Below are 72089 nucleotides of genomic sequence, written 5' to 3' on the forward strand. Positions count from 1 at the left end.
TGGGGTTTTTCAATACTGCTATAAATGTTTGTATTCACTGAAAAACTGGCAAGATATGTTAAATGACTTATTTTGATACCTTTATGACCTAAAGTTGGTCAGAGATTAGAAGCTGACATTTGGAGCCTATAAGAATTTTTGTAATCTTCCTCCCTTAAGCAAACTGAAGATAATAACCTGTGAAGTCGTTTAAGCTGCAACCCAATTTCTTGAGGAATTAAAAGTAACTGTTCTTACCTAGACCAACAGAAATCTCTGACTGAAAAAAACAACAAAAAAAGGAAGATAGAAGCTTTTCAAAAAACACAAACAGCTCCAGTCTCATAAGATTACTCATCAAGGACAAAAACAAAATTTAAGTGTCTTCTCCACAAACAATAAGAGAAAAAACTTTAGCCATCTGAGCAGGTGAGTTGTTTGTTTGTTTGTTTGTTTGTTACTACAACTCTTCTTACATAGCTAGTGAGTTTTACATAATCATACTTACTTCATGGCTAAAATTTAGAAAGGAAACTACAGTGTCTCTGTTTGCATTTATCTATACATTCACGTTGGAGATGTCAATGGCACCCCACTCCAGTACTCTTGCCTGGAAAATCCCATGGATGGAGGAGCCTGGTGGGCTGCAGTCCATGGGTTTGCTGAGACTCGGACATGACTGAGCAACTTCATTTTCACTTTTCACTTTCATGCATTGGAGAAGGAAATGGCAACCCACTCGTGTTCTTGCCTGGAGAATCCCAGGGATGGGGAGCCTGGTGGGCTGACGTCTATGGGGTCACACAGAGTCAGACGCGACTGAAGTGACTTAGCAGTAGCAGCAGCATACGTTCATGTATACATATATATTTTTCCTTTTCTCCTTTGCTTTTTGCTTCTCTTCTTTTCACAGCTATTTGCAAGGCTTCTGCAGACAACCATTTTGTTTTTTTGCATTTCTTTTCCATGGGGATGGTCTTGATCCCTGTCTCCTATACAATGTCATGAACTTCTGTCCATAGTTCATCAAACACTCTGTCTTTCAGATCTATTTCCTTAAATGTATTTTCACTTCCACTGTATAATCATAAGGGATTTGATTTAGGTCATACCTGAATAGTCTAGTGGTTTTCCCCACTTTCTTCAATTTAAGTCTGAATTTGGCAATAAGGAGTTCATGATCTGAGCCACAGTCAGCTCCCGGTCTTGTTTTTGCTGACTGTACACTGACTGTATAGAGCTTCTCCATCTTTGGCTGCAAAGAATATAATCAATCTGATTTTGGTGTTGACCATCTGGTGATGTCCACGTGTAGAGTCTTCTCTTGTGTTGTTGAAAGAGGGTGTTTACGATGACCAGTGCGATCTGTTTGGAGAACTCTATTAGCCTTTGCCCTGCTTCATTCTGTACTCCAAAGCAAAATTTGCCTGTTACACCAAGTATTTCTTGACATCCTACTTTTGTATTCCAGTCCCCTATAATGAAAAGGAGATCTTTTTTTAGTGTTAGTTGTAAAAGGTCTTCTGGTCTTCATAGAACCGTTCAACTTCAGCTTCTTCAGCATTACTGGTCAGGGCATAAACTTGGATTACTGTGATATTGAAGGAGAGATAAGAAAGCCTTCCTCTGTGATCAGTGCAAAGATATAGAGGAAAACAATAGAATAGGAAAATCTAGAGATCTCTTCAAGAAAATTAGAGATACCAAGGGAACATTTCAGGCAAAGATGGGCTCAATAAAGGACAGAAATGGTCTGGACCTAACAGAAGCAGAAGATATTAAGAAGAGGTGGCAAGAATACACAGAACTGTACAAAAAGATCTTCACGACCCAGATAATCATGATGGTGTGACCACAGACCTAGAGCCAAACATCTTGGAACGTGAAGTCAAGTGGGCCTTAGGAAGCACCACTACAAACAAAGCTAGTGGAGGTGATGGAATTCTAGTTGAGCTATTTCAAATCCTGAAAGGCGATGCTGTGAAAGTGTTGCACTCAATATGCCAGCAAATTAGTAACTTTAAAACAGCATGCTTCTGGAGTGGCCATGAAGAGATACCCCACGTCCAAGGTCAGAGAAACTCCAGTAATACAGTAGGCACTGGAGCAGCTGTGAGGGTATTCCCCACAACCAAGGGCAAAGTAGAATCCCCAGCAAAACAATAGGAGGGGCGAATTTGCATTTAGAATCAAACCCCATTCCTGCCAGTGATGCTCAAAGGGCTCAAACGAACCTAGTGCACACCACAACCCAGAAACCCCACAAAGACTGAGACAGAACTGTGTTTGACCATCTCCTGTGGAGGTATGGGTCAGCCGTGGACTGCTCTACACCACAGGGACAAGGGTTCTGGGTGCAGCAGACTTGGGTATGGCATAAGCCCTCTTGGAGGAGGTCACCACTAACCCCATCATAGAGCTGCCAGAACTCACACAGGACTGGGAAATAGATTCTTGGAGGGCACAAACAGAACCTTGTGCACCGGGACACAGGAGAAAGGAGCAGAGACCCCACAGACTGACCCAGACTTGCCTGTGAGTGTCCAGGAGTCTCCAGCAGAGGCGTGGGTCGGTGGTGGCCTGCTGCAGGGTTGGGGGCACTGAGTGTACCAGTGCATGCATGGGATGTTTTGAAGGAGGTCGCCATTATCTTCATTACTCATAACAGAAAATTGGATTCAAGATTTACTGAGCTTGGCACCACACATCAGAACAAGACCCAGACCCAGTATCCCCCTCAGTCAGTCTCTCCCATCAGGAAGCTTCCATAAGCCTCTTATCCTTCTCCATCAGAGGGCAGACAGACTGAAAACTACAATCACAGAAAACTAACCAATCTGATCACATGGACCACAGCCTTGTCTAACTCATTGAAACTATGAGCCATGCTGTGTAGGGCCACCCAAGATGGACAGGTCACAGTGGAGAGTTCTGACAGAATGTGGTCCACTGGAGAAGGAAATGGCAAACCACTTCAGTATTCTTGCCTTGAGAACCCCATGAACAGTATGAAAAGGCAAAAAGATAGGACACTGAAAAATGACCTCCCTAGATTGGTAGGTACCCAATATGTTACTGGAGATCAGTTGAGAAATAACTCCAGAAAGAATGAAGAGACAGAGCCAAAGCAAAAACAACACCCAGCTGTGGATATGACTGGTGATGAAAGGAAAGTCCAATGCTGTAAAGAGCAATATTATAGAAGAACCTGGAATGTTAGGGCCATGAATCAAGGCAAATTGGAACTGGTCAACAGGAGATGGCAAGACTGAATGCTGACATTCTAGGAATCAGTGAAGTAAGATGGACTGGAATGGGTGAATTTAACTCAGATGACCATTCTATCTACTACTGTGGGCAGGAATCCCTTAGAAGAAATGGATTAGCCATCAGAGTCAAAAAAGCATCCAAAATGCAGTACCAGGATACAGTCTCAAAAATGACAGAATGATCTCTGTTTGTTTCCAAGGCAAACCACTCAATATCACAGTAACCCAAGTCTATGTCCCAACCAGTAATGCTGAAGAAGCTGAAGTTGAATGGTTCTATGAAGACCTATAAGACCTTTTAGAACTAACACCCAAAAAAGATGGCCTTTTCATTATAGGGGACTGGAATGCAAAAGTAGGAAGTCAAGAAGCACCTGGAGTAACAGGCAAATTTGGCCTTGGAATACAGAATGAAGCAGGGCAAAAGCTAATAGAGTTTTGCCAAGAGAACGCACTGGTCATTGCAAATGCCCTCTTCCAACAACATAAGAGAAGACTCTACACATGGACATCACCAGACGGTCGACACCAAAATCAGATTGATTATATTCTTTGCAGCCAAAGATGGAGAAGCTCTATACAGTCAGCAAAAACAAGAATGAGAGCTGACTGTGGCTCAGATCATGAACTCCTTATTGCCAAATTCAGACTTAAATTGAAGAAAGTAGGGGAAACCACTAGACCATTCAGGTATGACCTAAATCAAATCCCTTAAGATAATATACAGTGGAAGTGAGAAATAGATTTAAGGGACTAGATCAGATAGACTGCCTCATGAACTATGGATGTAGGTCATGACATTGTACAGGAGACTGGGATCAAGACCATCCCCAAGAAAAAGAAATGCAAACAAGCAAAATGCCTGTCTGGGGAGGCCTTAAAAATAGCTGTGAAAGGAAGAGACGTGAAAAACAAAGGAGAAAAGGAAAGATATACCCATTTGAATGCAGAGTTCTAAAGAATAGCAAGGAGAGACAAGAAAGCCTTCCTCAGTGATCAGTGCAGAGAGGTGAAAAATACAATGGAAAAGATGAGATCTCTTCAAGAAAATTAGAGATACCAAGGGAACATTTCATTCAAAGATGGGCTCAATAAAGGACAGAAATGGTATGGACCTAGCAGAAGCAGAAGATATCAAGAAGTGGCGGCAAGAATAAATATACAGAAGAACAATCAGAAAAGATCTTCATGATCCAGATAATCCCCATGGTGTGATCACTCACTTAGATCCAGATATCTTGGAATGTGAAGTCAAGTGGGCCTTAGGAAGCATCACTACGAACAAAGCTAGTGGAGGTGATGGGATTCCAGTTGAGCTACTTCAAACCCTACAAGATGATATTGTGAAAGTGCTATACTCAATATGCCAGCAAATTTCGAAAACTCAGCAGTCGACACAGGACTGGAAAAAGTCAGTTTTCATTCCAATCCCTAAGAAAGTCAATGCCAAAGAATGCTCAAACTACTGCACCATTGCACTCATCTCACTCTTGCCTGGAAAATCCCATGGACGGAGGAGCCTGGTGGGCTGCAGTCCATGGGGTCGCGAAGAAGTGGATACGACTGAGCCACTTGATTTTCACTTTTCACTTTCATGCACTGGAGAAGGAAATGGCAGCCCAGTCCAGTGTTCTTGCCTGGAGAAACCCAGGGACGGGTGAGCCTGGTGGGCTGCCCTCTATGGGGTCGCACAGAGTCAGACACAACTGAAGCGATTTAGCAGCAGCAGCAGCAGCAGCAGCACATTGTAGTAAAGTAATGCTCAAAATTCTCCAAGCCAAGCTTCAGCAGCATGTGAACCGTGAACTTCCAGATGTTCAGTCTGGTTTTAGAGAAGGCAGAGGAACCAGAGATCAAATTGCCAACATCTGTTGGATCATCGAAAAATCAAGAGAATTCCAGAAAAACATCTTCTGCTTCATTGACTTTGCCAAAGCCTTTGACTGTTTGAATCACAATAAACTGTGGAAAAGTCTTAAAGAGATGGGAATAACAGACCCCCTGACTTGCCTCTTGATAAATTTGTATGCAGGTCAGGAAGCAATGGTTAGAATTGGCCATGGTGAAGGTGTCTTTGGGCCTAGAAAAGAAAACGATCACAAAGGCCCTTGATGAATCATCTAACTACGGAGAAAACAAAACCAAACTTTAGGTCCCGCCCTGATGCTCCAGGCCAGTTGCATCTACCTGGGACTTATCAGCCCCTGTCTAGAAACCATCTACCAGGGCCTTATCACCCCTGCCCAGAGGACTTATCAGCCACTGCCCCAAACCTCCCATCCCCTGTTCAATGACAAATGCCATCTCAAGTAAAGAACACCCAAAACATCCCTCCAGACTAACTTTGCCTTATCACTTCCACAAACCTCCCTTTAAGTATGAAGTCTCCCTGATCCCTCTTGCAGTCAGCCTGGTCATCAGGCCAACTGTCGCCCTTCCTTGCTTGAATAAAGGTAATCTACCTCTGTTGAGGTCGTCTCTCCTTCTTTTTGCCTCGGCCCAAACTATATCATACACATGGAACAACAAACTGGTTCCAAATAGGAAAAGGAGTACATCAAGGCTGTATATTGTCACCCTGCTTATGTAACTTATATGCAGAGTACATCATGAGAAACGCTGGGTTGGATGAAGCACAAGCTGGAATCAAGATTGCCAGGAGAAATATCAATAACCTCAGATATGGAGATGATACCACCCTTATGGCAGAAAGAGAAGAACTTAAGAACCTCTTAATGAAAGTGAAAGCAGAGAGTGAAAGAGTTGGCTTAAAGCTCAACATTCAGAAAACTAAGATCATGGCATCTGGTCCCATCACTTCATGGGAAATAGATGGGGAAACAGTGGAAACAGTGTCAGACTTTATTTCAGGGGGCTCCCAAATCACTGCAGATGATGACATCAGCCATGAAATTAAAAGACACTTACTCCTTGAAAGGAAATTTATGACCAACCTAGGCAGCATATTAAAAACCAGAGATGTTACTTTGCCAATAAAGGTCCATCTAGTCAAAGCTATGTTTTTCCAATAGCCATGTATGGATGTGAGAGTTGGAGTATAAAGAAAGCTGAGCGCCGAAGAATTGATGCTTTTGAACTGCGGTGATGGAGAAGAGTCTTGAGAGTCCTTCGGACTGCAAGGAGATCCAACCAGTCCATCCTATAGGAAATCAGTCCTGAATATTCATTGGAAGGACTGATGTTAAAGCTAAAACTCCAATACTTTGGCCAACTGATGCAAAGAACTGACTCATTGGAAAAGACCCTGATGCTGGGAAAGATTGACAGCTGGAGGAGAAGGGGATGACAGAGGATGAGATGGTTGGATGCCATCACTGAGTCAGTGGACATGAGTTTGAGTAAACTCTGGGAGTTGATGATGGAGAGGGAGGCCTGGCGTGCTCCAGTCTATGGGGTCGCAAAGAACTGAACATGACTGAGAGACTGAATTAAACTGAAATTTAGTAACAGTGAATATAATGCAAAGCTAAAACTTTTATTCTACCTGATGAAAAACTTTGTGTATAGTCAAGATTGGCTAAGATTGGGATGAATTTAATTCAGTACATGAGTTTTGTCAAAAATAAGCTGCTGCAAAATTAGAATTTGATTTTTCTCTCTGGTAACAAAACAAACTTTTTTTTTTTTAGACTATTGGTCTTCTATGATGATAAACAATTGTTAAAGATTTCTCTTTACCTCTTGAGTAATCTGTCCAGAAAAAACAAAGATCTTGTCTCTTTTCAAAATAACTACCTGTGGGGCTTCCCTGGTGGTTCAGTGGTTAAGAATCCACCTGCCAATGTAGAGGACACAGGCTTAACCCCTGGTCAGGGAAGATTCCACATGTCATAGAACAACTAAGCCCATGCGCCACAACTATTGAGCCCGTACTCTGGAGCCCACAAGCTTCAGTGACTGAAGCCCCTGTGCCCTACCGCCCGTGCTCTGCAACAAGAGAAGCCGCTGCAATGAGAAGCCCATGCACCACAACTAGAGAAGGCTCACTCGCAGAAAGCAAGTTCTAGCACAGACAAAAATAAATAATCTCCTATGTTCTATGCTGTCTCTATCAGGCCTTTGATTATTTAAATCTGATAGTCTCAATATCAAAAGAGTTAATTTTGCTCAAAACTGTGTGATTCTAGTTATTACCTTAAAATATTGTGCTACGGAAATAACCAAATTTCTCTGTCAGTTCCATTAGTGAATTCTCATCAGATCTTTAACAATAGGCATTTTTTAAGTCACTTATCATTTACACTGAGTTGTATTTTGATGCTTATGCAAAACTGTTTCTACAAAATGCTTCATTCTCCAGAACATTTATAGGAAGAGCTTTTGACAGTTACAGGTTATTGATCAGACAGTTACTGACACCTTTAAGATCATAAAACTGAACTGGGTAAGAATTTCTAGAACTAATGGAAAAATTATATTTAAGAAGAATGACCATTAGTTACATGGGGCTGAATAAACTGAGGAGGTAAAACAGTTCCTTATTATTTTGTTTGTCCAGATTTAAGGAAATCCTTTTTTCCTCTTTTATCTTAAAGCTGACAGCCTTTTGGTCAAATATACTTTGGTAAACAAGGATGAGCATTTACTTTTTCTCCCTACCCAGGCCCTCCAAAATTTTAAAACTCTTGAGTATTCTTTTCTTGGCAATCTAGTTAGTTATTTACCTAAGTTCAACACTAATCTGTTCTCCTTGTAACAGAATGCAATTGGAAACATTGGCTATATTACCAAGGCTTTGACTGGAATATCATAATTGAAGAGGCATAGTCTCAGATATGACCAGACAGCTTAAAGGAACTATTTGAAATTTGGCTTGGCTTCCTGGCCTCAGGAGGTTTTTAAGGGTCTACTTTGAGATTTCTTTAAACAGTTCCAGCAAAACAATCCTAGAAAGAGTTTATCTGGTCAATCATTATTCTCACTGAATTTATGTAAATAATCAAGCCAAATTTTATGCAAATTTTTACCATGATTATCCTTAAGAGGAAAATAGGGACAATCTTAGAGAGAAAAACTATTGTACACATGAATTTGAGTAGATATTACTCAAACCTTTATAGATATTATTAATATATTTGTATCCAATTAATTGTCTTTGAGATTGTGTTATATACCTGTAAACTGGAATGGATCCTGAATTCTCCTGGGTTTTCAAATATCTTTGCTACAAATCAACTCTCCAAATTAACATTTTCAATTTTCTCCCACCCTCTGACTTTGAATCCTAAGAACAAAATCTGCCCTTTAATCTCCTTAGAAAGGACTATACCAGGTCCTTCTCACTACCCAGATGGCAGCAGAACTTCAGAGATTTGAGCCTTGGGTACACATCTCACAGCTAAAGAAAGCTCCACCTGACATCTCTCCCTATAGAAGTGCTGAAACCCTCCAAATCAAATTGAGTAGGAAGAGAAGTAATTGACCTGGAGACAATCTTCCCAAGATACCAGATCAAGACTTCACATAGCAAAATGGTAAAGAATCCACCTGCCAGTGAATGAGACAAAGGAGATACGGGCTTGATCCCTGGGTTGGAAGGATCCGCTAGAGAAGGGAATGGCAACCCACCCCAGTATTCTTACCTGGAGAATCCCATGGACAGAGGAACCTGGCAGTCTTCAGTCCAGGTAGTCACAAAGAGTCAGACACAACTGAGTGACTGAGCTAGAGCTAGACATATATGCAAATACATACAAATAAGTACATGAAAAACTAGTGAAATCTGAATAAGATTGATGGATTATATCAATATAAATTTCCTGGCTACACTATATACTATATTATTATACTACAGTTTTAGAAGATATCTTTGGGGGAAACGGGATAAAGGATATACTGGATCTCACTCTATTAGTTCTTAGAACTGCATATGACTATAGTTATCTCAAAAATAAAAGTTTAAAAGAAACTATTAATGTCTTTCTTCTAAAATGAGCATAAACCAATGTAAACTGTATACAGTAAGGCTCCTTTTGCATCTGGGCGATCTTATATTTTATAAAAGACCAAAGACAATTTTTAAAATGTATTCTTAAGATTTTGAATTTAAACTTTAATCAGTACTTATAGTCAATGTAGTTTGTGGGCTAGTTTCTCACTTCCAAATGAATACCAGAGATATGTTTTAAAAACCTGTTAACTATCATGCCACTCACATATCAGTAAATACAGAGAAGTGTCTCCATAAAAATCCGGAACTCACTGTCAGCCAGATCTGGGTTTAAACTCCTTCTCTGCAACCTCACTTACTAGCTTTGTGATAATGACCAAGTCATTGACCCTCATTATACCTGGTTTGTTATGACACTGAAATAAAAAGATATTGGTGGGAAAATGTAGCGCATTTAAGTTGGCAAGTATGTCTCTTCTACCATTCCTTGCACACACACACTGAGCCCAAAAACATTTCTCATTCATGCAAATAGAATTTAATCATATGTACATGAAACAATGAAGAAAATATTCTCTATGGACTGTACACTCATCAAGGGAAGTAAATTATTTTAATAAAAGTGACATGTCAATTTCCTGGTTCTGAAACTATAGTTATGGAAGATGGAACCATTGGAGGACAGTGGGTAAAGAGCACATGAAACTTCTCTGTACTATTTTTGTAATATTATATGAATCTTTAATTTTTCCAAAGTTAAAAAGTTTTTAAAAAGAGAGAGATGAAAAGAAGGAGATGTGTCATGGTTCTGATGTTATTGAAAAATTCATATTCATTGCCATTTAAAACTCTTCAAAATTTGATTCTTCCCCTCCAAACAGATACTTTAAAATATTTTTTTTCATTTCAACATTGAGTGGGACCTTAGAGGTTATCCAAATTTGATGATACAGAAGTGCCTTGCACAATTTCCCTAAGATGTTATTATTTAATTTGAATACCTCCATTGACAGGAAACTCACTCCCTACCAAAGGAACCCTAGCTATTTAGAAGCAGATCTAATACTTTGAAAAGTTTCCTTACATTGACCTCAAATCTGCCTCCATCTAATTTTCACCTTCAGTTCATATTTTTCCCTACTCTTCATTTCCAAGGAACTAATAAAGCTTTTTGTGGATTTTTAGTATATTAAATAAATCATTCATTTTCCATGTGGATGATGTTAAAGACAGGTAGGTGGTACCGCTCCCTTTCATCACTAAAGGCAGATATTTGCTATCATTTCCTGTAGAAATATCAGGCCAATAATCAGCAGAATTTAACAAATTCAAAAACATATAGTTATAATAATAAGAAATGACAAGATTGTGCCTTGAATTTACATAACACCTTTTCTCTGAATGGCAACTAATAACAAGGCTGGTGCCAGTGCCTCTTCTGAGAAGCAAGGAGCTTCTTTCAAACACCTTGTCTTTGTTTTAAGTTATGTCATTTGGATGTGAAATTTCCAAATTTGTGCTTTTTATGATACATTGCATTATGGAAAGCTAAAGGGGAAAAAACAGTTTCTTAGAGCAGCATTCACGTGTAAAGAATTAATACTCCTTTGGATTTGCTGGAAATTTACATGTGAAATCCTCATTAATGCTAATGTGAGTTTTAGAACTGTGTAAATCTCCCATATCAACGAAAAAACATACTATCTGGAGGACTTCAATTGACATTCTATTAACTCTCAGTGATTCCTATTTGATTTTCCTTTTAATCACTACCTTGTCCCCACTGCTGCCCCCACAATGGAAAAAATGTATTTTTCATTATGAAAAATCAATGCAGCTCTCTTTCTCCTTGACCAAGCTCAGAATTGGAACTCTAAGTATGACTTGACCCTTTAAAACCTTCTCTTGCAGCCAAATCTTCCACTTTCTCTCATTCCCATGTGACAGCAAGGGCTTCTGGCCCCTGGGGCACTAAGCGCTCATAAAAAAAATTTCCTTCTTAGTAATTATTGTTATTATTTTCCATTTAGTTAAGTGGCTATATTGTCCATCTAGACTAAAAGGCCACATCCTATGTCTTCCTCCCAAGAGCTCATGAAATCGTGCTGATACTGCTGCAAAATATAAACTTCTGTTCTTGGTTGTTGGGGTAGTGGCTAGGCAGTGGAAGTGGGGAAAGGTCTGCCAGATTGTCAGCTTTGGGAAGTGTACATGGCAGTTGGTCATGAGTGCAAAAGTGGAGTCAGGATCAGGCATGCTGAGGTAAGTCCCAGGTCAGAGGAAAGGGAATTAGCACAAGAGTGAAGAAGTCCTGGGGAAGTACTCAGGACCCAGTGCCCAAGGCAGAGGTTGGTGTGAGCAGTCCAAAGTTGAAGTGAAGGTGAGGAGCCAGAAACAAGAGGTCAAAGGAAAGCAGCCAGTCAGAACCAAAAAGCCAAATGGAATCAGATCTCAAAGTCAGTATTAGGCAGAGTGCTCAGGAAGTCAGAAGTTCAGTAGATATATTAGCATCAGGAAGTCATAAACATCAGGGGCAAGAGAAAGGTGGAAAGATGAAAATCCAAGTAAATAGGCTGACCCAAGGGGACTACAGAAAGAAAATACAGGTGGGGGTAAGGCAACAGAATTGGAAAGAGCCTAGGCAACTGAAATATTTGACCTTGTCTCTCCCCAGGGGTCAGCAATAAAAGAATCTGCCCACAATGCAGGAGGCACAGCAGGAGCAGCAGTTTTGATCTCTGGGTCGGGAAAATTCCCTGGAGAAGGAAATGGCTCCCTACTCCAGTATTCTTGCCTGGAAAATCCCATGGGCAGAGGAGCCTGGCGGGCTATAGTGCATAAGGTCACAAAAGAGTCAGACACAACTTAGCGACCAAACGACAACAACAGAAATGCAAAGGGTTTACATGATTCTAGTAAAGGCATACAACAACATTTGTACACCCAACTCTAGCTGAACGAACACACGATTGAGAATTTATGACTGAGACAAGCATCACCTTGTAGCAGAAAGATCCTGGCTTGGACATAAATAGATGCTGAGTAAAAATCTGAGGAGACAGAACATCCTGCAATGTGAAGGTCAAATGTCATACTCTATTATTTTGGATTCTGCAGGGGCAAGAAGACTTTCACTTCAACTATCTTTAGTCCAACAAATCTACAGATTTCTGAAGTGGCTACTGGAGGTAGAGTAAAGAAACCACATTATTCTAAAATAGTGTTGGGCAACCAAGAGTAGAGGTGGGGTGGGATGGTGGCATTAGAATTTCCAGGGATACTGTACATACCTCAGCCCCAGTTCTGGGCACCTTCTAGTGGCTGTGTCTGTGGGTATTGCGTGTGCTTTATTCTCAGGTAAAGATCCTTGAATTCATCATATCCCTTGGTTCATGATATAGCACCAAATTTGCTCACTATATTTATTTACATATTTCTTTTATCCCCATTCCCACTCCCTTTCTCCATAGCCAAGGATGTCAATGTTACTTTAAAAATGGGTTTTAGCAAGATGTGTACTGTTGTGTACATCCACTTCCCCTCACTTTTATTGAAGTCTCCCCTCACCATCCTATGTAAAATCTCAACCTTATACTGAATATGTTCTATTTACCTCCAGACTCTTCATCCTTCTTCATCCTGTCCTCCATTTCTCTCCCCAGGACTGACCAGGTAGACTGCCTCAATGGGCTCCCTCACCCTTCTGGCTTCCTATTATGTTTGGCCGGTGGGAAGACCAGGAGGAGACCTGAGAAAAGAAGAGCTGCACTATTTATTCACCCAGCTCCCTCCCTGCCATCTGAGGCTGGCTGAATCCCTTGGTCTAAGGTCACTATATTAGTTGTGTTGTGCTGTGCTTAGTCACTCAGTCGTGTCCAACTTTTTGTGACCCCCAAGGACTGTCCGTGGGGCTCCTCTGTCCATAAGGATTCTCCAGGCCAAAATACTGGAGTGGGTTGCCATGCCCTGCTGCAGGGGACCTTCCCAACCCAGGGACTGAACCCAGGGCTCCCACATTGCAGGCAGACTCTTTACCATTTGAGCCACCAGGGAAGCCCAAAGATAGTAGAGTGGGTAGCCTATCTCTTCTCCAGGGGAACTTCCTGACCCAGAAAATGAACTGGGGTCTCCTGCATTGCAGGCGGATTCTTTACCACCTAAGCTACCAGTTCATTCAGTTCACTTCAGTTCAGTTCAGTCGCTCAGTCGTGTCCGACTCTTTGCGACCCCATGAATTGCAGCCCGCCAGGCCTCCCTGTCCATCACCAACTCCCGGAGTTCACTCAGACTCACGTCCATTGAGTCCGTGATGCCATCCAGACACCTCATGCTCGGTCATCCCCTTCTCCTCCTGCCCCAAACCCCTCCCAGCATCAGAGTCTTTTCCAATGAGTCAGCTCTTTGCATGAGGTGGCCAAAGTACTGGAGCTTCAGCTTTAACATCATTCCTTCCAAAGAAATCCCAGGGTTGATCTCCTTCAGAATGGACTGGTTGGATCTCCTTGCAGTCCAAGGGACTCTCAAGAGTCTTCTCCAACACCACAGTTCAAAAGCATCAATTCTTCAGTGCTCAGCCTTCTTCACAGTCCAACTCTCACATCCATACATGACCACTGGAAAAACCATAGCCTTGACTAGACGGACCTTAGTCGGCAAAGTAATGTCTCTGCTTTTGAATATACTATCTAGGTTGCTCATCGCTTTTCTTCCAAGGAGTAAGCGTCTTTTAATTTCATGGCTGCAGTCACCATCTGTAGTGATTTTGGAGCCCCCCAAAATAAAGTCTGACACTGTTTCTACTGTTTCTCCATCTATTTCCCAAGAAGTGATGGGACCAGATGCCATGATCTTCGTTTTCGGAATGTTGAGCTTTAAGCCAACTTTTTCACTCTCCTCTTTCACTTTCATCAAGAGGCTGTTTAGCTCCTCTTCACTTTCTGCCATAAGGGTGATGTCATCTGCATATCTGAGGTTATTGATACTTCTCCCGGCAGTCTTGATTCCAGCTTGTGTTTCTTCCAGTCCAGCGTTTCTCATGATGTACTCTGCATATAAGTTAAATAAGCAGGGTGACAATATACAGCCTTGACGTACTCCTTTTCCTATTTGGAACCAGTCTGTTGTTCCATGTCCAGTTCTAACTGTTAGAAGGCATATAATCTCAGTCTTTCCTCCTTCTAGTGACTTCTCTGTTTTTTAACCCTTCAAGATCTTGGGGTGATAATAGAGTCCCACTGTACACTATCATTTATGGTTTAACCTGTATCTTGCCTACACCTTTGTAAATAGCTCTTCAAAGTATCCTACCTGAGTGCTCCATCTGCCAAGACCCTGATTGTTTTGAATTGCTGCCTCCTACCAATATTCTTCTTTTCTGTCTTATTTTTCTCTGTGGCACTTATTCTGTCTAATCTATTATATATTTAACTTTCCTTCTTGCTTATTATTTGCCTCTCTCAACCAAAATGTCAGGGCATAGATTTTGATCAGTTTTATTCAACATGAATATGGTAAAAGTTTATAAATACCTGTTGAATGATTAAATAAATACATGACTATACAAGCAGGCAGAAGTTAGATCATGTAAGGCATTGCAGGTAGTAGTTGGGAGTCTACATCTTATTCTGTACACAATGGGAACCATTTAAGAAGAATTTCATATAAGAGAAGGACTGGATCTGATTTAAGTTTTAAGATCACTCTAAGTACGATGGACAATGGAAGTTGAGAGATCAGTTAAATGTCCCTTGCTACTATTCAAGTGAAAGGCTACAAGAAAAAAGGAAAAGAGTCATACTATGAGGGAGACTTTTCCTGGAGTCTTCTCAAGCTATAGGCCATAAATAAAACTTGTTCATTAGTGAGAGCTGGATTGGTTTGGCTGAGGATGTTCTCAGCACCCCAAGCAATGATCTCAGCAGGATCTGCCCAGCTTTGAAATCTTCCAGACATATGTGCTGAACCTTAGCAATTAAGAACATGTAGATTAAGTTTGAAGGAAAACCCCATTGGGATGATACTAGACATGAGATTTTCAAAAGGGCATAAAAACCCTACACTCCTTATACTCAAAACTAAGATGTCAGGACTTCCCTGATGGTTCAGCAGCTAAGACTCTGTGCTCCCAATGTGAGGGGCCTGTGTTCAATACCTGGCCAGGGAACTAGATCCCACATGCTACAACTAAGAGTTCATGTGCCACAGCTTAAAAAGAAAGAAAAGAAAAAAGATCCTGCATGCTGCAACAAAGACCCAGCACAGCCAAATAAATGAATACATTTTTTAAAAAACTATGATGTCAAAAGCATCATATGAACTTCTGAATAACACAATTTTAAAATATGAATCCAAGCCCTTAAGAAAAATGCATTACACTATAGAAACCATTAATCCCAATGGTAATCTACCTATGCCATGCAGCCAACAGATTAGTCTTTTTCTTCCCTTGCCAGAAAATGCCCTATGATTCCATTAGCAGATAATATGTTTCAAAAAAGTGATTTTGTATGTAGACAAATTTCAACTCAGTAGCAAGTAATTGTATATCAATGTTTCTGAAATGAAATTAAAGTTTAAAAAATGATAGGTGTCCTTCTCTTGTCAGAGTAGATATTCAGAATATTTTTCCCTAGGAGCTTCCTCAATACATTATCCATCACAGGAAAATGGAATTTTACCTCATCTATTATGCCAGGAAGGTTCAAAGGGCTTTCAGAAAATATCAAAGTTTTAAAGTCCCTATTCTTGGTGGATTAAGCTATTTTCCTAATAGCTTCTATAATTCCTAGTCTTTTGGCATTTGAAATAGGAATAATACACCATGTTATTCTCTGGGTCTTTAGAGTAGGTGAAAGACACAAACTTGCTGACTTAATGGTAAGTGTTCCTGTGATCCCTACAATGATGTCAAATCCCAGAAAAACCTAAATTGGTTGAGACCTATCTACCCTTGGAAATATTGCTTACATTTTCATATCTGTAGAATCTATGGGATAAAATGTTATTCTCAGGAATTACTGCTTAAAATGACAAGAGAGTTAGAAAAAGTCTGGAAGGGAAGGATGTGGGACTCCCACCTGGAACAATCAAAGAATACCACTAAAGCCAAAACAGTGGTTCCCAAGGGCTTGCTTGTAAACTCAAGCCAGTCCATGATAATTTTACCTGACCATAGTGGAACAACAAAAACATGGACAGCATGTGTGTTTTCAAAACACCAAAATAAGTTAATATTTTTATTGTAATATTATCTCCCATTTCCTTCTTTTATAAAATAATAATGTAAACAGGTAGTAGGTGAGTTTTCTTTTTTTAATGTCCTCACTTGGCAAGATAAAATGTTAGTGATCCTGTATCAGTCCATCCATTTGGTATGATGGGGGTAATTTTGTTAATTGGTAAAATCTAAATTTGGTTATCATTAGCCTAGGTGACTTTTCAGCTTCACAAAATATTGAATGAGCCAGGTCTTGGACATAAACCGTCTTTCTTTGAGTTTTCATAGCGTATGACCTGGACAGGTATATTATGGCACTGAAAATCTTTGCCCTCCTTCTAGCTTCTATGAATGTGAGGTTAAAGGATAAACGGATACTCTTCTTATCTTTTCCAGTGTGGCTCTACAGCTGATCTTGCCTGTGCAATGGCCGTGAATGCAATTCAGGAGTTCCCCATCACAGAAGGGACACCTATGCATCTAACCAGTGTGAAAGGAAGTTGGCTGCCTGTGAATCTAGCCAAACTAACACTTTGCAAGGCCATTCATTCCACTGTTGGGCAGCCCAAGTGGTTGAAAGTGTTTCACTATACTGAGCTCAAATATTCCATCCTGTAATTTTCACTTATTGGTCTTACCTCTGTATACTGGGGCAACATAGAGTCAGGGGAATTCTTCCCTTGCAAAAGAGGAAAACTAGCATATCTACTTCCCTCAAAGTATTTCTTTCTCTGAAAACTGCTTCTCAGAACACAATTTTCAAGCTTTTCTGAATTCTGAAATTAGCCTTCTTCAAGAAAAACTTCTCAACACTCTCTTCATGGCCAGATATGAACCTAGGTGGGGTCTGCCCAATTCCTGCTTTGATATGGACACTTGCTTGAATATTTTCTTGATTATAAATATTTTTCTGAATGTATCAGTTACATTAGGATCATATACATACATCTGGAATCACTACAATGATCTATTCATTTGTTCATTGTTTCAGGGAATACTACAGACTTACTGTATGCATGCATGGCACTGTGGGCACAGAGGGAGTGTATTAGTCAGAGTTCAGAGAAACAGAACGAAAGGGATATTAAAAAAAAAAGTTTTATTTTGAAGAATTGGCTCATGCAGTTCTGTAGGTCAAGAAGTCTCACAATTTGCTGTCTGCAAGCCGGAAACCCAGGAAAACTACTGGTTTAATTCAGTCTAAGTCTGCAGGTCTGAGAACCAAGGGAAGCCAAAGATTTAAATCCTAGTTCAAGGACAGGAGAAAATGAGATGTCCCAGCTCAAGACATTAGGCATGGAAAAAGAAGGTGAATTCCCTCTTTCTCTGCTTTTTTGTTCTATTCAGGCCCTCAATGGATTGGATCATGCCCACCCTCATTGGGGAAGAAAATCTATTTTAAACAGTCCACCCATTCAAATGTTAATCTCATCCAGAAATACTTTCACAGACATAGACAAAAGTAAAATTTAACTAGATAACTAGATATCCCCTGAACTAGTCAAGTTCACACATAAAATTATCATAGTTCAGTTCAGTTCAGTCGCTCAGTCGTGTCCGACTCTTTGCAACCCCATGAAGTGCAGCACACCAGGCCTCCCTGTCCATCATCAACTCTCGGAGTTCACTCAAACTCACGTCCATCGAGTGGGTGATGCCATCCAGCACAGGAGTATGTAAAGATTTAGACCATACTTCTTACCCTTAAAGAGCCATAAAAATAATTCAGAAATGAGAAATATCCAAAAACATAGTGAAAAAACAGCCTGCATTCATATAACACTATTGGCCAATAGGTGCTAAATGCTGTACCATCTTAAATTTTTAATTGTCACAATCCTATAAAGGAATTGCTATTATTATCATCTCCATTTTGGAGATGAGGAAGCTGAGACATGAAGAAGTTAAGTAAATTGCTCCAAATCATACTACTATTACAAGCAGAGCTAGTTTCAAACCCTGGCAATATTACTTCACATCTGAAGTTATTAATCACTGTGCTATAGTGCAGAATATAAGTATATAAAACATATCATTAAAGTTAGAATACTACTTAAATGCCAAAAAATACAAATCAATGTAGAATGATATTAAGGGATAGGGGGTATGGATGTAGGGAGGGCTGTGGGTGTGTTTGGAGAGGTAAGTTGAACAGAGAAGTTTTCTAAGTATAAATCAGTCTTGTGCCAGGCCTTAAATGAAAAGAAACACAGTTGATTGTCAAATTTGCTGTTCCTAACCTCAGTCATTTTAATACAGAAAAGACCTTAATAGGATTTAAAACAATTATCCCATGATAAGGTTGTCTGGTTCTTGGCCTCATGTATAAATCTGAAGCAATGCTGGCACAAGCATTCTACAGGGAGACATAATTAAAAGGAAGTAAAGGCTGATTTACAAGACTTTATGAAATGGACCATAAACTTCAGAAATTGGCTATAGCAGTTGGAGATGTAGTTAATCTTGTAGGACTGAAGAGTGAGTTAGCTATTCAGAAGAAAGCACTGATAGAGAAATCAATACATATAAGATCCTGGGATAAGAATGGTGGGAAAGTTGGGGAGGAAGGATGGGGCATAAAGCAAATTCCTTACAACAGCAAATGTATTGGGCATTAATCACCCCCAAATGTTATTTAATATATTGTGGAAAATCACTAAAAAGTTTTTCCCTTCAAAGAAAATGAATCATTTAAAGTTGATGAAGCTAGTTTTATCATCATTTTGATGGCCTTTATTCCAGTTTATATTTTTCAATCACTAAATGGCATTACTCTTTCTTTATACCCTCTGCTTGCAAATTTCTATACTACATGTGAGAAATTTTAAAGAAAAAAATAGGAGTGACTATCTTTAAAATATAGTTCCGTTTCCTTTCAGAACCATGATTCTTCTGTATGTTGTTTGTAGAAATAATCACAAGCAATTGCTTTTCAGCAAACCATGGTTTTGATCTTGGAGCTTTTCACTTCTTTTCAGCCAGCTTAGGCTAAAATTAACTATGAAAACTAAAATCACAGTCATTTTATGAAGCTATTCCTGGTATGTCCTTTCACCTATTATTAGCACATGAAAAAATAACTGATTCAGCAAAGAATTCCTTTTAAAAAAATAAACCATTAGGTTTTTTTGTCTCTTTGGGGCTAATTCATGCATTGAAGATATTTAGGAGATCTTGGTTAACATTCTACTAGCACAGCATGGTTACATTTTACAACAAGGATTCCAATAAAAGTGAAAATTTTCCATTACCCAGGGTGTTTCAAATAGCCAGATTGCTTATAGACTTTAGTAGGACATCTTTGCTATAATCTTTACTACCTGAGTTTTTCCTGATCATCCTTGTTCATCAAGTGCTTGGAATATGTGATAAGTTGTACTGTTCCTCATGACTGCATGACCACATTTTACATCCCACCTCTTAAAAGGCAGGGACTGTATCTCTATATTGCATCACCAGAGTCTAGTATAAAGTTTATCTCAGTAGATGCTGATGGTTGAGAATGGGAGTGTATGAACGTGTCTGTCCTTCAAGCCTCTCAGAAATCAACATGCATGCCTGCTTAGTCGCTTCAGTCGTGTACGACTGTTTATGACCCTATGGACTATAGCCCACTAGGACCAGGCTCCTCTGTCCATGGGATTCTCCAGGCACGAATACTGGAGAGGGTTGCCATTTCCTTCTCTGGGGGATCTTCCCAACCCACAGACCAAACCCAGGTCTCCCACATTGGTGGGTGGGTTCTTTACCACTGAGCCGCTGGGGAAGCCCCCAGAGATTAAAAAAAAAATGAGAACAAAATCACCCCAATAAAAATTTACATTTCCACAGATTTGTATACAGGATTGTACATTCAGGCATTTTCTTTAGCCATGTTCTGAAAATATCACTGATTTAAAAAAAAAACAAAAACATGTAACCAGAATATATAAAGTCCAACAAAGTTCCCATTACCATGGCAGCTTCAGAACAATACAAACAAACATCCAAGGAACAAACTTTTACTGAGATTCTGTTACACTTCGAGTCCTGTGCTGGGTACTGGGGTTAAGAAAAAGAACCAAAACATGATCCATTTTCTCGAAGTGCTTTCAAACCAGTAAAGAGACAGACAAGTAAATGAGCAATTCTTGACCTGATCTCATGGAGCCAGTTATATGAAAGCTTTATTGCAGAAGAATGCCCAAGTACACAGCCCTAAGAGGAGTCAAATCCAATCCCAGTCTGCTTTGACCTAAACATGCCTGCCACTGCACTATGTGAACATTCTTCAAAAAAAGGGAAAATCCCCACGGGGGAGACAGTTCCAACTGAGTTACGCCCATGAGGCAAACCAGGTAAGCAATTTTGTAAAAGTTGAGGTAGAGGATGAAGACCACAGAAGCACACTGAGAATGCCCTTTTAAAATCACTTTTCTGCTGTATATGATGAAGATGGAATTGTCTAAGTCATGTCAGACTCCTCAAAACAGTTGCTGGAGTTGATGGATGTAATTGTTAGAAATTCTCTGCTCTGACATTATGTTCAGATGATGTTTTTCAATCTATATTTCAATTAGAAGTTAACCACACTCCAGGAGAAGTGAACATAAGAACTTTGGTTTTTGAAAAATCTCTTTATCTATCAGCTTCTGGACCAGGCTTCTTAGAATCCCTGTTGAACTCACCTTCAGCCTAAGAAAAGTGCTGCCACCTGCTGATAAGAACGAAAAATAAACCTCTTCCCCACCGTGACACAAGTAATAATAGGAACATAAAATGCCCCCAAAGGTTCAAATTTACCATGCTGCAGATTGTACTCAGTTATTTTCCTTTTAATTTATGATATCCCCATTTAGTTCTCCATGGAATTTTTCTTAGGGAAAGGGTTTTGGTTTGGTTTGGCTTCAGGGGTTAAAGTAAACGAAAAAAAAAAAAGGAGGCTCAGCTGATTATTTGTTTTTTCTGTCATTACTGAGGAGAGAGTGAGCACAGGTAAAACAGAGAACTGTAACTTTCAATTCTTAGTCTTTTTAAATAGAAAAAATAAGTATAGAAAGAAAGCAGCAATATGGAGTCTTCGAAAGATCTGAGGCTTTGGAGGGGCTTAGATAAGGGACTAAGCTCCACCTCTGCCACCCTGCCATTCACTGAACAACTAGGAACAACAGATACCTACTATGTACCTTGGGCTATTCTAAACCTGAGGTACTGATGAAATGAACAAAATCTCTGCCCTCATGACATCTCCATACTAGCGTGGCAGAAAGACAACAAACAAGGAAGCAAACATGTAACAAAAATCATTTCAGATGATTAGGTGGTAAAGACTGTGAGGAGATAATAGCTGGGAAGCCTTTAAGAAGGCCTGTGAGTAGTTACATGACAAGTAGCAAGTCACTAATCGCTGAAGGTCAGTTTTCTCATCTATAAAATAGGGATAAAATAGTCTTACCTCGTAGGATTGCAAGGAGAGTGAGAAAGAAGACACATAAAGGATCTAGCATATCCTTTGTAATATCACAGGCACGAAATCAATCATAGACATTATCATCATTGTCATTTTGTTCTTGTAATAAACCTATGATGAACAGTAGTGGATACTAAGGAACTTAGTGGATACTAAGGGGACTGAGTAGTAAAGAGTCTGCCTACAATGCAGGAGACATGAGTTTGATCCCTGGGTCAGGAAGATCCCCTGGAGGAGGACATGGCACCCCACTCCAGTACTCTTGCCTGGAGAATCCCATGGACGGAGGAGCCTGGTGGGCTGCAGTCCACGGGGTTGCAAGAGTCTGACATGACTTACTGACTAAACAACAAATGGATACTAAAAGCCCTGTGAATCAAAGAACATTTTCCCCTGAAATGCATACTGAGCTTTTTATCTTTCAAAAACACTGTTTGGATACACTTATGCGATTTCCTCTAGGACAAAATACTTTTAATATACTTCACGCCTCTAACCCCACGACGCTCCTCTGAGGTCCTGGAAACTTTATTCCTTTTCCACAATGGCCAAATGCCATGAATGACTATTTTCTCAGTAGGAAAATTCTGGTTAATTTTCCTGAAGAGTGGATTTCATCTGAGTGTTCTAGCTGAAAATGGGAGCTCTTATGTCTATAGTTCTGAGGGTGCTTAGTATTGTACTCTTTCAGATTCATGCATGATGCACTGATTTCGACCCCCATTCCAATGTTATTCTGTCAAGCAAGAAAAGGCAAGCCATAAGGTCAACAAGAGCCAGCTCACTCTCAAACATGCCCTTCTTCTTTGTTCTCTGACCCTGACCTGCCAGTCCACTTACTAGTTTGTTAGATCCCCCTGGTATATGTAGAGGTCAGCTCTCTTCCTCCTTGCCTGAGCCTGAACTTGTATTAATCTTCATTTTCCTTTGACTTGGAGCCTTTCCTGTTTTTTACCTCTACTGCTGCCTAGCATTTTAGGCCCTATTTTCAAAGAAAATTTACTTCACATCTTCTCAAACCATTTAAATAGGTGAGTATGGCGACTATTATTAGTCAGTTTTCAACGTGGAAATGAGGGCTTGGGAGGTCAAGTGAACAAAGATCACACAGCAAGTCAGTGGTGGAACAGATTATGGCTTCTAAACTGGTTGAAGAACTTCTAAACCCAAGCATGTTTCCATATGGGCAACATGAAATAGGAGTCCAAAATCCTAGCCTAAAAAACGATTTTTATTTTCCTCTCTGACAGCATCAAGGAGGCAGTGTATTATAGAGGTGGAGAGCTTTGATACCAGAGCTGAACTCCCAAGATGCTGCAATCATAAATCATAGCACTGTCATTTACTAGCTGTGTGACCCTGAGCAAATGATTTCACCTCTCTGTGCATCAGTTTAGTTTTCTCTTTATAAACTGGAGGAAGTAACTGTACCTCCACTCTGCATTGTGGTGAGCGTTACATGAGTAATATCTATTTGCTTACATCAATGCCTGGAACACACTAAAAGTGCAATAATGCTACCTATTATTATTATTGCAGGGTCTGAGGCCCTAATATCTCCACTATGGATTCAATTCTGTCAAGGCAGATTCTATGTAGGTGGGGGATCTGAGGCACAGAAAGTTAGCTCATCTAGTAAGCGGTAGAACTAGGCCTTGGTCTCAAGTTTTCTGATTCTAAATGATTTGCTTCTCTCTAGCCCCAGGTTGTCTCTATTAAGTACACAATCTAAGGAAAAAAGATGGCAGGGCTTCAAAAGAGATATAAAGTAACTCTCCATTCCACCACAATTTGAACAGAATCATCAATGTGCTAATATTCCTGAATGATAGATACAATTGACAGTATAAGGATTGTGACATTGCTGTTCTTCACTTATTTGGGCCAGTTAATAATGTGCCAGGATTATACAGAAATTCAAAATATGAATAATTGGTATAGATTTAACCAAAATTCTTTTTTCTTTCTTATGAAGTCAGAAAGCTTATTAGTCATTGTAGTAGACATGTTGCTAGCTGGCAATAATTAGTGTACATTCGTATTTCTAAAATAAGCTGTCTTGAGGTTATCCTTAGTTATTAACTTACCCTCATTTTTAATTATTATATGTTGAAAAATATGGTTTTATAAAAAATGTTGCTGTGTAGATGTGTGACTAGAAAGATCAATTTGCATACACTTGGAAATTTTTATCCTTTGGCTTTTAGGCATAATCTCTTTTGCAGGACTTAAAAAAATGTGTTGAGATCCTATTCTGTGCTGGCAATTGGACTACTTCCTGGTATATTTTCTCAGTCATAACTTTGACCACAGTCATTTTGAGACTCTATTGCTAGATTGCCTAATCACATTGTACTGTCTCCCATCTACCAGCTAGTTATTCCTGTGTCTCTTTTGCTCAGCCAGATACAATTTCCCTCTTTGCTACTAGCTGAAGACATAACTGGTGTATTTTTTCTGTGAGAGAAAGTACAAAAGAGTATCTGGTTCAAGCTAGGTGCCTGCAAGAATGATTTTTTGTATGGACTTCTCCCATTTACTCCACTCAAACACATGACTCTGAATTCCCATGTCTGTATCTTTCTTTATCTCTGCATAATCTCCTTGGCTTCCTGACTTTTCAGTTGTGCTAACTACTAGTATGGTCTTAGCAAACTTCACAGTCCCATAATTTATCTGATGGCCCCAGCATTACTGTTACTCAAAGTCCTAGCATGACATTTTATGGAAAACAAGGCATTCTATTTATGATTACTTCACACCAGATTGAAATAGCTGCTTCTGCTACCCCTAGCTAAACTGCATCATCTGACGTCATGATCAGTTAAGTATTGTACTAACTGGCAAGGAAAAAATGCATTAGCACCACTACTTAAAATCAAGTTCAAATAGACTAAATAAAATATATGTCTTATGCTGCCCTTTGGCGGGGGAGATCATTTCTGGTCCTTGGTTCAGGTCAACTTAGCTCACCAGAGTGTAACTATAGTCATGCATCTTTGTTCACTGGTGAACACTCCACTGGTTGTTCTGTCCATATCAATAAATCTATATGAAAGCCTCCTGGCAGCTTACAATGACGTCAGCTGTGCACAGCATAGCAAAACACAATAAAGAAGCAATGCTGATGCCCTAGCAATAACTCTCTAGTGAATGCTGAACTGGGGAAGGCCTTTGAGGTGATGGTCACTGGGGCAGCAGTTCATGGAACAGCTATCAGCAATGAAGGGCAGGTGCCAACCTAGCTACCAGCTGCAAACTCTCTCCCCCATGCCCTGAGCACCAACACATTTACTTGGATGCTGTGTCTGCCAGAGATATAAGACTCTGAGTACTCACACGTAAGGTAATATCACTCCACTTTAGACGTGTGTGTGTTTATGTTAGACGTGTGTGACTTTTTGTGAGACCATGGACTGTAGCCCACCAGACTCCTCTGTCCATGGAATTCTCCAGGCAAGAATACTGGAGTGGGTTGTCATTCTCTTCCCCAGAGGATCTTCCCGACCCAGGGATCAAACCTGGATCTCTCGCACTGCAGGCAGATTCTTTACCATTTGAGCCATCAGAGACACAGGTCAAATCCTATTGCCCAAAACATAACAAATCCAGGCAAAATTTCCTATTACAGACTTAGAGTCCGATGGGAATGTTGATCCTGTTCTCAACCCGAATGTTATGAATATAGCCCAAGAACTGAAAGAACAGGACTCTCCAAATCAAATCCTAAAGCTTCAACCTGCTTCAAGTGCACTTACACAGTAGGAAAACATTCTGTAAGCCTCTCAGAAGGAAAATACTAGCAACATTTTACCATGATGGGAATTTGTCTCCATGGTGCATTTATGCCAGATGAACTTCCAGAGGGAATTGCAGCTGTGGTACCCAGAGAGGTACATCTGCAAGAAATTTACTAGGCAGAAGGAAAAAAAAAATCTTCATGACATTCTCCCCAAAGGGAAATTTCTGTAACCTTTTTCTGACAGGCAAGTAATAAGTATTCACACAGGAGCATATTGCTTATATTCCCCTGACAGGCAAGAACGTTTCTTTACCCTGGCAAAAATTATGGAGAATAAACTCCGGATATATTTCTTGTGCTAATCCAGGTGCAAGATTACATTGCTTGAGTGAAGCCAAAGGCAAAGAGTCAATAAAGTACTCAAAACTATAATAGAAGGAAAAAGTAGATCTTGAGGTGAAGACAAAAGGGCTCCTGGTTACGTAAGCTGGCTTCAGTCTCTAGAAAACAGATGAACCTTTTGGGCACCTCTCTGCTTCTCTCGGACCTAGGAAAATGTGCTTATAAATCATGGCTACTATCCATCAGTGAGTAGCATTATAGTGGCATCCTCTTCTTGTAATGATATTCTATTCTTATATTTTTAAAAATGGATGGATGCATGGATAGAAGATAGAAACAGCAGCAATAATACTAAAAATTAGCCTTGAAAACTAAAACGGAAATATTACCCAAGTTCATTGGCCAGGCTCAGGGAACCTTATTGAGCTGCCAGTATTCCCTGACAGTGGTAACCATAAGCTAAAAGGAATTCTAACAAGAAAAGGAATGTCAGCATAAATTTCATGGTGACTGACAGACATTAGTGAGGAATGTACTTTTATCTCGACTGCATGTGATCGTGCCTGTAGTCTTAGATATTCACTGAAAGGATATACTGGCTGTATCTGAATTGCTTATCTAGGCAGTGCCATGTCCTGCCCTGTGAGGCTAATGGTATGAGTTTTAGTGGTCACCTAGCTGGTGGCAATGGCACCCCACTCCAGTGCTCTTGCCTGGAAAATCCTATGGACAGAGGAGCCTGGTAGGCTGCAGTCCATGGGGTCCCTAAGAGTCAGATACAACTGAGCAACTTCACTTTCACTTTTCACTTTCATGCGTTGGAGAAGGAAATGGCAACCCATTCCAGTGTTCTTGCCTGGAGAATCCCAGAGATGGGGGAGCCTGGTAGGCTGCCGTCTATGGGGTCACACAGAGTTGGACACGACTGAAGTGACTTAGCAGCAGCAGCTGGTGGCAAAATGGCTATAGCAAAGGCTCAAGACGGATACCAAGAAGCTAACAAATGATAATATTAAATATTTGCATGATATGTGGGTCTAACAAGACTGGGTAAGGCAGTGAGGGTAGGAGCTGCCTGATGTGAGGGCAAGGAGTAGCAAGTATGCCTTTATTCTTTCTGTTATTCTGTTATTCTCTCCAGTGATTCTTTCCAGAGATGGGGCTTGATATGTTGACATCTCATTTTTCAAATCCTTGTTCTTGCTCCCCACTTTAAATGTCTCCTTCCTTCTCTATTCTCCATTTCCATATGACCCATTTCCAATTCCATTCCTTGCCTTAGCTGTCCACCATTTCTGGCTCTCTGGAGAATACACTCTCTCTGAAGCTCCTCAAGATGGAGTCCAAGGTGCACCTTCCACAAGTTGCCAGGGCTCTCCCTTGGCCCCAGAGATTCTGAGGAGTTTTCCATTCAGTAAAGCAGAGAGCGCTCCATTTATTCAGCTTTGCCCATCCTGAATACCATTCTATTTATGTCCTATTTTATGCAATGTTGATAAGCTAATTTTTGTTGGTGAGTAATGGGTTACTCTAGCTCTTGCGCATGCATGTTAAATCCCTTCAGTCTGTCCAATGCTTTGCGACCCCATGGACTGTAGCCCGGCAGGTTCCTCTGTCCCTGGGGTTCTCCAGGCAAGAATACATGAGTGGGTTGCCATGCCCTCCTCCAGGGGATATTCCCAACCCAGGGATCAAACCTGCATCTCTTATGTTGCTTGCATTGGCAGGCAGTTTCTGTACCACTAGCACCACCAAGGAAGTCCTTGGCCATAGTAATTAATTACATTTTACTTGGAAACTCTTTGGAGATAATGTTGTGGCCCCCAGACCTATTTCAACAGTGAAAATATCAGACACTTTGTCAGGCCAGGGAGAAATCCTTCTGGTCAGGGGAAAATTTGGGGATAGGACAGATCATACCTCCATCAGCATCCAATAACAAGATTGGTCGAGATCACAAGTCCATTGCGTGTTAGGATTCTGCTGTATCCATCCCTGAAAAAAAAAATAGGGCAGTGTGAGAAGGTACCAGGCAAGATGAACTCTGAAATTCACAGGGCTAAATTTCACCTGTCCCACTGAAAGAACGTCTGTGTTTTCTACTTTAAAAAATGATTAATAAATATAAGTGATAAATTCTGTGAAAAACCTACATAAGTCACCCATTACTAGGAACAATTAAGTAACCAATTAATTATGGGAATTCAAATTGCAAGACCCTCACAAGTTTCTAAGTCAACTGCTAATATCTTTTCAGCTCCTATGGAGTAGGAGCAGAAGTATCATTATACCAAGCTGTTTTTCACCAAGTGCTGGAGGAGGTGCTTGAGTTTAATTGCAGCCAACCAACCTACTTCCTAGGAGTGGTTAGGCAGGTGTGGAGCAGGGGAAAGGCAGGATGTGGGCGTGATATGAATTAAGTCCTTCCCATTGTGTGCTAATATGCTTTCAGCTACCTTTGCCTTTTCTGAGAAGGCTTTAAAGGGTCTAAAGAAATTGAATGCCCCCATTTCAGTGAAATGTTTGTTTTCAAATCCATTCATGCTTGGCCAAGGGATTTAGGGATAAAGGAATGTCCAGCTAAGAGCCCAGATAATTAAATGTCACATAGAAATATATACAAGGTATTTTGAAAGTGTCTATATGATTCTTGAGACAATTTACCTAGATGACTGCATATACATCTAGTGTCCACGCATTAATTCTGGGTAGTCTGAAAAACATTCCTAAGAAGAATAATGATGATCACTACCAGAAATTATCTGCCTCAGTTAGCCTGGTCCCCTCAATGTTAACATGACAGTAAAAGCTCTAACAGACAATCCCTGAAATCTCAGGAGCTTAACACAATAGAAATCTTACTCAAGCAAAGTCCAAAACAGATGTTCCTTATGGGTAAGGGGTATTCAGAGTTATTTTGGCACCCACATTGATGGAATCTGTACCAGTTCCACCTTGTTGGTTCCAAGGTTGCCCAAGGTATCAACATTAAGCCAGTGGATAGAAGGGAAACAGTACAAGATCACATGGGCTGGTTTTATGGGCCAGGACTAAAAATGACACACAACGTAAATCCACATTCCACTGGCCAGAACTCAGTTAAATGGTCATGAATCACTGTGTGAAGGCTAGGAAATGTAGTCCATGTGTCTAGGAAGAAAATAGAAATGGTGAATAACTAGCCAGTCTCTGCAACATATTATATTCTCATCCCCACCTCTGGTACCCCTTTTCTGAATCTCCTCCCACCACGAATTCTCCGAATTCAGCCCACCCTTCCAGGCTCCAGTCAAACCTTTCCTGGTCACCCCCAGCCTTTACATGTCTCCCCATTTTTCACAGATAGTTTTATCCCACTGCTTCCAAACTATAGCTTAGGCACCCCCAGCAGCAGAATAGCCTAGGCATCTTGATAAACTGCAGATTACTGAGTATCACCCATGCCCTAAAGAATCAGACTCTCTGAAGTTCAGGAATTTGTGTGTTTAACAAAGATCTCAGGTGATTCTAAAGCACACTAATATATGAGATCACTAATCTAGGAGGCTTAACATCTCTGCATTTGATTGTATGAAATGTATAACGCTTCTCTAGATTTGTTGATCTCCAAGTAAACTCCAACAAAATCTCAGGCTTTCTATAGGCTGAGGTGATGTCTGTTCCTTCTATTATTTCCCCAACAGTGCCTGAGGCTCTGTTGGGCACATAATAAAAGCTAAAAATGCATTGCCACGTTGATTGTGGATTGATCAATGAAATGGAGAGCTACCGAGTAAAATACACTGGATAAAGAGAATTTTTCAAACTGGAAAGATAAAGGCTGAGAAGCGACATGATGAGAGCACAGAAAACCATGAAAGGCCAAGTCGGAGGGAATAAGAACTGGGTCATTTCTTCCTGATAATATTAGAATTTTGCCACTCATCCAATAAAAACAAAGAACAGCCAATCACATTCAACAAACGGTGAAAACAAACAAGAGGAAGGACAACTTTGCACCATTTTTAATGAACTCAAAGAGTTTGTTCCCTTCAACAGAGAAATTTATATATAATAAAATTCAAAATGTAAATAATTTGCAAATTGTACATGCAATTCAGGGCACTAATAGAAACTGGGAAGTTGGAGGACATCCCTAACCCATGAGGGTTTTGATGTCATTGACAGAGAAGATACTTCCCCTTTAATTATGCCCTGGTACCCTTTTGAAAATGGAATGTTTGAACTATGGGAAAGACCCTGTGTCTTTGCAGGAGTGGAGTTTTGGCAAAATTGGATAAATGTTGTGCAACCAACCATGAACATTTAGACTAGGTTACTATCTCATGTCCAATGTGGCCGTGAGTTCATAAAATAAGCCACAGGTACTCTGACCCTACTTCAGTACTTATCTCTGCTCCCTCTGCTGATGCTGCTAAGTTGCTGCAGTTATGTCTGACTCTTGGTGACCTCATGGACTGTAGTCCACCAGGTTTCTCTGTCCATGGGATTCTCCAGGCAAGAATACTGGAGTGGGTTTCCATGCCCTCATCCAGGGGATCCTCCTGACCCAGGGATCATACTGCATCTCTTGTGCCCCCTGCACTGGCAGGCAAGTTGTTTATCACTAGAGCCACCTGTGATATGGCCGTGAGTTCATAAAATAAGCCACAGGTACTCTGACCCTACTTCAGTGTTTAACATCTTCCTTCTATTCTTGCTCCTGCTCCCCTGCTCCAAACAAATTCTGCCCTGCTTCTGAGTCTTTGTTTTTATCTCCTATTTTTGGTTCTACTCTCACTCTCTGTACTTAAAAAAATGAGTCTTGGCTTTTATTTTCACTTTTGGCTTTCAATAAGTATAAGACTCCCACTTCTTGTCATTTTGGACATAAAACTTTGCCAGACCCAAACCAAGCCATCTGGCCTAGGTTCTGACACCCAGACTGGGCCCACCTCAGCCCCTAAGAAGGAGGAATCAATCAATTGCAGAACACTGGGAAGTTTTCAGAGATAATGCCTTGCCTATTTTAAAATCACAGAATGAACATTGTTATGAGGCAATGTACCATTCTTCCTTGAACTCATCTGAACTAAACAGGGGAGTAGACAGGGAAAGAACGTTTACTCTTTATGATGGGAAAAATCTCTTCTGTCAGTTCCCTGATCAGGAACCTATATAATCAGGGACTTCATAGGTACCATCTGTATTACATATATAGTATATATATTATATATGTATGTATGTATATATATATATATAATAAATGTATAGTATCTTACATTTATAGAGTGTTTATTTTGTGCCAAGCATCATGCTCAGTTCAGTTCAGTTGCTCAGTCATGTCTGACTCTTTGCATCTCCATGGACTGCAGCACACCAGGCTTCCCTGTCTATCACCAACTCCCAGAGCTTGCTCAAATTCATGTCCATTGAGTCGATGATGTCATCCAACCATCTCATCCTCTGTCATCCCCTTCTCCTCCTGCCTTCAATCTTGCCCAGCATCACGGTCTTTTCCAGTGAGTCAGTTCTTCAAATCAGGTGGCCAAAGTATTAGAGTTTCAGCTTCAGCATCAGTCCTTCCAATGAATATTCAGGACTGATTTCCTTTAGGATTGACTGATTTGACCTCCTTGCAGTTCAAGGGAGTCTCAGGAGTCTTCTCCAACACCACAGTTCAAAAGGATCAATTCTTCAGTGCTCAGCTTTCTTTATAGTCCAACTCTCATATCCATACATGACTACTAGAAAAACCATAGCTTTGACTAGACGGATCTTTGTCAGCAAGGTAATGTCTCTGCTTTTTTATATGTTGTCTATATTTGTCATAGCTTTTCTTCCAAGGAGCAAGTATCTTTTCATTTCATTGCTGCAGTCACCATCTGCAGTGATTTTGGAGCCCAAGAAATTAAACCCTGTCACTGTTTCCATTGTTTTCCATCTATTTGCTATGGAGTGATGTGACTGGATCCCATAATCTTAGTTTTTTGAATGTTGAGTTTTAAGCCAGCTTTTTCACTCTCTTCTTTCACTTTCATCAAGCATCATGATACTTTAGATTTATTATTTAATTTCATCCAGAAGATGACCTATGAGGTAGGCAGTATCATCATTCTTTACAAAAAAGGAAACTGAGGCTCAAAGAAATTAGATAACTTGCCCAAAGTCATGCCACTGGGAACTAGCTGATTTGAACTTCAGCACAGACTTGCCTGATTCCAGAGCCCATACAATGACCAGACTGAACTTCTAACTGATGCATCACAGGTGTCATGGGAGGCAGTTCACATTGAAAAATTCCAAGGAGGCATTAGAAGTAGGTCTGTTTTGCCATGACATTGTCTGTCAATGGATGTAAGTTTCCTGAAGGCAGGGACCACATGCCACCTGTACATGAGAATTCAGATTTCAATAATACAAAGTTCCAGCAGGTGCAAAATACTGGGAAAGGTGTTTGCTGCCTAAAATAACTCAAGTTCCAGATTCTGACGGAGATTCCATTATTCTGAAGGATAAAGTGGACAGTGAAGTTTGTATGGAGGGAAAGGTGAAAAAGAAAAAAAGATTGAAAAACTATATCCAGAATAGGCTTAAACTGAAGATTCAGAGAAAGTATCTTCTCTGAAAGATTTCACATGCACTGAAACCAGATATAGCATTATAGGATGAAACTTTTCATAGCTTTGTCTTTTAATACGTGGAAAGTGGGGGGAAAGCCAGAGAAGAGAATAGAACTGACATATCATGAAGGCTCTTAATTTGGATGATATAAAACCTACATTATCAAAGATGGGGCCACAGCTTTAAAAATCATCCTTAACAACTCCAATGAGTCAAGCTCTTAAAATTTCACGAGCTCAACAATAGGAGTATTACAGTATTTGCTCCTAAAAATGTGTCTCCAATTGCTTTAAGAAATTCTTTTAGTCCTAAAGTGACTGGGTAATAGCTATCACTGTATCTGTATATTATGACACTGGTTCTAGATGAGAAATATTCTTAGCCCCCAGCAAGGATAGATTAAAGGTCAGAGCCATTTTCTGGAGAGTGAAATAAAATGCCACTTAAGTGAAATCAACTGACTGGTTACAAATAAAGACATAAATAAAGCTTATAAATTTATTTCATTTTTATTAAGGTTCTCAGTATCCTAATACACGGATAAAGAAGCAAAAGAACAGAAATATTTGTTAATTTCCCATCATTGCTCAAGCAAAGTAGAATGGATTCTTATATAACACCTTCTGGATAAATTGCCAGTTTACATTTTTCAAATGTCCTTGGATCCTAACTTATCATGTACAAATGAAATTTCACAAGATATATTTATTCTACTTTTGCATCTCCTGGAGAATGTAAAATGTTAGAAGATGCTTGGCTTTAAAACAACGTAAGCCACTGATTCCTTATTAGAACAGATTAATAACTTAATGGAGAAAGAAATGGCAAATCACTTCACTATTCTTGCTTTGAGAACCCCATGAACAGTATGAAAAGGTAAAAAGATAGGACACTGAAAGAGGAACTCCCCAGATCAGTAGGAGCCCAATATGCTACGGGAGATCAGTGGAGAAATAACTCCAGAAAGAATGAAAGGATGGAGCCAAAGCAAAAACAACACCCAGTTGTGGATGGGACTGGTGATAGAACCAAGGTCCAATGCTATAAAGAGCAATATTGCATAGGAATCTGGAATGTTAGGGCCATGAATAAAGGCAAATTGGAAGAATTCAAACAGGAGATGGCAAGAGTGAACGTCGACATTCTAGGAATCAGTGAACTAAGATGGACTGGAATGGGTGAATTTAACTCAGATGACCATTATATCTACTGCTGTGGGCAGGAATCCCTTAGAAGAAATGGAGTAGCCATCAGAGTCAACAAAAGAGTCCAAAATGCAGTACTTTGATGCAGTCTCAAAAATGACAGAATGATCTCTGTTCATTTCCAAGGCAAACCATTCAATATCACGGTAATCCAAGTCTATGCCCCGACCAGTAATGCTGAAGAAGCTGATGTTGAATGGTTCTATGAAGACGTACAAGACCTTTAAGAACTAACACACAAAAAAGATGGCCTTTTCATTATAGGGGACTGGAATGCAAAAGTAGGAAGTCAAGAAAAACCTGGAGTAACAGGCAAATTTGGCCTTGGAATACAGAATGAAGCAGGGCAAAGGCTAATAGAGTTTTGCCAAGAGAACGCACTGGTCATTGCAAATGTCCTCTTCCAACAACACAAGAGAAGACTCTACACATGGACATCACCAGATGGTCAACACCAAAATTAGACTGATTATATTCTTGCAGCCAAAGATGGAGAAGCTCTATACAGCCTGCAAAAACAAGACCAGGAGCTCACTGTGGCTCTGGTCATGAACTCCTTATTGCCAAATTCAGACTCAAATTGAAGAAAGTGGGGAAAACCACTAGACCATTCAGGTATGACCTAAATCAAATCCCTTATGATTATACAGTGAAAGTGAGAAATAGATTTAAGGGACTAGATCTGACAGTCATAGTGCTTGATGAACTATGGACGGATGTTCATGACATTGTACAGGAGACAGGGATCAAGACCATCCCCAAGAAAAGGAAATTCAAAAAAGCAAACTGGGTGTCTGAGAAGGCCTTACAAATAGCTGTGAAAAGAAGAGAAGCGAAAAGCAAAGGAGAAAAGGAATGATATGCCCATTTGAATGCAGAGTTCCAAAGAATAGCAAGAAGAAGAAAGCCTTCCTCAGCAATCAATGCAAAGAAACAGAGGAAAACAATAGAATAGGAAAGACTAGAGATCTCTTCAAGAAAATTAGAGATACCAAGGGAACATTTCATGCAAAGATGGGCACAATAAAGGACGTAACAGAAGCAGAAGATATTAAGAAGAGGTGGCAAGAATACACAGAAATATACAAAAAAAGATCTTCATGACCCAGATAATCACGATGGTGTGATCACTCACCTAGAGCCAGACATCCTAGAATGTGAAGTCAAGTGGGCCTTAGGAAGTATCACTTCAAACAAAGCTAGTGGAGGTGATGGAATTCCAGTTGAGCTATTTCAAATCTTAAAAGATGATGCTGTGTAAGTGCTGCACTCAATATGCCAGCAAATTTGGAAAACTCAACAGTGGCCACGGGACTGGAAAAGGTCAATTTTCATTCCAATCCCTAAGAAAGGCAATGCCAAAAGAATGCCCAAACTACCCCACAAATGCATTCATCTCACATGCTAGTAAAGTAATGCTCAAAATTCTCCAAGCCAGGCTTTAGCAACAAGTAAACTGTGAACTTCCAGATGGTCAAGCTGGTTTTAGAAAAGGCAGAGGAACTAGAGATCAAATTGCCAACATCCGCTGGATTATCGAAAAAGCAACAGAGTTCCAGAAAAACATCTATTTCTGCTTTATTGACTATGCCAAAGCCTTTGACTGTGTGGATCACAATAAACTGTGGAAAATTCTGAAAAAGATGGGAATACCAGACCATCTGACCTGCCCCTTGAGAAATCTGTATGCAGGTCAGGAAGCAACAGTTAGAATTGGACATGGAACAACAGACTGGTTCCAAATAGGAAAAGGAGTATGTCAAGGCTGTATATTGTCACCCTGCTTATTTAACTTATATGCAGAGTACATCATGAGAAACGCTGGGCTGGAGGAAGCACAAGCTGGAATCAAGATTGCTGGGTGAAATATCAATAATCTCAGATACGCAGATGATACCACCCTATGGCAGAAAGTGAAGAAGAACTAAAGAGCCTCTTGATGAAAGTGAAAGTGGAGAGTGTAAAAGTTGGCCTAAAGCTCAACGTTCAGAAAACCAAGATCATGGCATCCAGTCCCATCACTTCATGGCAAATAGATGGGGAAACAGTGGAAACAGTGGCTGACTTTATTTTGCGGGGCTCCAAAATCACTGCAGAAGGTGATTTCAGCCATGAGATTAAAAGACGCTTACTCTTTGGAAGCAAATTTATGACCAACCTAGAGAGCATATTAAAAAGGAGAAACATTACTTTGTCACAAAGGTCCATCAAGTCAAGGCTATGTGGGCATGTATGGATATGAGAGTTGGACTATAAAGAGGGCTGAGTGCAGAAGAATTCATGCTTTTGAACTGTGGTGTTGGAGAAGACTCTTGAGAGTCCCTTGGACTGCAAGGAGATCCAACCAGTCCATCATAAGGGAGATCGGTCCTGGGTGTTCATTGGAAGGACTGATGTTAAAGGTGAAACTCCAGTACTTTGGCCACCTGATGTGAAGAGCTTACTCATTGAAAAGACCCTGATGTTGGGAAAGATTGAAGGCAGGAGGAGAAGGGGACGACAGAGAATGAGATGGTTAGATGGCATCACTGACCTAATGGACATGAGTTTGGGTAAACTCTGGGAGTTGGTGATGGACAGGGAGGCCTGGCATGCTGCAGTTCATGGGGTGGCAAAGAGTCAGACATGACTGAGCCCTGAACTGAACTGTATAACTTAATGAGTGAACATCTAAGCAACTTCTTTAGTGGCAAAAAATACTGGAATCATGATCACAGCAGTCCTCAGCAGAAATATCAATTCAGTTCAAAGGGGAAATGCCCAAGAAAAGTTTCTAATTACTTTTTCAATCATAATCATCATCATCATAACCATCCTGTGTGTGCATGTTTGTGTATATCAGAGTGAGAGAAAGCATATAAGACAGCGAGAGACACAGAAAGATAAAACTCTGTAGGGCACAAAATGTATTTTTTGTGTCATCATAAAGAATTTGAACAAGTTTGGTCAGAAAACATTTGACATGTAACAGAAAGACAATAAAACAAAAGGAATCCCCAATTTAACACAGCAATCAATTTTCCAACTATATATCTTTTTTTCTGAAAGCCCCATTTGAAAAGAAAATATCAAAGGGGGATAGGCCACTAACCCCTTACTGCAAACTTACCAGATATGCTTTAGTCATCAAGAGTGGCGGAAACTGACTGGTTATTCTTCAAACCCATTTTCCTTCCATCCTAAACACACAGCTAAAGTCTACTTCCTATCCTCCGTTGAAGTCAGGTGTGGCCATGGACTGTGAGCACAAGATACACATCCGGTCCTGGGTCATAAAAGCCTCACATTCATGATTCTCCATGCCTTTCTTTCTTCTGCCCACTTGACACAGAAGAGAATGGCAACCTTGGGATAGACATAGCAAAGATGATGGAGCCACAGGTGAAAGTAGCATGAGTCCTTAGAGTAGGAACCTCCAGCCAAACAGGAGCACCCATTTTGGAATTTTAAAAAATATTTATTTATTTGGCAGCATCACATCTTAGTTGCAGCAAATGGGATCTAGTTCCCTGACCAGGGACTGAACCCAAGACCCCTGCATTGGGAGCATGGCGCCTTAACCACTGGACCACCGGGGAAGTCCCTGATTTTTTTTTTTTTTTTTTTTTTTGCATGAAAAATCAACTATTATGTCAGATCACTGAGAGCTGGCAGTTTAACTGTTACTGTAGCTCCACTGCCCTAACTAACATTCCAGCAAAGCCTCTAGGGGAATAAATAGAGGACAGATGAACCTTTGATGTCAGAGGGAAGAACTGTCATTGACCGGGTCCTACAGCAGTGGGCAGCCAAAGGCAGCTCAGGAGCTTGGAATTCTGAGAGGTAAAACGGCAGGAAAGACAAACCTCTCCACTTTGCCATTTTGCCTGAGGAGAGCACTTGTTAAAGTAATGAACCTGAAGCCACAAGATGAATCACATCAGCATGGTGCTATTTATACCTCTGATCCCTACTCATGTTTCTGTTCAAAGGGCACAGATTTATAATTTTAATTATCTAAAAGTTGTAAAGATTTAAACATCTGTTTAAAGTGTTCAATAAGTACTAGAAAAGCAATCCATTTTTCTTTAAGCCCAGTCATGATTTACAGTTTTCTGCAGCTTGCACAACTCATTGCAGTCAATGTCTAAGGGGAGCTTGAGAGAGAAGCAGGGAGCACTTTAATTAGCCCACAATTAATTCCATTTAAGCTGCCTCCATGAAATGTGACCACCCTAAAGAACAGTAAATCGTTCAATTACTGATTTTGATATGTTATTCAGCTCCAAAGCCAAAAGCAATAGTATTGATATTGAGTGTTCTCAGCATTGAATTTAGAGGCAATCCAATGGCACCTATTCAGTCTGAGGAATACTTCAGTTCAGTTCAGTCGCTCAGTCGTGTCCGACTCTTTGCAACCCCATGAATCGCAGTACACCAGGCCTCCCTGTCCATCACCAACTCCCGGAGTTCACTCAGACTCACATCCATCGAGTCAGGGATGCCATCCAGCCATCTCATCCTCTGTCGTCCCCTTCTCCTCCTGCCCCCAATCCCTCCCAGCATCAGTCTTTTCCAGTGAGTCAACTCTTTGCATGAGGTGGCCAAAGTACTGGAGTTTCAGCTTTAGCATCATTCCTTCCAAAGAACACCCAGGGCTGATCTCCTTCAGAATGGACTGGTTGAATCTCCTTGCAGTCCAAGGGACTCTCAAGAGAATACTTAGGCGTTTTACTAATTCAGAAGCTGTTACCCAGTGCATAGTGTGAAGGCTTAATCTGAGTCACCATAATTTGATTCAGGAGACTTGGTGTGGCATCTCCTCCAAGAAGAGTAGATTAAAAGAGGACAGAGCGGGGAGAGTCTGTGGAGGCCCAGTGGTTAAGAATCCATCTTGCAATGCAGTGGACATGGGTTCATCCCTGCTCTAGGAAGATCCCACTTTCTGCAGGCAACTAAGCCTGTGCGCCACAACTGCTGAGCCCACATACCTCAACCACTGAAGCCCACACCCTAGAGCACATGCTCTGCAGCAAGTAAGCCAACACAATGAGAAGCCTACATTCCACAACTAGAGAGTAGCCCCTGGCCACAGCTACTACAGAAAGGCCTGTGCAAAGCAACAAAGATCCAGCACAGCCAAAATAAATAAATCTTAAAAAAAAAGGACTGGGTGCATTATCCGAACAGGAAAACACAAGAGACTTTAAAGAGATTATTTCTAGAAGCAAAGAGCTATCCCTTGGATTGCCCTTAATTAGTGTACCATCTAGGGCTTCCCAGATAACCCAGCAATAAAGAATCTGCCTGCAACACAGGTGATGCGAGTTTAGGAAGATCCCCTGGAGAAGGAAGTGGCAACCCACTCCAGTACTCTTGCCTGAATTTTCCATGAACAGAGGAGCCTGGCTTCCAAAGGGTCACAGAGTTGGACAGGACTGAGTGACTGAGCACACACACAATGTACCATCTATCTCTTTATAGACAAGAACCACATGGAAAGAAAATGTAACCAGGATCACATAATTTAAGATCAGCTTTTGCTGAACCCAAGAAAGATATAATCCTCCACTTCAAAAGACAAATCTGGTCATACTACTCTACTGCTCAAAACTTTCCAATTACTTCACACTACTTTTAGAATGAAATCCCAAACCATCAGGCTCCTGTCTACTCCCCCAGCCCCATCTAGGTGTTCCATTCACATTGGCTTTCTCTAAATCTCTCTAAAGAAAGGTTGGACCCTTCTTCCCACCTGTGGGCTTTTGAATAGGCTGTTGGAAAGGCCTTCACTGTTACCCTTCTTTATCCAAATAATCCCTAATCATCCTTCAGATTTTTGTTCAAAATGTCCCTTCCCCAGCCAGACCTTCCATGTGCCCTCGGATCAGGGTAAGGCCATCATCATACGCTTTCATAGCACTCCCTCTATTTCTTGCATTAACAAACTTCTATAATGTGATAATCTTATTTTTAAATAAAAATAAATTAAAAAAAACTATCACTACCAACACAGGATACAGTACTATATCATATCAGCTATTGGATAGAGCTGTTTGGTTTCCTTGGAATGGGAGGACTAAAGGACAAAGGCACTTTTAGAGAGGTCAGTGTTGAGGGAGCACCACCAAGTAGAGACAAGGGGAAGCGTGAGGAATGAAGGCCTTGAATAGACATCTGGAAAAAAGGGATAGAGAAGGGGAAAGAAAGGAGACTAAGATCAACATCCTGATTTTGCTGCATATCTATTCTGGTCCTCAATTCAATGTGCAAAATAAGGTCACAGATGAGATGGAGATGAAGGAGGAGTCATGGATCATACATAACAAACATATCTTGCATGGATAAACATATCTTGCAGTTGCTCTGCATTTAACCAATAATCTCATGGTTATAGGATGTGCTCATCTCAAAAAAAGCCATAGAGCATTCCTATCAGAGCATCTGGGAATTCACCTGCTTTCTGAAAGTCCTGCTTCTCAAATTTTTCTAGAGTTCTTTTAGAGTTACAATTTCCTTTTAATAATCAATTTCATTGCTTGATAACAAAATTTTCCTTTTTCCATTCTAAAAATCTTGAAGATGGCCACCTCTGATATTTATAGGTTTCTTAAGTATACAGATTTTACCTGATCAGATATCTAGTAGACAACGTGATGGGGAAAGCAGGTGAAGTGCAACATGATCTTTTATTTTCCTTTCCAGACTGAACAGTTCCTGCAGAAATCTTGCTATATATATAGATATTTCATATGAGTACATTTCTCTGTAATGATTTTTAAAACAGGCCCAGAGGCTTACCCGATTCTAACAGGCTTTTAAAAAAATCTTTATCATTGTCATTGATGATTAAATTAAAGGACTCATAAAATTTTAAAACTATAGAAGAAAGTACTAATAAGAGCTGATATTGACTAATCGATTACTAAGGTACTATGTCAACTATTATACACCTGTAGGACTCCTATTATCATTGCCATTTTACAGAAGAGGACATTGAAGCTTATCCTTCCTGAGGTCAGGAAGGATATTATTGCATCCTTCCTGAGGTCACATGGCTAGTAAGTGATAGAGCTAGAACTTTGACCGAAGCAGTCTGTAGTAAGCTGGCTCAACCACAGCTCCACGATGTTAAGTAGTAAAGTATATGATGAACATCTCTCAGCCTGGGGTATGGGTTAGGCTGCCTCAAGGGTCAGTCAAGGATGTTTTTTGTGAATATTATTGATGATTAAAAATAAACAGTGTTTTTGTAGCTTGACAGGGCTCTCCTGATGGCAGCTATTTCAAAATGAAAAATGGCCAGTTTCTGAATTCAACATAAAAGCCCTTAGAGAAAATGGTCCTGAGAACAGATTAAAAAACCTAACAGTATGCCAGTGCCCCGGTTCCCTGGTAGACCTAGAGTGGCTCTCCATTTGCTTTTCATTTAAGACTGTCATTTTACTGATCAAATCTCCAGAACTAATTAATCCAGGAGAGCCCAAAGGAGAACGGGATTAAAGGAGATGAGATCTAGTTACAATCCAAGACTTCCTGCCTGTTCAATGTGAAGGAGACTAAACAGAGCAGGGCTGCTGCTTGAATGGCATATAAGTTGGCTCACTCCTGTTCTTTTCTCTCCCTCCCTCTGATCCATCACACCCTGGATGGCCTTTCCAAAGATAAGAGGATTTCATTTCCCACCATTAAGCCAGGAAATACTCTCAGGCATTTAACTCCTCAACAACTTATTTGAAGTGATTGTACTGAAAGCAGCAGCTGACTGGGCCCCTTGAGGCTCAGCTTTGTGTGAAACACACACAGCAGGCCAGGTTCTGCTTCTAGCCACTCACAGAGCTCTCTCTATAGCTCTCTGACATCTCCAGGCTGGTAGAGGAGAGCTGTCAGACCTCCAGGCCTTTTAGAGGGGATTATTTTCAAAAACTTTTTTCATCTAACCCTGCTCTAACGAGAGTTCCAAAAAGAACTGTTGGACAGCATCAAAGAAGAAGCTTTCTACATTGGGTGAGAGTCTATCATCCAAATTAGAGATTTTATTTTTAAAAAAGAATCAGGACTCCCTGCTGGTTCAGAGGTTAAGACTCTGCACTTCAAATGCAGGGGGTATGGGTTCGATCCCTGGGCAAGGAAGCGCCACATGATTTGGCTCCAGGAAAAAAAAAATCAATGATTGTCTGAATTAGTCTTGTATAGGCTGCCCACACCACTATCCGTGGGCTTCCCTGGTGGCTCAGATGATAAAGAATCCACTTGCAACGTGGGAGCCCTGGGTTCGATCCCTGGGTTGGGAAGATCCCCTGGAGGAGGGCATGGCAACCCACTCCAGTATTCTTGCCCAGAGAATCCCTATGGACAGAAGAGCCTGGCAGGCTACAGTCCATGGGCTCACAAAGTGTCGGACATGACTGAGTAACTAAGCACAGCACAGTACACACACACTCACACACCCACAGAGAGAAAGAAATCATTATATGAAAATAGAGAAGAATGAGGAAGAGAAACCTTAGGTATACGGGAACTGAAATGAATTGTGAAAGGTGGATACTGCTTCCCTGGCAGCACTCTGAAGTGGTAGCTGATTATTTTCTCACACCCCAAGCATCCCAGGACTAGAAATCACCCTTGCTCCTCATTGTTATTTCTACTGCTCTTTACTCTTGCAAATCTCTCTTTGGCTTATGTCATCTGACTATACCAACCACTCTTCCTCCTTTCTGTAGCTGTCAACAATTTTTTTACTTACCAGATTTTGGCATCATCTCCTGCAACCCAAGCCTTGCTATCTTGTCATCTTTCTTTCTTTAATATCTTTTTTCTTTGTTTTTAAAATTTTTACAATGTTGTGTTGGTTTCTGCCACACAACACGAGTCAGCCATAATTATAAATATATTCCTCCCTCTTGAGCCTCCCTCCCCTCCCTGCATCCCATCCCTCCAGGTCATCATAGAGCACCAGAAAGGATTCCCTTTGTTATACAGCAACTTCTTTCTTAGTGATATCAACATTCATATAGATGGTTCATCCAACAGCTTCTAATAGTTCCTTGACTTCCGAATTCTCACTGGCTTGACCTACACTCCACCAATCCCTAAGATTCTTGAATCTGTTTCACCTTCCATTTTACTAACTCCAGTATTCTGCTATCTGTCCAAAATGACTTCTCTTTCTGCTTTTCATATTCAAGTTCATTGAGTTCTTCACTTTCTCCTAATCAATCAGCTAGTTTTTCTTTCCCTCACTTTTTACACTGCTTCAGTCCCTCAGTCCATCTTTTCTATAATTCTTGCCAATATCATAAACTCTCTTGCCATTCTCGCATTTCATCATATCCATCTGGCAAAACTTTAATCAAGGATGAACACTATTGTCCCCTTTAATCAGGTCTCTATCATAGTGGCCCATAAGTGCTAGGCAAAGTCACACATGAGGAAGACCAGACAATACTGTGTTCAAGACCTCCAGCCTCATATATGTTCCCAGTACCACCTGTAACCCTAAGATGTGTCTTTGGTTCAATCCCGTTTCCCACTCTCTAAAGAGTGCTTTGAATTGTCTCTATTATCTTCAAAGCTCCACCCCTTGATTCCATCCTCTTTGTTCTGTCTTAGCAAATTACAGGGAAAAATTAAACCATTAGACATAACTGCTCTACTCTTCTTGATTATAAACATAAAGGCTGGCCTACACTTGTATGTGTTCTTTCACCATTAAGGGAAAGCTCTACCACTCACTAGCTGTATGAACTTTATCAAATCACATAGCTTTTCTGTGCTTTTTGTTTTCTATAAAAATTTTGGAAATAGCAATAATTGATTATTAATTAATAGGTTTGAAAAGTTAATGAGTTAATATGTGTAAAGTGTTTGGAATATTGTGTGGCACATGGTAAGCCCTATTTAACAATTTGCTATTTTGAGTGTTACTATTATCTTTCCTTCTAAAATAAAGGCAGTAGTATTCCTTCTAGCAATGCTAAATTCCTCCAACTCTTCTTAATATCCCATCTCTTCTATTTATACTAGGAACCTCTCATCATTCAACAAACATTTGTTAAGTGTCCACTATGTGCCAAACACTTTTCCTAGGCTTTGAGTAGACAGGCAACTGTGAACTTGTAGAATTCGAAGTCTATCAGTGGTAGAGCAGAATCAGAAAGTCATATGAGATGGGAGAGGTAGCTGGACCATAACATAGAAAGACTTATATGATTAATGTTTGCTAAAATCTCATTGACTGCCATTGTGTCTCAAGATTATGGACAAAGCCATAAATTGAACTTTGCATAAGACGTGATAGCAGATATTAGTGAACTAGTCAAATGGGTCAACTTCTTCAGAAGCTGCTATGGAATATTGGGATCCACCTCAAAATTAAGTTGGCTAATATAACTCAGTTAATGATTAAAAGAGGCTAACTCAAGAACCCACCTGTGGACTTCTCAAACCCATCTACTGCCACTCATCCCTGTTAGTTGTGACTTACATGGTGGCCTCTCAATGATCTATTCTTCATCTTCATAGTTTATACTATCTCCTTGCTTTGGGATTTTCCTGTTTGCCTCACATAGTGTGGAAAACATTTTATGGAGTAATGGACAAGAGAACTGGCTCCACCATTTATTAAATAGACAACTTTTGTGTGTCTGTTTCCTCATCTATAAGGGCAGGATAACAATAGCAGCTATGGCATAGCACTGTTGTGAGGCTTCAATGGTATAGTACATGGAAAGTGCTTAGAACAGCATTTGAAAGTGAAAGTGAAATCGCTCAGTCATGTCCAACTCTTTGCGACGCTATGGACTGTAGCCTACCAGGCTCTGCGTTCCATGGGATTTTCCAGGCAAGATACTGGAATGGGCTGCCATTTCCTTCTCCAGGGGATCTTCCCAACCCAGGGATCGAACCCAGGTCTCCTGCATTGCAGACAGACGCTTTACTGTCTGAGCCACTAGGGAAGGACAGAATAGTGTTTGGTCAATAGTAAATGGTTAAATACTTTGGCCACCTCATGTGAAGAGTAGACTCATTGGAAAAGACTGTGATGCTGGGAGGGATTGGGGGCAGGAGGAGAAGGGGACAACAGAGGATGAGAGGGCTGGATGGCGTCACTGACTTGATGGACATGAGTTTGGGTGAACTCCTGGAGTTGGTGATGGACAGGGAGGCCTGGCGTGCTGCAATTCATGCGGTCACAAAGAGTTGGACACAACTGAGCAACTGAACTGAACTGAACTGAAATGGTTAAAGGGTAAGCTCTGGAGACAAGCTGGCCTGAGTATTTTTCCCAGCTCTACATCTTACTAGCCATTTGCTCTCAGGCAAGCTAATTTACCTAAGTTTCTATTGGGGCTTCCCTGGTGGCTCAGTGGTAGAGTCCACCTACCAATGCAGGAGATGTGGGTTCAATCCCTGGGTCGGGAAGATACCTTGGAGAAGGATATGACAACCCACTCCAGTATTCTTGACTGGGAAATCCCATGGACAGAGGAGCCTGATGGGCTACAGTCCATGGGATTACAAAGAGCTGATTCAGACACAACTTAGCAACTAAACCACACACCACCACAAGCCTCTATTACTTCATTGTAAAATGGGGATAATATCAGAACCTGCCTTACAAGTTGTTGTGAAGATAAAATGAAATATAGTGCAGGGAAAGTGCTTAGCACAGAGTAGTTACTCTTGTTATTATGATTAAAGTCTCAAACTTTGTATTTAAAAAGCCAGATTTCCTGTGACCCCTTTCCACATAAAACAGCATTGTTTGCTGCCATATATTTCCTTTTTCACCTCTTGGCCACATTCCCAAATCCTAATTATCTTTCCAAGGCAAATGTTCCTACCCAGAATCTCACAGTCTACCTAACATTATATGCACCTTCTGTCACACAAAACCAAGACCTCAGACAGGAGCAAACACATTTCAGCTGTCACTTGTTCTATCTTTATCCCATTTATTTTCACAGGTAATTACCACATTTTGGAATTCATCTGCAAGTCAGAGTAGTTCCTTGGCAGCAAGACGGAGCAGGCCTGAGAAGGTGCTGGAAGCTGACCATGGAAAACTCATCACACGAAAGATGACAAAGGAGATACAGTCAAGTACAAACTGCCTGGAGTCCAAAGCAAAATCACATCAATCATCAGGAGGGCCTGTGCTTGGGACTGATGGATAAGGGATGCTCGGTAGCAAGGGTTCTAGGGACAAGGAAACTAGGGAGAGTGAGGGAGCAGTAGTCTGGAATGAAGAAATATTAAAATGACTTCATCTCTTCCTCAGTGACTTGAGGCAAATCCATGATGATTTTAGAGTTTTGTGGTTTTTTTAAATTTTCCTTTTATAAGGGAGTTAAAATCCTCTCTACAAGGTATGCACCATTATGCCATGTAACTAGAAACTTTCACAGTCATAGATTCAATTCTTCAGGTAGAATGAGTATCCCTAAGATACTTTTAGAAATGTTTGTATTCCTGGGAACGATACATATGATCCCATTAGTATGAACCAGACGAGCAACTGTTCTGTCACCTTGTCGTTGTTCAGTCACTCAGTCATGTCCGACTTTTTGTGACCCCATGGACTGCAGCATGCCAGGCTTCTCTGTCCTTCACCATCTCCCAGAGCTTGCTCAAATTCATGTCCCCTAAATCAGTGATGCCATCCAACCATCTCATCCTCGGTCCTCCCCTTCTCCTCCTGCCTTCAGTCTTTCCCACCATCAAGGTCTTTTCTAATGTCAGCACTTTGCATCAGGTGGCCATTGTATTGGAGCTTTGACTTCATCATCGGTCCTTCCAATGAATATTCAGGGTTGATTTCCTTTAAGATTGACTGGTTTGATCTCCTTGCTGTCCAAGGGACTCTCAAGAGCCTTCTCCAATACCACAGCTCAAAAGCATCAATTCTTCAATGTTCAGACTTCTTTTTTTTTTTTTTAATAATTTCAGCCTTTAATATATTTTCTACTAAAAAGCTGTCAAGACAGGGAAATATTGGTTTTGTTATGACAGAACAAGTGAGAATTTTTAATTCACAGAGGATGAAAACACAAGACATTGATCTCACTGTACATACAATATTACAATAAGCTGATTAGCCATGGACTATTAAAACATTTAAGACTTCACATACACACATGTGTACTTTGAAACAAGAAACACAGGACAATTTTAATCTTTGATATGTTGTAACTACCAAGAGAGAGAACATCACTGATTTGCATCTAATTGTTTTCCTGGCATACAATCACTGCACGGGCCAAGCCTAGGACATACTATATATTGTTATGAACATCTTTAGGCGGATATAAGCATTCTCATTTGGGCGATTTTTCTCCCTGCCCAAGATAATCTGCTATAGCACTTAATTTTAAGCTTTGCTGTCAAATAGCTTAATTTGTTATCAATTTAATAAGATCACAACAAACAATGCTTTTACCACAAAACTCAGGCAAGAGATTTTTAGAAAGGTCATACAAAAAATATTTGTTCCCAAGAAAACAAATCTGTAAATTGTAAATGCAGTCCTAAGAAAAAGAGTCTTGATTACAAACCATTCACTTTCAAATACTGATGAAGAAACAGAGTGGAGGGGGTGGGGGTGGGGGAGGCACTGGTGTGGTAGAGAGCAGAAAAAGTGTTGAAATGAGGGAGACATATTTGCCACAGGATATATCAGATTCACTTGATTGTTTTTAAATGAGGTATTATAAAAATGTGCCAGTAAATGCAAAAAGAAAACAAATTAAAAACCAAAATGCACATTTCCAACAGAAAAAATCTCTAAACCTCTTAGTTTTCTTTATTCGGATTAGACATTTCATTTATAGCACTTAATCTAGAAAAATACATTTTAAAAAATCTTCAGCAGACCATGCTCTCTGTAACAAAACCTTCCAAACCTTGTTTTATTATACCAACCGATCTATACTAGTAATGTAAAGAAGAAATTCTCAGATCTAGCAATGTCATTTTCGATCTGACCTTCATCTAATTTACATATGGGTTTCCACTATTCATACTGCAGAACTTGAATTCTGTAATACATTTTTCTAATGTATTCTGTACATATTAAATAATCTAAAAGTTTCCTTTTGTAGTTCATTTATCATTTAGAAAGTCTATTCAGCATTTTTCCAGTACCATTTGCATTACAGTGATTGCTGTAAATGTAATTAAAATCTAAAAGTGCACACAGTTAACTTTCTCAAATAATGGCCTATTTCTGGAGGAAACCTAATATTCATGGAGAAGAATTACCAGTATCGTGATTAGAAACAAGAGGTTAGAATGTACTCTGAGACTATACAACACAATTATATACATAAGCTAAAAGACAGTCTGCAGCCTGAACTTGCATCAAAGAAAGTTCATTTCTCCACAGGGTCATACCAAGAACTCAATATGGCACTAGAGAGAATTAGGATTGCTAGCCACAAGTCAGTGTAGTACAGACAGCCCCCAAATACCTTGAACTGGCTTATGCTAAATTCAACTCTAGTATATCACAGTGTTTTAAGTACTATTAGTGTGCTGCTATGTTACACAGTGAAGACAGCCAGCCTTCATCAAGGGATGCTGTCTGGCTTGTAATGGGTCCTAGCACTCAGACTGCCACTGCATGCAGAAACCCTGGAAAAGATATACACAGGTTTCAAAACAGACATACTTCACTTTGTTTTAAATGCCCAGGAGCATTTTAAAAATAACTGATTGTAAGTGTTGTTCTATCAAGTAATGAATCTATCAAATAGTGAGAAGAAATTCTATGTTATCCATTTTGAGGAGAAGAGAAACTGTATTCCTATCAAATTATCCAGTGTATATGACTGGTTAGAATTGCGAGTTTTTTTCTACTGAAATTCAGAGTGTGAAATGCAAACATTCAGAATAAAATTAATTCAAAAGTACACACAGGTTTATCAGCTTGCAACAAAGCAGCAGATAACACACATCTGGTCCCTTCCATTCCCTTCTGGTCCCTCAGAAAAGTGCAAAAGAAAAGAGTCACTGCTTGGTCCAAACGTAAAATACTTCAGGTATGAGGATCTGGAATCTGATGAAATCCAGCTTCTATTTCACAGGTGGTCTTCAGTAAGTGTCAGCATCCAAAGACGGAATTTTTCTTGAGAAGAATTAATTCTATGATTTGATTCTGGTAGACGGTGTGGACCACTATGTTACCAGTCTCCTTCTCTGGCTTGAGCAGAGTGGGATCAAAAACAATCGCTATGCTCTGATAGGTCATTCAGTTTTTCCCTCCATTTTCTATAACTCTTTTTGAGATGTCTGAACAGAATTTGCATTGTGTCCTGATTTGACTTTGGTAACTGTTTGATCAGGTCCTTCACAGCAGAGACATGCTGTCGTGGTTCTTGTTTAATTGCATTAACAAAATCATTAAAGTGATTAAGTGTAAAGAGAGGTTCTGGTAATTCTCAAAAAAAAAAAAAACATTTTGAGGGCTCCAGTGATGACATGAATATCTTCCCATTTACTATCCTCAAGTCCAATTTCTCATCATGCTTGACTGCAAACCTCAGCTTCTGGATCACTGCTAGGTTGCCACTAACTCTGTAAATCCCATCAACATCTAGCCCATATTGCTCAGCATGTTCAATATGCATAATTTCACAAAATTTGGCACTGTGCTATTCTATCTCTGACACAGATTAGCAAGACTGGCTCCAAATACCTGATCTTTAATATAAACTTTTTCAAGAACAGCTTGCAAAGTGGGGCATTGTGTAAGAATCTTAAGTTTTTCTTGTTTTTCTTCTGTTCTGAAGAATCTATGATAGATACTTTCATGGAAAGCAATTTCTCTGGCTCCTTCTGGTCCTTTTCTTTATCATGCTTTTCAATTCCTGGTGAATCTCATATCTCCTGTTTGATTGCTTCATTGGGTTCTACTGTCTGATTACTGATAGTACTACTGAGAACATTAAACCAATCATTTATAACAGTGTCACTGTTAGACTGAATCAGCAATTCTGTTCCTTGATGGGTTTTCAGCCAAATACATTCTTTTTGCTGGATTTATCTTTTGAAGCCATCTCAATGGTCGCTCCCTTAAGGTCCACTATAAACTCTGGTTTGGACTGATTACTCCCAAACCAACTTGTGCTACTTCCTTGCATTTTGGTGAAGAGAAAAGATGAACCCTGCAAAATGGCCCAAGAAGACAACCAGTCTTTTGAAACTTTTTCCCATTTTCAGTAATTTTTGTTACATTTAATAATCCATATGTCTCTCTTAATGACAAGTGTCAAGAGAAATATGGATTATTACGGTCCAAACTCTTTATGGTCCAAACACTCACATCCATACATGACTACTGGAAATCAGCAAAGTGAGGAGTCCTAAAGGAATTGGACCCAGGGCTGAAAAGTTTTAGTTGGGAGTTTAGTTTTCAGTTCAGTTCATTTCAGTCACTCAGTTGTGTCTGACTCTTTGTGACCCCATGGACTGCAGCACATCAAGCCTTCCTGTTCACCACCAACTCCCGTAGCCTGCTCAGACTCATGTCCATTGAGTCAGTTTTGCCATCCAACCATCTCATCCTCTGTCACCCCCTTCTCCTCCCACCTTCAATCTTCCCCAGAATCAGGATCTTTTCTTTTATTGTTGTTATTTGTATGGCCTTTATTTGTATTTGTGTCTTTGCTCACACAGTTTATTTTCAAATGAGTCAGTTCTTCACATCAGATAGCCAAAGTATTGCAGTTTCAGCTTCAGCATCAGTTCTTCCAATGAATGTTCAGGACTGATTTCCTTTAGGATGGACTGGTGGGACATCCTTGCTGTTCAAGGGACTCTCAAGAGTCTTCTCCAACATTATTGTTCAAATGCATTAATTCTTTAGCACTCAGGTTTCTTTATAGTCCAACTCTCACATCCATACATGACCACAGGAAAAACCATAGCTTTGACTAGATGGACCTTTGGTGGCAAAGTTACATCTCTGCTTTTAATATCCTGTCCTTTTCTTCCAAGGAGCAAGTGCCTTTTAACTTCATTGCTGCAGCCACCATCTGAAGTGATTTTGGAGCCCCCCCAAAAAATGAAGTCTGTCACTGTTTCCATTGTTTCCCCATCTATTTGCCATGAAGTGATGGGACCGGATGCCATGATCTTAGTTTTCTCAATGTTGAGTTTTAAGCCAACTTTTTCACTCTCTTCTTTCACTTTCATCAAGAGGCTGTTTAGTTCTTCTTTGCTTTCTGCCATAAGTGTGGTGTCATCTGCATATCTGAGGTTACTTATATTTCTCCTGGAAATCTTGATTCCAGCTTGTGCTTCATCCAGTCCAGCACTTCTCATGATGTACTCTGCATATAAGTTACATAAATAGAGTGACAATATGTATTCCTTTTCCTATTTGGAACCAGTCTGTTGTTCCATGTCCAGTTCTAACTGTTGCTTCTTGACCTGCATCCAGATTTCTCAGAAGGCAGGTAAGGTGGTCTGGTATTCCCATCTCTTTCAGAATTTTCCACAGTTTGTTGTGATCCACACAGTCAAAGGCTTTGACATAGGCAATAAATCAGAAATAGATGTTTTTCTGGAATTCTCTTGCTTTTTTAATGATCCAACAAATGTTGGCAATTTGATCTCTGGTTCCTCTGCCTTTTCTAAATCCAGCTTGACCATCTGGAATTTCATAGTTCATGTACTGTTGAAGCCTGGCTTGAAGAATTTTGAGCATTACTTTCCTAGCATGTGAGAAGAGTATTCTTTGGCATTGCCTTTCTTTGGGATTGGAATGAAAACTGACCTTTTCCAGTCCTGTGGCCACTGCTGAGTTTTCCAAATTTGCTGGCATATTGAGGGCAGCACTTTCACAGCATCATCTTTGAGGATTTGAAATAGCTCAACTGGAATTCCATCACCTCCACTAGCTTTGTTCATAGTGATGCTTCCTAAGGTCCACTTGACTTCGCATCCCAGGATGTCTGGCTGTAGGTGAGTGATTATCTGTGTCGTGAAGATCTGGATTGGTTTTAGGAAAGGTCAAAACAAGAAGGCAGGCTCAACTTGTAGAACAACTATGAGGCTTAGAACATGCAAAGTAAACATAAAGGAAGAATAAGAGCCAGGAGTGAATGGACCATTAGATACAAAGTACCAGAGGTCCATTGACTTCCTAATCTCCCCCATTCAGTGGACATGTATTACTTATTCTCTTACTTGACTTCATCATGGAAATGACTTGGTTGACCTCTTCTCTCATTCACAAAACTCTCTTTTCCCTGGAGAGTTACCTTTGACCTCTCCTCCTTTATCTTCTCTATCAAAATAAACACGATGTTCTATTGAGTCTCTCTCAGAACTATTTTTTCAAATCTCTCCCCTCCATTCCATTGCTTCTTTCACTGTCTTAATGTCATCCCTCATCACTTAGCACCAGAACACTACTATAATCCCTTCTTAACTACTACTTCTGCAAAACTCCTATCCCATTTCTACACTAACACCAGAGTATCTAAAGTCTTAAATCTAACCAAGTCTTTCCACTGCTGAAAATCCTTCTAGTACCCAAATGTCTTGGCCTTTGTCAATCACTGAGTACAAATGAGGCCACATTAATACTCTTACCAAAGTCACAATAGCTCTCAGCTTCTACCTGTTTCAATGTAGAAAGTTCACCCTTTTACAGAATATTTCTAGAAACCCCCGGGGTGCCTGTAGGTGTCCATAAATCCTTCCTAGTCATCTCTTATTGATGCAGATGTCTGAGCCAGGATTCTGCAACCTGAGATCTATAAAGTGCCTAGGAAAAAGCACTTCAACCTGAAGTTTGTGCTGGCTGAAGTCACTATCACCTAGGGGCTCTGACCCTTAGAAACTATTATGTGAGTGAGCTATGTGGCATATTATTTGAACACCCACTAGTAGAATGTGGCTACTACCACAGTCTCTGTCAAGCTAATTCCCAACATGCACAGGTCAATAATAAAAGATGTCAGAAATAGGGGACCACTGCTGTTCATTCCATAGTTTTCAGTCTATGACAGGGCAAGTGACTACCCAGCCTTCCAAGCAGATCTGACTACCCTCTGAGGGACTCTCACTGCAAACACCCACCCCAGAGGATCATCAGCCAGGCATTCCTTCTACTCTGTGAGACCAAATATGAATGAGGAAAACCCTCAGGCCAAATTCCCCTCCTCCTACCTCACAGAGAAGCTCATCTCAGGAATATCTCTTCCCACTCTGCTCATCTTCTAGGATGTGCATATTGTCCTGAGAACTGGGAAAAGTGCCAGAAGAATAGGGATGCTTTGGCTAAGAATTCACTCAGAATATCTATATACCACAATGACATCCACAATGGCTCAGTGGTAAAGAATCTGTCTGCCAGTGTAGGAGATCCAGGAGACATGGGTTTGATCCCTGGGTCAGGAAGATCCCCTGGAGAAGAAAATGGCAACCCACTCCAGTATTCTTGCCTGGGAAATTCCAAGGGCAGAGGAGCCCTGTAGGCTACAGCTCATGGGGTCACAAAAAGTAAGACACGACTTAGCAACTGAGTATGCACGCATCTATAAACCACATACAGCTAGCCAAAGATGGAAACAAATTTAAGAACACCTACATACAACATAATATTTGCCAGACACTGCTTTAAGCATTTCAGTACCATGTGAGATAGAATATAGTGATAGAGAAGAGTGGGAAAGATAGAGGAGAGATAAAATAGAGAAGAGTGAAAAAGTTGCCTTAAAATTTAACATTCAGTGGGGCAGTTCTAAGATAGCAGAGGAATAGGATGGGGAGACCACTTTCTCCCCTACAAATTCATCAAAAAATCATTTGAACGCTGAACAATTATCACATAACAACTTCCGAATGCTGGTGGAGGACACCAGGCACCCAGAAAGGAAGCCCATTGTCTTCGAAAGGAGGTAGGACAAAATATAAAAGATAAAAAGAGAGGCAAAAGAGTTAGGGATGGAGACCCCATCCCACGGAGGGAGTTGTAAAAGAGGAGAAGCTTCCAAACACCTGGAAACCCTCTCACCAGACGCTTGTGTCAGCCAGCAGCAAGCAGGGCCTGAACAGGGAGGTGCGGGCTGCATTGCTTAGGGTAAGAACCAGGCCTGAATGCCCTGAGGGCAATCTGAGGAAGCTAACGTGAGATAGCAACCCAAACGGTGGGATATCCAGAGAGACAGAAAAAAAAAAAAAAAAAAAGAACAGGAAAGAGACAGAGAGAGAGAACTTTCCCACAAGAAGCTCTAACCTAAGGCACTGCAGGGCCGCTCACAGAACAAAGGACTGAGCGAATACCAGAGAAGAGCTAGCCGGCTGAAGACCCCCATCCCCTGCCAGAGACAGGGAGGCAGGTGGGCAACAGCCAGAGCTGGAAAACGAGGGGCAAATCTGGCCCCAGAGACGGCATCCTCTACCAAACTGCGAGCAGGCTCCTAGTTGCTAACCAAGTCTCCCTGGGATCCTGGATGGTTGACATCCACCAGGAGGGTTGCAACCAGAGATCATCTCTCCAGAAGAGACATGCAGCACACCTGCTGCGCATCCAGAAAACCGAGCGGCTGGGACGGGGGAGGTGATAAGATGCACTGTCCCACCTGGGGAGACTGCACTCACTAAGCACCTGGTCACCTGAACTGCTCAGACCTGAGAAGGGCACAAAACGCAGGCCCAACCGAGTCTGTGCCTTTGTGGAGTACGTGAAAACCTGAACCTGAGTGGCTTAGACCTGGGAAGTGCACACAACCCAGGGACAGCCTTAGACAGTTTCCCTGCAGAGCAACCTGGAACCTGAGCAGTGTAGACCAGGAAAGCACACACACCGTGAGCGGGGGCAAACCCAGTGTGGCCCAGACATGGAAAGCACTCCACACATGCTAGTGATATTTGTTTGCAGTGTTCCTCCCTCCTGGCAGCACAATTAAACAAGAGAGCCTAAATAAATGACCACCTTTGCTCCCTTGTGTCAGGGAAGAAGTTAGATACTGAAGAGACTTGCAAACAGAGGAAGCCAAAATAAACAAGACGGAACCGCTTTGGAAGTGACAGGTGCAACAGATTAAAACCCTGTGGTTAGCATTGGCTACATTGGAAGGGACCTATAGACCTTGAGAAGAAATATAAGCTGGAACAAGGAATTATCTGAAACTGAACTGACCCCACACTGGCCTCAGGAGCTCCAGAGAAATTCCTAGATATATTATACTATTATCATTTTTTATTTTTTTATTTTTAAGTTCTTTACTACTCCTTTAATTTTCATTTTTAAAACCTATTATTACATAGCAAAAAAAGACCCTGTTTTTAAAGCAATTTTCTTCTATATATATAATCTTTGCGATTTTATTTTATTTTTTTTAATATTGTATTTTTGAGAGTATAACCTCTACTTTAGATTTTTAATCTCTGCTTTTTGGTATTTGTTATCAACTCTGTACTTTTAAGAATCCAATCTTTGGTACCCGTTTTTACTTAGGAGTGTGATTACTGATTTCACTGCTCTCTCCCATTTTGACCCTCCTTTTTCTTCCCCAGGTCACCTCTATCTCCTCCCTCCCCCTTCTCTTCTCTACTTAACTCTGCGAATGTCTTTGGGTGTTCCGGGCTGTGGAGAACACTTAGGGAACTGATCACAGGCTAGACTGGCCTCTCTCCTTTTGACTCACCCTCCTCTCCTCCTGGTCACCTCTATCTTCTTCCTCCTTCTTCTCTTCTCTATGGAACTCTGTGAAACTCTCTGGATGTTCAAAACTGTGGAGAGCAAATAGGGAATTGATTACTGGCTAGATTGTTCTATCCCCTTTTGACTCCCACTCTTCTCCTCCTGGTCACCTCTATCTCCATCCTCCCTCTTCTCTTCTCCATGTAACTCTGTGAATCTCTCTGGTTGTCCCCTACTGTGGAGAATATTTTCACCATTAACCTAGATGTTTTATCACCGGTGCTGTATGGATGAAGAAGTCTTGAGGCTACTGTAAGAATAAGACTGAAAGCCAGAGGCAGGAGGCCTAAATCCAAAACTTGAGAACACCAGAAAATTTCTGACTCCAGGGACCATTAATCGACAAGAGCTCATCCAAAGGCTCCATACCTACACTGAAACCAAGCTCCACCTAAGAGCCAAGAAGTTTCAGAGCAAGACATACCAAGCTAATTCTCCAATAATGCAGGAACATAACCACAAGCACAAAAATACAGGTGGCCAAAAGTCACACCAAACCCATAGACACCTCTAAATTCACTACTGGACACTTCATTGCACTCCAGAGAGAAGATATCCAGCTCCACCCACCAGAACACCGATGCAAGCTTTCCTAACCAGGAAACCTTGACAAGCCACTCGTCCAACCCCACCCACAGGGAGGAAACTCCACAATAAAGAGGAACCACAAACTTCTGGCATACAGAAAGACCACCCCAAACACAGCAACCTAAACAGGATAAAAAGGCAGAGAAATATTCAGCAGGTAAAGGAATATGATAAAAGCCTACCAAACCAAACAAAAGAGGAAGAGATAGGGAGTCTACCTGAAAAAGAATTCAGAATAATGGTAGTAAAAATAATCCAAAATCTTGAAAACAAAATTGAGTTCCAGATAAATAGTCTGGAGACAAAGATTGAGATGATGCAAGAAAAGTTTAACAAGGACCTAGAAGAAATAAAAAAGAGTAAATCAATAATGAATAATGCAGTAACTGAGATCAAAAGCACTCTGGAGGTAACCAACAGTAGAATAACAGAGGCAGAAGATAGGATAAGTGAGGTGGAAGATAGCATGGTAGAAATAAATAAAGCAGAGAGGAAAAAAGAAAAAAGAATTAAAAGAAATGAGGACAACCTCAGAGAATTCTGGGACAATGTGAAACGCCCCAACATTCGAATCGTAGGAGTCCCAGAAGAAGAAGACAAAAAGAAAGGCCATGAGAAAATACTTCAGGAGATAATAGTTGAAAACTTCCCTAAAATCGGGAAGGAAATAGCCACCCAACTCCAAGAAACCCCGAGAGTCCCAAACAGGATAAACCCAAGGCAAAACACCCCAAGACACATATTTATCAAATTAATGAAGATCAAACACAAAGAACAAATATTAAAAGCAGCAAGGGAAAAGCAATAACTCATAAGGGGATCCCCATAAGGATAACAGTTGATCTTTCAATAGAAACTCTTCAAACCAGAAGGGAATGGCATGACATGTTTAAAGTGATGAAAGAGAAAAACCTACAACTCAGATTACTGTACCCAGCAAGGATCTCATTCAAATATGAAAGAGAAATCAAAAGCATTATAGACAAGCAAAATCTCAGAGAATTCAGCACTCCCAAACCAGCTCTTTAGCAAATGCTACAGGATCTTCTCTAGACAGGAAACACAGAAAAGGTTTATAAACTCAAACCCAAATCAACAAAGTAAATGGCAATGGGATCATACTTATCAGTAATTACATTAAATGTCAATGGGTTGAATGCCTCAACCAAAAGACAAAGACTGGCTGAATGGATACAAAAACAAAACCCCTATATATGCTGCCTACAAGAGATCCACCTCAAACCTAGGGACACATACAGACTGAAAATGAAGGGATGGAAAAAATTATTCCATGCAAATGGAGCCCAAAAGAAAGCAGGAGTAGCAATACTCATATCAGATAAAATAGACTTTGAAATAAAGGCCAGGAAAGGAGACAAAGAAGGACACTACATACTGATCAAAGGATCAATCCAAGAAGAAGATATAACAATTATAAAATATATATGCACCCAACATAGGAGCAACTCAATACATAAGGCAAATGCTAACAAGTATGAAAGGGGAAATTAACAGTAACACAATGATAGTGGGAGAATTTAATACCCCACTCACACCTATGGATAGATCAACTAAACAGAAAATTAGCAAGGAAACACAAACTTTAAATGATACAATTTACAGTTAGACCTAATTGATATCTATAGGACATTTCACCCTAAAACAATGAATTTCACCTTTTTCTGACATGCACATGGAACCTTCTCTGGGATAGATCACATCCTGGGCCATAAATGTAGCCTTGGTGAATTCAAAAAAATTGAAATCATCTCAAGCATCTTTTCTGATCACAATGCGGTAAGATTAGATGTCAACTACAGGAAAAAAACTATTAAAAATACAAACATGGAGCCAGACATCTTGGAAAGTGAAGTCAAGTGGGCCTTAGAAAGCATCACTATGAACAAAGCTAGTGGAGGTGATGGAATTCCAGTTGAGCTGTTTCAAATCCTGAAAGATGATGCTGTGAAAGTGCTGCACTCAATATGCCAGCAAATTTGGAAAACTCAGCAGTGGCCACAGGACTGGAAAAGGTCACTTTTCTTTCCAATCCCAAAGAAAGACAATGCCAAAGAATGTTCAAACTACCACACAATTGCACTCATCTCACATGCTAGTAAAGTAATGCTTAAAATTCTCCAAGCCAGGCTTCAGCAATACGTGAACTGTGAACTTCCAGATGTTCACGCTGGTTTTAGAAAAGGCAGAGGAACCAGAGATCAAATTGCCAACATCTGCTGGATCATGGAAAAAGCAAGAGAGTTCCAGAAAAACATCTATTTCTGCTTTATTGACTATGCCAAAGCCTTTGACTGTGTGGATCACAATCAACTGTGGAAAATTCTGAAAGAGATGGGAATACCAGACCACCTGACCTGCCTCTTGAGAAATCTGTATGTAGGTCAGGAAGCAACAGTTAGAACTGGACATGGAACAACAGACTGGTTCCAAATAGGAAAAGGCGTATGTCAAGGCTGTATATTGTCACCCTGCTTATTTAACTTCTATGCAGAGTACATCATGAGAAACATTGGACTGGAAGAAACACAAGCTGGAATCAAGATTGCCAGGAGAAATATCAGTCACCTCAGATATGCAGATGACACCATCCTTATGGCAGAAAGTGAAGAGGAGCTAAAAAGCCTCTTGATGAAAGTGAAAGAGGAGAGTGAAAAAGTTGGCTTGAAGCTCAACATTCAGAAAAGAAGATCATGGCATCTGGTCCCATCACTTCATGGGAAATAGATGGGGAAACAGTGGAAACAGTGTCAGACTTTATTTTTGGGGGCTCCAAAATCACTGCAGATGGTGACTGCAGACATGAAATTAAAAGACGCTTACTCCTTGGAAGAAAAGTTATGACCAACCTAGATAGCATATTCAAAAGCAGAGACATTACTTTGCTGACTAAGGTCTGTCTAGTCAAGGCTATGGTTTTCCCTGTGGTCATGTATGGATGTGAGAGTTGGACTGTGAAGAAGGCTGAGCGCTGAAGAATTGATGCTTTTGAACTGTGGTGTTGGAGAAGACTCTTGAGAGTCCCTTGGACTGCAAGGAGATCCAACCAGTCCATTCTGAAGGCGATCAACCCTGGAATTTCTTTGGAAGGAATGATGCTAAAGCTGAAACTCCAGTACTTTGGCCACCTCATGTGAAGAGTTGACTCATTGGAAAAGACTCTGATGCTGGGAGGGATTGGAGGCAGGAGGAGAAGGGGACAACAGAGGATGAGATGGCTGGATGGCATCACGGACTCGATGGACGTGAGTCTGAGTGGACTCTGGGAGTTGGTGATGGACAGGGAGGCCTGGTGTGTTGTGATTCATGGGGTCGCAAAGAGTCGGACACAACTGAGCAACTAAACTGAAACTGAAACAACAAACATATGAGTAACCAACAAATCACAGAAGAAATCAAAATATGCATAGAAACAAATGAAAACGAAAATATAACAACCCAAAACCTATGGGATTCAGTAAAAGCAGTGCTAAGGGGAAGGTTCATAGCATACAAGCCTACCTCATGGAACAGGAGAGAAAGCAAAAAAATAACCTAATTCTACACCTAAAGCAAGTAGAAAAAGAAGAAATGAAGCACCCCACATTTAGCAGAAGGAAAGAAATCTTAAAAATTAGAGCAGAAATAACTGCAAAAGAAACAAAGGAGACCATAGCCAAAATCAACAAAGCCAAAAACTGGTTCTTTGAAAAGATAAATAAAGTAGACAAATCATTAGCCAGACTTATCAAGAAACAAAGAGAGAGGAATCACATCAACAAAATTAGAAATAAAAATGGAGAAATCACAACAGACAACAGAGAAAAACAAAAGATCATAAGATACTATGATCAGCAACTATATGCCAATAAAATGGACAACTTGGAACAAATGGACAAATTCTTAGAAAAGTATAACTTTCTATAACTGAACCAGGAAGAAATAGAAAATCTTAACAAACCCATCACAAGCACAGAAATCAAAACCATAATCAGAAATCTTCCAGAGAGGGATGGTGTGGGGAGCGAGGTGGGAGGGGGGTTCAGGGTTGGGAACACGTGTACACCCGTGGTGGATTCATGTTGATGTATGGCAAAACCAATACAATATTATAAAGTAAAAAATAATAAAATAAAATAAGCTAATGGTTTTGATGTAAAAAAAGAAAAAGAAAATGTCACAATGTATGTAAATATTAAATCATTATGTTGTACACCTGAAAGTAATATAATGTCATATGTCAATTATGCCTCAATTTAAAAATAAAATAAAATTTAAAAAAAGAAAAAAAAAGAAATCTTCCAACAAACAAAAGCCCAGGACCAGATGGCTTCACAGCTGAATTCTACCAAAACTTTAGAGAAGAGCTAACACCTATCCTACTCAAACTCTTCCAGAAAATTGCAGAGGAAGGTAAACTCCCAAACTCTTTCTGTGAGGCCACCAGCACCCTAATACCCAAACCAGACAAAGATACCACAAAAAAAAAGAAAACTACAGGCCAATATCACTGATGAACATAGATGAAAAATTTCTAACAAAATTCTAGCAAACAGAATCCAACAACATATTAAAAAGAGCATACATCATGACCAAGTGGGCTTTATCCCAGGGATGCAAGGATTCTTCAATATTCACAAATCAATCAATGTGATACTCCACATTAACAAATTGAAAGATAAAATCCATATTATTATCTCAATAGATGCAGAGAAAGCCTTTGACAAAATTCAACATCCATTTATGATAAAAAAAAAACACCCTCCAGAAAGCAGGCATAGAAGAAACACACCTCAACATAATACAAGCCATATATGATAAACCCACAGCAAATATTATCCTCAATGGTGAAAACTTGAAAGCATTTCCCCTAAAGTCAGGAACAAGACACAGATGCCCACTGTCTCTATTTATAGTTTTGGAAGTTTTAACCACAGCAATCAGAGAAGAAAAAGAAATAAAAGGAATCCAGATTTTAAAAGAAGAAGTAAAACTCTGTTTGCAGATGACATGATCCTCTACATAGAAAACCCTAAAGACTCCACCAGAAAATTACTAGAGCTAATCAATGAATACAGTAAAGTTGCAGGATATAAAATTACCACACAGAAATCCCTTGCATTCCTATAGACTAACAATGAGAAAACAGAAAGAGAAATTAAGGAAACAATTCCATTCACCATTGCAACAAAAAGAATAAAATACTTAGGATTAAATCTACCTAAAGAAGTAAAAGACCTATATATGTGAAAGTGAAAGTGAAATCACTCAGTTGTGTCCAACTTTTTGTCAACCCCATGCACCAGGCTCCTCTGTCCATGGGATTCTCCAGGCAAGAGTACTGAAGTGGGTTGCCATTTTAAAACACTGATGAAAGAAATCAAAGATGACACAAATAGATGGAGAAATATATCATGTTCATAGATTGGAAGAATCAATATGAGTGAAAATGAGTATACTACCCAAAGCAATCCATAGATTCAATGCAATCCCTATCAAGCTAACAACAGTATTTTTCAGAGAACTAGAACAAACAATTTCACAATTTGTATGGAAATACAAAAAACCTCAAATAGCTAAAGCAATCTTGAGAAAGAAGAATGGAACTGGAGGAATCAACCTGCCTGACTTCAGTCTATACTACAAAGCCACAGTCATCAAGGCAGTATGTTACTGACACAAAAACAGAAACATAGATCAATGAAACAAAATAGAAAGCCCAGAGATAAATCCATGCACCTATGGACACCTTATCTTTGACAAAGGAGGCAAAAATACACAATGGAGAAAAGACAATCTCTTTAACAAGTGGTGCTGGGAAAATTGGTCAACCACTTGTAAAAGAATGAAACTAGAACACTTTCTACACATAAATAAACACATACACAAAAATAAACTCAAAATGGATTAAAGATCTAAATGTCATACCAGAAACTATAAACCTCCTAGAGGAAAACATAGGCAAAACACTCTCTGATGTAAATCATAGCAGGATCCTCTATGACCCACCTCCCAGAGTAATGGAAATAAAACCAAAAATAAATGCTATCTAATTAAACTTAAAAGCTTTTGCAGAATGAAAAGACAGCCTTCAGAATGGGAGAGAATAATAACAAATGAAGCAATTGACAAAGAATTAATCTCAAAAATATACAAGCAACTCCTACAGCTCAGTTTCAGAAAAACAAGCTACCCAATCAAAAATGGGCCAAAGAACTAAACAGACACTTCTCCAAAGAAGACATACAGATGGCTAACAAACACATGAAAAGATGCTCAACATCACAAGAAATGCAAATCAAACCCACAATGAGGTGCCATCTCATACCAGTCAGAATGGCTGCTTTAAAAAAATCTACAAACAATAAAAGCTGAAGAGAGTGAAGAGAAAAAGGAACCTTCTTACACTGTTGGTGGGAGTGCAAACTAGTACAGTCACTATGGAGAACAGTGTGGAGATTCCTTTAAAAACTGAAAATATAACTGCCATATGACCCAGCAATGCCACTGCTAGGCATACACACTGAGGAAACCATAATTGAAAGAGACACATTTACCCCAATGTTCATTGCAGCACTGTTTACAATAGCCAGGACATGGAAGCAACCTAGATGTCCATCGGCAGATGAGGATAAGAAAGCTGTGGTACATATACACAATGGAGTATTACTCAGCCATTAAAAAGAATACATTTGAATCAGTTCTGATGAGATAGATGAAACTGGAGCCGATTATACAGAGTGAAGTAAGCCAGAAAGAAAAACACCAATACAGTATATTAATGCATATATATGGAATTTAGAAAGATGGTAACGATGACCCTTTATGCGAGACAGCGAAAGAGACACAGACGTAAAGAACAGACTTTTGGACTCTGTGGGAGAAGGCAAGGGTGGGTTGATTTGAGAGAATAGCATTGAAATATATATATTATCATATGTGAAATAGATTGCCAGTCCAGGTTCGATGCATGAGACAGGGTGCTCAGGGCTGGTGCACTGGGATGACCCTGAGGGATGGGATGGGGAGGGGGCTGGGAGGGAGGTTAACGATGGGGAACACATGTATACCCATGGTTGGTTCATGTGAATGTATGGCAAAAGCCACTACAATATTGTAAAGTAATTGGCCTCCAATTAAAATAAATTTTAAAAAATATAAAAAAAACAACATTCAGAAAACTAAGATTATGGCATCTGTCCCATCACTTCGTGGCAAATAGATGAGGAAACAGTGCAAACAATGACAGACTTTATTTTGGGGGACTCCAAAATCACTGCAGATTGTGACTGCATCCATGAAATTAAAAGACACTTGCTTCTTGGAAGAAAAGTTATGACCAACCTAGTCCACATATTAAAAAGCAGAGACATTACTTTGCCAACAAAGGTCTCTCTAGTCAAAGCTATGCATTTTCCAGTAGTCATGTATGAATGTGAGAGTTGGACTATAAAGAAAGCTGAGTGCTGAAGAATTGATGCTTTTGAACTGTGGTGTTGGAGAAGACTCTTGAGGGTCCCTTGGACTGCAAGAGATCCAACCAGTCCGTCTTAAAGGAAATCAGTCCTTAATGTTCATTTGAAGGACTGATACTGAAGCTGAAACTCCAATACTTTGGACATTTGATCGAAGAACTGACTCATTTGAAAAGACCTTGATGCTGGGAAAGATTGAAGGCTGGAGGAGAAGGTGGGAGAAGAGGATGAGATGGTTGGATGGTATCACCAACTCAATGGACATGAGTTCGAACAGGCTCCAGGAGCTTGAGAGGGTAACATGCAGGAAGGCCAGGGGTCTCCAAACGGAGGAAATAGGCTGCAAGTGTCAGACATTTTTATCTCTCTTAAGTGGCATGAGGAAACAAACTAGTGACATATCTTTTTTCCTTCTCTATACAAATTTAAAAGGAGGTTTCTCTTAAAATACTGTGTTGCCATAATGACACCTGGTTCCACCTGAAGTTACCTCAAACCTTGAGTTAACCAATGCATTCTTCTTATGGAAATGTTTGTCTTAAGCTATATTAATGTACTATGCATTTACTCCAGACTGTCTTCACATCGGTTCTGCCTAATGGCTCAGAACCTACTTGACAAACCAGTATGTTGTACTCAGACATTGTTCCCCTAATCTATGTAAACGAAACTATTTGTATGGTGATCTGCCCTTCTGCAAGATTCAAGTCAATCGTTTTATGGCCTGGGATGACTTATCTGGTGCCAAGATTATCCCAAAATACTTCTTATGGATGAGGGGCCTGGTGCCATTCTGAGTTTTAAGACATTCCTTTCTTTCATTAACAAACTGCTATGGCACCCCACTGCAGTAGTCTTGCCTGGAAAATTCCATGGACAGAGGAGCCTGGTGGGCTACAGTCCATGGGGTCCCTAAGAGTCGGGCATGACTGAGTGACTTCACTTTCACTTTTCACTTTCATGCATTGGAGAAGGAAATGGCAACCCACTCCAGTGTTCTTGCCTGGAGAATCCCAGGGATGGAGGAGGCTGGTGGGCTGCTGTCTATGGGGTCGCACAGAGTTGGACACGACTGAAGCGACTTAGCAGCAGCAGCAGCAGTGACTATATAACATCCAGCTGAAGACTAGCAGGGGGGCACTCTTTCTGCTCCCTTCTGATGCCTATGTCAGAAGCTTTCTCTATCTCTTTTATACTTTAATAAAACTTTATTACACAAAAGCTCTGAGCGATCAAGCCTCGTCTCTGGCCCCGGACTGAATACTTCTCCTCCAGAGGCCAAGAATCCCGGGGTCTTTTCGGGGTTCAGCAACAACATTTCAAGCTGGTGATGGACAGGGCGGCCTGGAGCGCTGCAGTCCATGGGGTCACAAAGAGTTGGACATGACTGAGTGACTGAACTGAACTGAAGATACAGTAAATATCATCCCCATTTTACAAATGAGAAAACTGAGAAACAGAGAAAGCAACTTGCTCAAGGTTATAGAGCTAACAAATTGTAGAACCAGGATTAAAACCCAGAGAGTCTGGTTCAAAGCTCTATGTACTGGGACTTCCCTGGTGGCCCAGTGGTTAATAATCTGACAGCCAATGCAAAGCACATGAGTTCAGTCCCTGGTCCAGGAGGATGCCATGTGTTGCAGAGCAACAAAGCCCATGCAACACAACTACTAGAGCCCATGCTCGACAATGAGAGAAGCCACCACAATGAGAAGCATGTGCACTGCAAACAAGAGTAGCCCCCGCTCGCTGAAACTAGAGAAGGCTGGAGTGTGGCAACAAGGACACAGCTTAGCCAAAAACTAAAAAATAAATTAAAAAAATAAAGTGGCCCTCAATTGCTGCCTAAACAAAACAAAAAATACTCTGTATTAAACCACTCATTTTATTGGAGCTATCCATATATAGCTCTGTGTGTGTGTGTGCTCAATTACATTCAACTCTTTTGAACCCCATGGACTATAGCCCACCAGGCTCCTCTGTCCATGGAATTTTCCAGGCAAGAATACTAGAGTGGGTAGCCATTTCTTTCTCCAGGGAATCTTCCCGACCCAGGGATCGAACCCATGACTCTTATGCCTCCTGCATTAGCAGGCGGATTCTTTATCACTAGCACCACCTGGGAAGTCCATAGCTCTGCAGAGCAGTGATAATTTTGCCTGTTAGGTATGTGTCCTCCTTCCCTTCCCCTCCCCTCACCAACCACTACCACCCCACCTCACTGAGAGCCTATTCAAACCTTCCAGTTACACCATATCCATAGCGTTAAACAAGCCTGTTCCCAACATGTGTGTGGAATGGGGACAAGTGTACAAATGGAGGTCTATATACCATGTGTCCAAATAAGTTTAACAAACTGTTAAATAAAATATGTTTTGTCTTCCTAGCTTGATAAATATTCCTACATAACAACCTGGAAGTCTATGTTTGAAGAATTCTTGAGCACCTTAGAACTCTTCATAAACATTTGGCAACACAAGGAAATCTGGCCTACCTCCCTTCTCTTCCCACTCCTGTCTGCATAGTACACTATCCTGTCTGGTACATACGAGTGGAAACTCTAGGCTGAGTGTGAAAGATTCACTCACACATCCCACAATATCATTCTGGGGCCTAGATGTATACACACTAATAGTATATTCTGCCTTTGGGAGACCAGACCCTAGAAAAAGACCTATGAATGCTCTGGAAATAGATTCCAAGCCATTTGAGAGATTGAGAGAGAAAGAGGTTACAACAGCACCTGGTACACAGTAAGAGCAATAGAACTCATAGCTATGATTAATCCTCTCATAAAGAATACAGACATCATGTGTGCAAATGAGGCAGAGTCTCACCTCTAAAAAACAGCATAGCAACTACTGACTGCCCATGCACAGAATCCAACATATTTTGGGGAGAGTGAGTTTCTGAGCTGCAAAAACACAATCTTCTGTCCCAAACCTCCTCAGTTTCCATGAATAAATTTAAACACGTTTTTTAAAAAGTACAGAAAATCACACTGTATATAAATTCTTAATCTGTTGGTAAAGAAAATTAAATAAAAACATATCCTCAAGCTCTTTGTGATGAACCTGGCTATTCTTCAACACAAATGCAGAGGTTATTAGTTTTTTCTATCATCTGAAGTTCAAAGAGTTGGAAAAAAGACATGCAATGTGTGAAAATTAAATAAGTGAAGTACAGCGTTGCCTAAACAGTGTGAAGATAAAACTGAAAGTTGCTCTACTCAAAGTTAATTTTCCCCAGGTACCAGAAATTTCGCCAAGTGAAACTCATTTCTTTGGGCATCTTATCCAAGAACCACACTCTGGAATGCAATTATGAGCTTTTATTAGCCCATTTTTAGCCTGAAATTATTAGTGTGAAATTTATCACCAGATAACCAAGAGCTGAGAGCAAGGTCTTAGGGTCTAGATTCTCCAAGGTTTTCTCTGGGCCTTCACTGAAAAAAACAGAGGTGAGGGAGCTAGTCCACCCCAGTGTTCCGGGGACAAAGCCAGAAAAGCAGAGAACACCTAGAATGTTTTTGCTTCAGTGGTTGTACATTTCCAACTCAACAACAACAACCCAACAAAGTACAAACAACCAAATTTAAAATGAGCAAATAACTTGAATAGACATTTCACTAAAGAAGATACACAGATGGCCAAAAGTCACAAGAAAAAGTGCTCAACATCAACAAATTAGGGAATTACAAATCAAAACTAAATGAACTATTACATCATACCTACTTAGATGATTAACAAAAACAGAACACAACAGCAGATAGCAAGTGTTGGCAAGAATGTGGAGAAATTGAAGGCCCTGTGCACTATTGATGGGAGGCTAAAATGGAGTTGCTGCTCCTGCTGTGGAAAACAGCATGGTAGTTCCTTACAAAATTAAATAGAATCACTATGCAATCCAGCAATTCTACTTCTGGGTATATATCTAAGACAATTAAAAATACGGTCTCAAACATATTTTGTACAACCATGTTCATATCAAAATTATTCACAATAGCTGGGGGTAAAGAACCTAAATGCTCATCAATAGATGAATTAATTTTTTAAAAATGTGGTATATTCACAAAAAATATTATTCATTCTTTAAAAGGAGGAAAATTATGACACATGCTACCACATGAATGAATTTTGAAAATATTATGATAAGTGAAATAAGACAGTTTCAAGAGGACAAATATTGTATGGTTCCGCTTATATGAGAAATCTAGAATAGGCAAATTCTAGACAGAAAGTAGAAAAGTGGTTGTCAGGGGCTGGGAAGAAAGGAATTATTGTTTAATGGGTGTAGAGGTTCAGTTCAGTTCAGTTCAGTTCAATTCAGTCACTCAGTCGTGTCTGGCTCTTTGCAGCTCCATTGACGGCAGCACATCAGGCCTCCCTGTCCATCACCAACTCCTGCAGCTTGCTCAAACTCATGTCCATTGAGTCAGTGATGCCATCCAACCATCTCATCCTCTGTCGTCCCCTTCTCCTCTGACCTTCAATCTTTCCCAGCATCAGGGTTTTTCCAAATGAGTCCGTTCTTCACATCAGGTGGCCAACGTATTGGAGTTTCAGCTTCAACATCAGTCCTTCCAATGAATATTCAGGACTTTAGGACTGACTGTTTGATCTCCTTGCAGCCCAAGAGACTCTCAAGAGTCTTCTCTAACACCACAGTTCAAAAGCATCAATTCTTCAGCTCTCAGCTTTCTTTAGAGTCCAACTCTCATATCCATATATGACTACTGGAAAAACTGTAGCTTTGACTAGACAGACTTTGTTGGTAATGTCTCTGCTTTTTAATATGCTGTCTAGTTTGGTCATAGCTTTTCTTTTTTTTAATTAATTTATTTATTTTAGTTAGAGGCTAATTTCTTTACAATATTATAGTGGTTTTTGCCATACATTGACATGAATCAGCCATGGGTGTACATATGTTCCCCATCCTGAACCCCCCTTCAACCTCCCTCCCCATCCCATCCCTCAGGGTCATCCCAGTGCACCAGCCCTGAGCAACCTGTCTCATTCATCGAACCTGAACTGGCGATCTGTTTCACATATGATAATATACATGTTTCAGTGCTATTCTCTCAGATCATCCCATGCTCGGCTTCTCCCACAAAGTCCAAAAGACTGTTTTTTACATCTGTGTCTCTTTTGCTTTCTAGCATAACTTTTCTTCAAAGGAGCAAGTGTTCTTAATTTCATGGCTGCAGTTACCATCTGAAGTGACTTTGGAGCCCAAGAAAATAAAGCCTGTCACTGTTTCCATTGTTTCCCCATCTATTTGCCATGAAGTGATGGGACTGGATGCCATGATTTTGTTTTCTGAATGCTGAGTTTTAAGCCAATTTTTTCATTCTCCTCTTTCATTTTCATTAAGAGGCTCTTTTGTTCTTCTTCAGTTTCTGCCATAAGGGTGGTGTCATCTGTATATCTGAGGTTATTTATATTTCTCCCAGCAATCTTAATTCCAGCTTGTGCTTCATCCAGTCCAGCATTTCGCATGATGTACTCTGCATGTAAGTTACATAAGCAGGGTGACAATATACAGCCTTGACATCCTCCTTTCCCAGTTTGGAACCAATCTGTGGTTCTACGTCCAGTTCTATCTACTGCTTGTTGACCTCCATACAGATTTCTCAAGAGTCAGGTCAGATGGTCTGGTATTCCCACCTCTTGAAGAATTTTCCAGTTTGTTGTGATCCACACAGTCAAAGGCTTTGGTGTAGTCAATAAAGCAGAAGAAAGCAGAAGTAGATGGTTTTCTGGAACTCCACAGGGACAGAGTCACAGAGGTTCGGTTCAGTTCAGTTCAGTCACTCAGTCATATCCGACTCTTTGTGACCCCATGAATTGCAGCATGCTAGGCCTCCCTGTCCATCACCATCTCCCGGAGTTCACTCAGACTCACGTCCATCGAGTCCATGATGTCATCCAGCCATCTCATCCTCGGTCGTCCCCTTCTCCTCCTGCCCCCAATCCCTCCCAGCATCACAGTCTTTTCCAATGAGTCAACTCTTCGCATGAGGTGGTCAAAGTACTGGAGTTTCAGCTTTTAGCATCATTCCTTCCAACGAAATCCCAGGGTTGATCTCCTTCAGAATGGACTGGTTGGATCTCCTTGCAGTCCAAGGGACTCTCAAGAGTCTTCTCCAACACCACAGTTCAAACGCATCAATTCTTCAGTGCTCAGCTTTCCTCACAGTCCAACTCTCACATCCATACATGACCACTGGAAAAACCATAGCCTTGACTAGACGGACCTTAGTTGGCAAAGTAATGTCTCTGCTTTTGAATATACTATCTAGGTTGGTCATAACTTTTCTTCCAAGGAGTAAGCGTCTTTTAATTTCATGGCTGCAGTCACCATCTGCAGTGATTTTGCAGCCTCAAAAAATAAAGTCTGACACTGTTTCTACTGTTTCCCATCTATTTCCCATGAAGTGATGGGACCAGATGCCATGATCTTCGTTTTCTGAATGTTGAGCTTTAAGCCAACTTTTTCACTCTCCTCTTTCAATTTCATCAAGAGGCTGTTTAGCTCCTCTTCACTTTCTGCCATAAGGGTGGTATCATCTGCATATCTGAGGTGACTGATATTTCTCCCGGCAATCTTGATTCCAGCTTGTGTTTCTTCCAGCCCAGCGTTTCTCATGATGTACACTGCATAGAAGTTAAATAAGCAGGCTGACAATTTACAGCCTTGATGTACTCCTTTTCCTATTTGGAACCAGTCTGTTGTTCCATGTCCAGTTCTAACTGTTGCTTCCTGACCTGCATACAGATTTCTCAAGACGCAGGTCAGGTGGTCTGGTATTCCCATCTCTTTCAGAATTTTCCACAGTTGATTGTGATCCACACAGTCAAAGGCTTTGGCATAGTCAATAAAGCAGAAATAGATGTTTTTCTGGAACTCTCTTGCTTTTTCCATGATCCAGCAGATGTTGGCAATTTGATCTCTGGTTCCTCTGCCTTTTCTAAAACCAGCTTGAACATCAGGGAGTTCACGGTTCACGTATTGCTGAAGCCTGGCTTGGAGAATTTTGAGCATTACTTTACTAGCATGTGAGATGATTGCAACTGTGTGGTAGTCTGAGCATTCTTTTGCATTGCCTTTCTTTGGGATTGGAATGAAAACTGACCTTTTCCAGTCCTGTGGCCACTGCTGAGTTTTCCAAATTTGCTGGCATATTGAGTGCAGCCCTTTCACAGCATCATCTTTCAGGATTTGAAACAGCTCAACTGCAATTCCATCACCTCCACTAGCTTTGTTTGTAGTGATGCTTTCTAAGGCCCACTTGACTTCACATTCCAGAATGTCTGGCTCTAGATTAGTGATCACATCATCATGATTATCTGGGTCGTGAAGATCTGTTTTGTACAGTTCTTCCATGTATTCTTGAAGCTAAGCCATGCCTGCAGGAGCTTCAATTAGGGAAGATGAAAAAGTTCTGGCAATGGATGGTGGTGAGGGCTTCACAACAATGAGTGTGGGCTTAATGTCACTGAACTGTATACTTAGAAATGGTTAAATGTTAAATTTTATTTTGAATATATTTCATCATATTAAAAAAAGTATTACTACCTGCCCACCATAATACTTTTCACCCTCATGAGAATACTATGTGGCTAATATTTATAAACTTTTTACAAGACTTGTATCTTAAAATGTTTGGAATTCCAGACCATAGTATATTCATGTTTGTTTAATGTTTCTAAAAGGGTCCTGAATCTTGGATGAAACTTGTTCTAGGAAGACATTGGCCCAGAGGTTACAAAGTAGAACACATGGTCCTCTGTCAACAATTTGAGTACTGAAGGCATAAAATAGTTTCTTAATTGTGGGATTATTGACATTTGGGGCCAGACAATTCTGTTGTTGGAGGGCAGCCCCATGCACTGTAGGATGTTTAGCAGCTACCAGCTGCAAGTAGTAGGAGACCCCACTAGACTGAGCCCTATGTGAAAGGTGGTCCTGGGCAAGCACAGGATTCCAGTGAGGAAAACAGACTTTGCCTACTTAAAAATGTGGCTGAGAGTGGTTAGGTAGATGTAGGGAGAAAGTCTGTTAACTGAAAATGTTTTAAATGATTCTTAATTCATTAACCTGCTTAATCTCTATTTAAGCAGAAGAGTTATTTTTCTCTGAATTTTTTTTGCCACTTAATTTCTATCTTTGAATTCTCTTCTATTCTTTCACTGAGCTCTTTTTTTTGAAAATTAATTAATTTTAACTGGAGAATAATTACTTTACAATATTGTGATGGTTTTTGCCATACATCAGCATGAATTGGCCACAGGTATACACGTTCCCCCCCATCCTGAACACCCCTCCAAACTCCCTCCCCACCCTATCCCTCTAGGTTGTCCCAGAACACTGGTTTTGGGTGCCCTGCTTCTTGCATTGAACTTGAACTGGTCCTCTATTTTACATACGGTAATGTACATGTTTCAGAGGACTCAAGTCTTTAAGTCACACAGTGAAGTCAAAGTACCTCACATCAATGACTTTATAGCTCTTTGGGGAAGGGCAAACTTTCCATCTTTTCCGAGTTCATAAACTATCCATTAATGGGCCTTAGACCTTGGGAGCTTTACGATTATACTTTCTATTTATTTTGGG

At 40.4% G+C, this 72089-nt stretch overlaps 1 pseudogene; it reads right to left on the minus strand.

Annotated features, from left to right (window-relative positions):
- Positions 1 to 48798: 48798 nt before the first annotated feature.
- Positions 48799 to 51456, minus strand: LOC120882517 (annotated as a pseudogene).
- Positions 51457 to 72089: the final 20633 nt, after the last annotated feature.

This window comes from Oryx dammah, unplaced genomic scaffold (genome assembly GCF_014754425.2).
Source record: "Oryx dammah isolate SB20612 unplaced genomic scaffold, SCBI_Odam_1.1 HiC_scaffold_23, whole genome shotgun sequence".
Lineage (NCBI taxonomy): Eukaryota > Metazoa > Chordata > Mammalia > Artiodactyla > Bovidae > Oryx > Oryx dammah.